We start from the raw sequence: 71,680 nt of genomic DNA, 5'->3' as shown, positions 1-71,680 counted from the left end.
CACTATCACGTCTTGTCTCCATTCACCATCCACTTAGAGAGGTAAGAGTACTTTTGATTGAGAGAGAGATGCATGCAGTAGTGACCCCTTAGCTTGAAGGCACATGATAAAAGAAAAAAAAGCGATAACAATAAACATCTCTTCAGTCTTCACTACCAAGTACATACAGATACAACAGTAATTGCGCACATACATGAATATAAATGGATCAATTTGAAACACGTAGGACCCTGGTACATATCTAAAAGGGTAAAAGGAAAGAGAAAAGTGTTCTAACGTGGATGCTGTGGTCTGCTTGACTCCTGGGTCTTCAGCTAGTCCATAGTTAGATTAGGGATTTCCTTTTCCTATTATTAATTAAATATTCACATAACAACACTGACAGGTTTTTTTTTTTTTTAAATTCCTAAGTTTTAAGAAATTGATTAATTCTATTTTTATTATTTTAATATTGTCTTAAATATTTCTACTATTTTTTATAATTGACTAACTCTACCCTTATCATTAAGTTCCGTTAACATTCCGTCAAAATTTATAAACGTGACCTATAATTTTTTTTAAATCCAATTTTATCCTTACCATCTTCCTCCTTTCAATAGCAGCAAACCGAGCTGGCTCGTTCTTAACAGTGGCGGAGATAACCCCTCCACCTCCAGCTCTTCATTCTCTCTCTCTCTCTCTCTCTCTCTCCTCTTTTTCCCTTCAACTTCATCGTCTTCCCCTCAACTTTAGACAAGATGTTTCGACGGACCCTTATTCTCTCTATCCAAGATGAAGGCGAGCCAACCAGAAACAGCTTTGTCATTTGTCTACCCACCACAAAACTTTGTTGCGGTTTCTTCATCATCGTTGTCATCATCGGAGAAGACGGCAATGTCTGTATAGGTAATAGCGGCGGAAGAGCCGGTAGGGTCCAAGGAAGGGGCGGACAAGAATCGATAACCATCAAGTGTCGTGGAGATCACTCGGTCGTCTATCGGTGGACAGTTGTTAATTTTCCCCAGGTGAAATTCTAGGGCATTCTTTTGTTTTTCCCCTTTCTTCAGTCCTCTACGCGTGTGAAATGGTTCCAACCTCCAAACAGAGCCATCAGTGATGAAAAGTGGAGAGAGAACAAAGGGGAAGAAGGAGAGAGAGAGTGAGCGAGAGAGAAAGAGAAAGGGAGGGGCTCTCTTCTTTGGCCTTGAAATAAGCTCTGAGCGAGTTGAGGAAGAAAGAAGAGGGGAAGAAGATGAAGAGTTGGGCTGAGGAAGAAAGAATCGAGCGTCATCGCTCGTCGACAACATATTGAGATTCTACGATCATCAAATCTTGGAGTAAGAAAGGACGGCATTTTTCTAGCAAAACCATCGAGATTTCCATCCCTTGGTGTAATTTATCCACTTGTAAAGAAGCCCAACAACATTAACATCATATCCTATCTCCCTTCTGACATTTCAGTTAGATCCACCGTAGTAGAATCCCCCCCCCCTAAAAAAACCGGTGACCGATCCCCGATCCTAGGCATCTCCAGCGAGATGCAACACAAGGGATGCATTTCCTTTACCCGCATTCTGATCTGCAAATTCAAATTCAATAATCAAATCTCCAATTAAAATGAAAGAAATTGAAAACTGAAGCAAAGAGTGTTTGTATATTGGACTCATTTTTGTGTAGTAAAAAACGAAGAGCTTTTGGAGACAAAGAGAGCCAGGGAGAGAGAGCTAGCGAAAGAAAAACCTGCGAGAAAGTTCTGAAACCGAGCAGAACCCTAGTGAGATGGGGAGAGAGAAGATGGAGATTTGATGAATTTGAAGAGAAAGATGAAGACCAAATTAGACCTATGCAGCAAATACCAAGCTGAGGAAGATGGAAGAACCGGAGTTTTCAATTTAATTAAGGGCAACGATATTTCAGCCCTTTTGTCAATACTTTAAGACAATATTGAAACAGTAGGAATAACGTTAATCAATTTTTTAAACTTTAAGGATAATTTAAGAAATTTATCCTTTTTATTAATATACGTTTTTTTAACACCCTTTTTATTAATATACTACTTCGACTGTAATCACTTTACTTTGATACACACAAGTTAAAAAGACTAATATAATTTAGGCTTTATTATTGTATGCATGGTTTGCGTTTTTAATATTATTTATATACATTACTAAATTCATTTCAAGAAAAGAAAGCCGGAATCACCACCTTACCTAAGTGATGGAGGAGCTACCCCATTCGTTTCTTCCTGAATTAATTCTTGTCTCTCACCCGGCCGGCTATGACCCATCCATCATCTAACTTTATTCGAAAATTGAAATTAATAACACTAATCCCACGAGAACCACATGTCAGTGCCCACTACAGGCGTTTAAGGGCACTAATCCTTAGAGCATGAAGTTATTCTATCGTCTATGATAATATATTCAAAAAAAAAAAACTCAAGGATTAGAAGAATAAACAAATTAAGTATGTATTTCGTTCAGTAGACGTGTACGAATAAATCGTTTATTTGTATTTTTAAATTTTAAATGTTTATTTATATTTTTTCATTTTAAATGTTTATTGTTTTTGTTGTTTGATTGAGTTTTACTTTAAATATTTTTTTATTTTTTACCTTAAATTAATATCCATTAAAGTGTGTCACATCAGTACTTGGTTTCAAGAAATATTAGGAGATTGGGGGAAATAAGAACTTGATGTTTCTCCAAATGCTTCGTGCACAAAAATCAAAGTATTTCAATTTTCTACTATTTATTTGATAAATGATGAAACCAAACAGTTGTTTCATTTTGCTTCATTTACAACAAACATTAACACCTATGTGACGTTGATGTAACAATATTTTTTCAATAAACATGCACGGAACAAATACAGCCTAATATACAATCAGTTGGTGAACTGTTTATAAAACGGTATCCAATTCGAGGCATTAATGTCTTATGAGGTCACTTTGAGTTTGAATTAGTATTACTTGGGGTCTAGGGATGGCCGGCCCATCAAACTATAAGTGTAAACCTATGGACGATTTGCAAAGTAATCTCTTTCTCTCTCTCATCTATCTCCATTAATAATGGCATTCCCACTACGCTCAATCTCCCTAGTTATAAGACAGTTTTCTATTCCCCATGTCTTTTCAATCTCTAGTAAAATAATTTTAAGTAACAAATCTCATGATTAAAGATTTAAAGGGCAAGAGTTAGTCTCCTAAAGTCAGATATCTCAGATGAGAACGCTCTAATCGATCATCAGTCATGAATGAAAGTGAAAGTGAAAGCGTTGATTAATTTTAATCAGATAATCAACACTTTTTTTTTTCTAAATAAAATGGGTCGGTAGTCTCTTTTCTAGACGGCCTATCCTGTTTCATCCAAGTGGAGTGATGAAGTGATAAATCAATCCAGAGTCCAGAGAGTCCAGACCGTATATCATACGTGGCTACGGGGGGACTCTGTACACTCCGGCCCCTAGTCCGTCCATGACGTCGAAACTGTAGTTATATTTGATCCAAAAGGTTGGTAAACCATGTTTTATTATTGTTTTTTAAGTTATCTCCATTTTCAAGCCGGGGTTATGAAGTCAGGACTCCTGTGACCCAGAACATCATCCTTTTAAACTAATCTCAGAAATGGCCAAAGACAGAGAGAACGAAACTAAGCGATACGGGAGACACATGGAGCCTCCTTTGTGCGGCGGCTGCGGCCCATTAATATCCTAGGCCGACGCGCAATAATGAATTACCACCACACCTCTTTCAGTTTGTCTGGCAAAACCATCCTATAAATATCATTAAAAGATGGGTTTTGTAGTTGCATTGACATTCTACCAAATCAATCATAATGGGTGTGATGCCTATGAATTTGGTATTCTTCTTTACATGAAAAAAACAAAAAGAAAAAGAGAAATTATAATGGATGATGGAATAAAGGGCATGTTTTGGAATTTGGAGGGTGAATGTATGGGCCTGAGTGTTTGGGTGTTGGGTGGGAGGACCCATATCTTTAGTGGGGAGCCGTGGCCTAGTCCCATCATAAAAAGTAGAGAATATCATAATGTTTTGTTGATCAAAAAGTTCCTCCAGCTCCAGGTTTATATTATTAAAGTGTCTATATCTCTATCTAACAAAAACATTACCTTAAACTTAAATTCAGTAGACTACCTCAACTTCTCCCATAAATACACAGCAAAAATGTCTCCCATCTTCATAAATCCCCAAGTTTTGTTCTCTAACACCATCCTTTCATCATCTCCCTGATTTTAGGGCGATTGGAGATTAATGGGTCTTCCCACGACTCCAAGCCCTCCTCATCTCTATCCTCAAGCACTTCAACGAAAACTCTACCAAGCCTTCATATTTTCAGTTCCAATCCTTTTTTCTATAATTCTGTTGCTCTTGTTCTACCTTTTTTACCTCAAGAGAAGGGCTTCCAATCTCTCCCCCTCTCCTCCAACTCTTCCACTGAGATCAGGTCTAGCCACTCCTTATAACCACCTGGTACTCCTCTCTCTTCTCTCTTCTCTCTGTTTGTAGGTTTATCTGTCTCTCTCTCTTTCTCACTTTCTGTCCTCCGATGTGTGTGGGTTATTAGTTGTGATATAACACCCAGTAGAGTGTTGAACTCAATGAATCATCATTTGATGAAACTTCCCATAACTCTGTATAATACCCATCTGATGAAAAATTTTCTCTTCTCATGTTTCAGTCTCCTGCCGTGGCGTTGAAAGAGGAAGCCAAAGACAAGCTTCCCATAATTATATTTGATGAGGATTTAAAATCCCGAGAGTCACAGTAAGTATGATATTCTTGCTTTGCTTCCCTTAAATTAATTTATAGTATATATACCTTCGATATCTGAACTTACTTTATAGACTCTACCTACACCTACTGAATTCTGTCTATTTATTTGCCCTTTTTTCAACACTGCCCCTAGATTCTGACTATAGAACCATGTTTCAATTCTAACATTCAAGAATTCCAGCTTAATGATTGGTTAAGCTAAAAGCTAGCATAATCAGATAAGTTTTGACCATTCTGGTCCGCAGATATTTGTAGCTCTAATTTTTAACTCAATACTGTTTTTAGTCGAAGCAAAAATCAACTAAATATCGATTAGAAAAGAATCAGGGATTTTCCAACTCACTGCAATTTGACCCAAACAACAAGCTTCTTTCTTTAAATAGAAAAAGCATCATTGATATCAAATCAGTAAGATTCAGGGGAGAAGGAGACTAGGATTGGCATTTTCAACTCAAGCTATTCCGATGCTAGCAGAAACAATCGCCCCTACCCAACCCACAAAAACAAAATCTGCAACTACGAACGCACTGATACATGTGGGCCGAATGCCATCAATTATAGAATAAATCAACCGTTGGTTTATAGACTAGACGGTAAGAACTCGATTGGTTATTGTTGCTTTCTGTGACAAATTTTAACGAATATCATATCGCCTTTGCAGATGTTGCGTGTGCCTGGGAGATTTTGAGATTAAGGAACAACTAAAGCAGATTCCTTCTTGCAAGCATGTTTTTCACGTTGATTGTATTGATCACTGGCTCCGGGCAAACGCAACATGTCCACTTTGCCGCTGCTCCATCCTTCTCACCAGAAAATCTATCTCCAACCCTCCTCTTCAGTTCAATTTGCTGCAACAAAATGACGATGCAGTAGTGGTGGCACCCGACCATTACCCACAAATTGTATCTTCGGAAGCAGAATAGGTCGATGTCAACAGGAACCTCACAAATTCTTCTACCGAAGATGGGTGGAGACAAATCCAAGGATTCAGATCTGGTGGGGGGACAGGCTTTACAGAACCCAGTGAAGATAGGCAAGAGTTGTCGGTTTCAAGGGACAACGAAGGAATCAGTTATCATCCACATGGAAACACAGCTACTGTGCACATCCAAATACATCCTTCATGATTCTATCTATCCACATCCAACCCCTATTTGATGAATTGATTTGAAGTTTTTTTTTTTTTTTTTTAAAAAAAAAACATGATACAATATCATTAATTTTCAGCCCCATGTCATTTCCCTTCCAAATTGCACGAGGGTTTTTCTCATACTTAGATGCCTGATCAATGTTTGTACAAAGTTGAGGCAACTTTAATTCTTTCATTTCATACATTAATTATTCCCAAATCTCAAAATTCGAACAGAGAATGGTCTACAATACAGACGGCAATGCTTCATATATATGAAAATAGAAATATTTAGCAGGTGGCCAAGTCTCAAAGGCCAAAGCTAAAACATTATATAGGCTACCAATAAAAGAACCAAAACCAGGAGGATAGAAGTGGTAGTAATCTTAGCAGGCATCTTTCCACCGTCGGTCCTCCAGAAAATGGCCTCATAAATGGGCCAAGAATTCACAACCCCAAACCCAGAAATAAACAACTGCACCAACATTTGTCCGAGCATTCCATCAGAACTGATCAATTTCGCAAACCCCACTACAAATGCTATTAAGTTGAGTATTGCAATGGCCGTGAGTGGCACAAACAGTGGTGATACAACTCCAAACTCAAAGATGCCTTGCTCGTATCTCTTGCTTTGTTCATCGTCAACCACTTTGCTGGTCACATTAAATCCCAAGGAAGAAAAGCCAATCCGTTTGAGAATGTAATCTACGGACCCGAATAGGTAAGACGAGACTCCCCTTATCAACCACATTCTTTGATCGTTCCACCACCTCTGGATTGTGCTTCCTGCTAGGGTGAACTCAATAACATCTTGTCCATAAGCTCCCAGGAAAAGGAACCAGTACAAATAGAACCAAGGGTCCGACATCTGCATGCACCATGACCATGCCATCCATTTTTTTTCAGCTTATTCTCTTCTTATGTAATGCCATAGCATGAGAGGTTGAGAGGGAATACACAAATACGTACCGCTGGGAACATGGAGACCCCATTGATGAGAGCTAGCTGAGGGACGATGGCATAGATGGTGATGGGAATGGACCATATGGGCCAATATGCATAGTGAGCATAGTTAAGGGCCATTAGCAGGCCCATGGATCTAATACCAAAGGCGATTGGGTTGTACCTGGAGAAGCCCACCTCCAGTAGACCAACACACCAACGTCTATTTTGGGTCAGTGCATCAGTAAGGTTGAGTGGCACATCCCCTAAGAACGCAGCCCTATTAGGGTTGCAAAACACTGACTTCCATCCCTCACACTGTAGCCGATATCCTGTGTAGTAGTCCTCAACTAAGGATCCATATCTGAAGCCCATCTGCATCACAGTTTCAGTTTAGGTTAAAAAAATAATGGAAGTAGTATTAGTTACCTTTAAGGATAGCGGCAATTAGTCCTAATCCCATGAGAACACCACAAACCCATCGTTGGATGTGGATGGGTAGAATGTGCTAGATCAAGATTCAAGAGTGCTAAAAATTAGCACCCACAGAAGATTATAATAATAAGCAAATTAGCTATTATTAAAGATTTTCAGGTATCATACCTTTCCCTTCCTACATAAGCAAAACTTATTAAATACCTTGTAGCCCCAGTCCGTGGCATGCTCAAAAGTGCAACTGGCGACATGGTGAGACAATGCCGAAGGCGTTGCAGACATGATGGGTTTGGCTTGTAGTTGTAGGACTCCAGAGGATAAGAATGAGGATGGGCCTCCAAACAGCGATCGTCTCCGGAAAAAACATCCACTGCCAACGTAGTTTGGGCCAGCGGACCCATCTGAACCCATTGGATTTAACTGGAACAAATGCTTCTGTTCATTACCGTAAATGTCGTGCTTGTCAATCCCATGGAAACGCTGAGGAAATTGAATGTAGGCTAATTTCGGGGCAACAACAGGGTCGAAAAGATGGCAGAGAACACGAAGAGGGGTTCTGGGATCGTTGGAGTACATGTCACAATCCAAGGTTAAGACCACTGGTGCATTGCTCATGGTCTCTGATACTCGCAGCTTCATAACACAAATAAAATCAACTAATCCACTGGTGTATCGTATGGCTTGAATTAAGAAAAAGTTCAATAAAGGATGAAAATCAGTGTAGCGTCTGTAAATTGAAGAGAGAGGTTGCTTACTAAGACGTTGAGGGCTCCGGCCTTGAAATGGTGGGGCCAACTACTGCTTTTTTCCCGGGAGACGTACACCAGGTTTGGCATTGCACGGCCAGTAACGTCCTTATCCGTCCTACTATCCAACAAAACCTGCTCTCACAAAACAAAACACAACCAAAATGATTGGAGGTGGTAAGGAGAGTAGCATGGGCCAAATTTTTGTGGGATCAACGGCTCTCACAACCCTTATTATATTTGAAGAAGGCATTTTTGCCCTTGAACTAAAAAGTGGCCAATTTAAGCCCTACGTTTCAAAAAAAAAAAAGTTCAATCGTAAGCAGATAATGATGGGTGTTCTTCATAATCCACTAAATAATGAATAAAATAATAAAAAATACTGATATGGTAATGTTAAATTTAAAAAATTGAAATTTTGCAAGTGGGTCTTATTGAATAAAATAAATATCTATTTAATGTATAATCATAAATGTTGAAAATAATATATAAATAGGTCTCACTTGAAATTTACTCTTTTAAAATAAAAATAATAGGTGAGTTCCACTTGAAATTGTAAGTGGTTCTTCTACTGTTGATGTTGCTTCTTCCCCTACCCGGGATATATCCCGGGCTCTTCATGCTCCAACATCTTGAAGTGCCTCTCCAATGTCCACACTCTTCATAGCTCTTGGACACTGTTATCACTAGGGGTGAGCCATTCGGTTTATTCAGTTAAAAATTAAGGCAAAAAAATCAAAATTTTAAAAACCAAATCAAAAAAAAAAATTAAAACCAAACCAAAACCAAAATTTTTGGTTCGGTTTACGGTTATTTTAGTTAAAACCAAATTTTAATAGTATATACTTTATTATATATATTATAGCATACAATATATACAAAGTATATATTATAAAATCAAATTTTATTATATTACATATTAATATATAAATATATGTTACGTATTAAATATTATTTGTTACATATAATAAATTAATAATAGAAAATTTAGTTAATTCGATTAACCAAATTTCTAAATTTAAAAACTGAAACCAAAAATTAAATCAATCAATCGATTTAACCAAAAACTAAAATCAAAATTTTCAGTTTGATGTTTTGAAATTAATCGAATAATGCTCACCCCTAATTATAACATACAAGGCCATGAACATGATGGCATTCAACAAGTTCACATTCACTGCTTCTCTTTACTGTCTATGGCAAATTAATTACCTCAACATGTTTATCAGCCACTGTGAGATGGAGGATGGTAAATCGTATTGCCATTTTCATCTCTGGAGTAGAAAAATGTTTCATCATCACCCATTAAGCTCAGCAGCAGTTTCGGTGCCTCCGATTGGTCATACTTCACACAGGTGCAGAAATGGCCCCTCCATGATCAATAAGCACTTGAGTTGCTTCGGGTCTCACCCCAACTAGTTCTAAGAGGACCTCCACTCAGCCTTTCATTGCTGCCAGATGGAGAGGGGTATTCCCATCTCGATCGTGAGCAAAGCAGACATGAGCCTGACTGATACCAACTCTTTTAGTGTCAACGTCTCTAAGTAAGGATCGAGAGCAAGCTCAAGGTTGAGGTGGATAGAGAGAGATGATGCACTTACAATTTTAAGTGGCGTTAATTTATTTATTTTTTTAAAAGAAAAAATTTTAAGTGGGACCAGTTTATATATTATTTTCAATATTTATGATTATATATTAAATAGTTTTTATTTTATTCAATAAGATTCACATGCTAATTTTTAGTTTTTTAAGTTTAATAATATTACATCACTATTTTTTATTATTTTATTTATTATTTAATGAATTATAATCATTATCATTAACAGCCTTATCTGCTTATGATTAGATTTTTTGTAAGTCTAAAGTCTAAATTGACCATTTTTTAAAATTCTAGGGTAAAATTGCCTTTTTGGAATATTACAGGGTTGTTTGAAATAATTTGGCCCAATCCACCATCCTTCGATCCTGAGCACGTGCAAATGAAGCCGTCGTCAGAGGTGGGTCCGACCACGACCACGGACTCCATGCTACCACAGGCATTGTTTCATCATGATGATGAACAGGAATACAGGATGGATGGCGTGATTGAAGAGTTCTACACTTACAAACCTCAATTACAGTAGGATGATCTTGACGCGTAAATCCTGGCGTCCATTTGTTAAAGGCTTGGCGGTGATGATCGCTGGAGATGAAGTCATTGACAAATCCACCTCTTCTCTCCATCACGCTTTCTATCTTCTCTTTCATAATTTCATACATCATCTGTCAACCACAAATTAATTATCAGAAACCATGGTTTTTTAAACTGGATCGGATCGGACGGTTGGACTAAAAAAACCGCGAATCAGTCAGGTGATTAGTTCCGTTTTCCCCCAAAACCGGATATTTACAAAAAAATAAACCATTGATTTGGTTAGCAAATCACCGATACAGATGTTCGAATGGTTGGAATGTTGAACCTAAGAACAAGACCCCCGACCGGTTTATTCTCCGGGTGGGTTTTAAAAACCTTGTTAGAAATAATATGATAATTTTGTAGGGATTTGGAGGGCTTGCGAGATGCAAAGCGCTATCATTTCTAAATCCATTATCTTTGAGCCACGTGGTTTTCATGCAAGCATAGCATTTCTAAATCCATTATCTTTGAGCCACGTGGTGTCACATCAGCATTATGTAGGAAAAAACGGTGCTGCAGAAAATAGTCATTTGTTTGGAATCGTTTTTCATAGAAAATGATGCTCCAAGCCATGCCTTGGAAATTGGGAAGGCATGGTTTGGAAAAATATCAAATTTGGCATTTCTTGGAGCTGCATTGCTGCTTACGGGACAATTATGTGACAGTAAATGATGGATAAAAGTACAGAAAACGTTTCCTGAAGCATTGGTATCAAACAGAAAGAATTGTTGCTCCAGGAAACATCCTACCTGACAGCAATAATTCTAAACAAAAAAAACACCATTTTGTGTTTTTTGAAAAAACCATACTCTAAACCGCACATCAGAAGCAGCTACAACTACAGTATTGATACCAAACATATACCTAGTTTATGGGGTTTAAGTTCACCACAAGTTGTGTGTGATTTAACCTAATACATCAATTTAATACCTCGATTTTATTACAGAGAATTAATAGTTATTTAAAAGAATTTTAGAGAGAAAGATGGATTTAATAAAATTAAACGAGATTTGAGGATTTTATAAGACATAATTATGAGTTGAAAGGGGCTTTTTGTGATTTATTATTTTTTTTATAGGCTACCCTATGTTTCCCTTCCTTTCCCTAACTTTTCCTGTGATGAAACCCTCACCTGTCAATCTGTCATCTTTGCTATTTCTGCTAATTAAAAACAAATAAATCAAAGGCAAATGCCCGTGGATAGAAATTTGTGACATGATAAACGACTTTGAGGAGGGAAACAGTATATTTGCTCTTATTTAATATATTTTTAAATAAAATTAATCTATTTTAAAAATTATATTAAAAGAATTATTTCTAGTGATATTAGGAACAAAAACTACCTTTATCAACTATAATCCCAATAAAAAATTAAAGCCCTAATACAATACTGAATATTGCATTCTGTTGTCAAATCATATCTATGCTTTCCATGACACATCTCAACCGTGTATCTCAATAGTAAGTATACATGGTTGGGATGTGCTGTGGGACTTACCTTCATCTTCTCCGTTTGGGCGCAACTGTGAGTCGATCTAAAATACGCATCGGGGCACCTTTCCTCTATTCGAAATTCCTTACAGAAAGGCAACCAGTGTGTAGCAAACTTGGCAGCTTCCATCAAAGAAAAGAGCGTAAGCTGCGAACCCCCGTCATCCGATACGTACACAGACACCTTGTCTGTGGGATAATCGTAGGCCATGACTGATAAAGCAGTGTTAACGACGCTCAACGGAGGTTCCTTGAATGGGTCGGCAGTGCATATAAACACGTCTAACGCCGGGAAGTTCTTCTCATCAACAACCCGACTGAGATTCTCTATGAATACCTTGCGACGGACGGGACGCATCCGGAAGGCCTGTGCGGTTACCCACATAAAAGAGAGAACGGCGTCGGAGAGTAGCAAGAAGAAAGAAACAAGGGAGAAGGAAAAGAAGGTGGTTGCAGAGCCAGAGAGGAGAGAGAGGGTATGGCGATAGAGCAAAGCCGAGATGGCAGTCGCATATACGAGAGCAAAAGCTCGGTTCAGAGACGTGCGACGCAACACCTCAAACGAATGGAGAGGAAGAGCAGGAGGAGGAGGAGAGATAGGGGTAGAACTGTGCACGCAACTTTGGTTTTGGTTTGAGCCTCTCCTCTTCATCTTGGTCTTGGCCTCTTGGGTTTTCGCTGCTGGCACAGGGATGTATTGGATTTGGATGGGTAAATTAATTAATATAGCAATTCGAATGATTTCTTGGGAGGAACAGGAACGCGATGTGCAGACACGATGTGTCATGGGTTGGAGAGTCGAGACAAAAATCTTGTCACCGGCACTGGACAAACCTTTCACGTTAGTGGGTACTTCAGTGTTCTGGACACATGCATGAGGCCCACATCTTATGCACACTAATTGTAAGTTATTGGGTGGATAGGTCCTACTCAGATTCAAACATTATTTATTTATTTATTGCTGCCCCATACCCATGTTACATTTGCATTGACACTGAAACGACGGCGGAGAGTGCCTATCAATCAATGCCTCCAAAGAAAGATAATATTTGGCCTAAAACAAAAAAGAAAAAAACAAATAAAGGTTAAATGGCCCCACATGCCATCGGCCGGATAAGATTTTACCCATACGTTGTTAACAATCTCCACTCTCTAGGTAAGTTATGTTGGCTCTTTTCTATTATCAAGCTTTTAGCTTTTGAGTGACATCATTTAGCTCTCTTCTACTACCTCGTTCCATCCCCTTTGAATACTTAATTAATTTAACCGTTGGAGTTTTCTTTCTGGACATTGTAGTACTGAGATACATCATTCCTTATACATGTTATCACTCGGATAAGGAAATGAAATTAGCTTGTTGTCCTCAGCCCATCCTTCATAATAATAATTGGCATTGTCTGTGGGAACGTTGTTAAAACTTTCTTAAGTGAATACTTAATTCAAAAACTACTAAGCTTCCAACAATGGCTGATAATCAAGATAACACACCAAATGCTCAGAACCCGATCACCATGGACCAATTCAGGATAGTTCTTGGCAGACTTGACAAGGACCACAAGGTAGTCGCCCTGTTGGGAGATAGGGGCATTATAGTGGATGCTCTACCCATGCTCCACTAGTCCAATGCCCCTCGGACCTAAGAATGCCAACCCCTTAGTGTCCAATAGCAACAATTGACATGCCAGCAAGCCGTTGAAGACCTCTTACCTCCCTAGCCGACGAGGTTGTGTTCCAGTTGGGTCCCGCGACAACCATCGGGACCACAGACGTCACTATCGAGTAGGGAGCCCTCAGGACAAAGGCAAGCATTCTGGCCACTACAGTCCTTCTCTAAGGGCAGGAGGCCGATGCCATGCCTCTCCCTCACTTGTGTCAGACCACCACAACCTCCTCAACCATTGTCAGGCTCGAAGGAACCAGGATGTACCAACATCAGAGAACTTTGGGAACCAGTCCGACCCATTCTACATCTGAGAGGATTAGGTCGAGGCCCAGGCTCCCATCGACAGGAGAAATGGTGACTTACAAGCGCAGATAAGAGCCATGAAAGATGAACTTCGACAAGTAAAGGAGGGCTAAGGTGATGCCTCCACCAATCAGTACTCCTCGTGCAACAGAATGGATGCCTTCATTGACTCCATCACCTCAAACCCTCTCCCACCTCACTCGAAAGCTCCCACATTAGAGATGTATGATGGAACCACCGATCCGAACGACCATCTAGAAAGCTTCCGAGCATTCATGCTCCTCTATGAGTAGTCCAATGCCTTGACGTGCCAAGCATTCCAAGCAACATTCAAGGGAGTAGCAACGTTGATGGTTCTCCGGGCTCCCTCCTCGCTTCTCATGGGAATAGTTCACCAATCTTTTCCTCTCCCATTTCGTTAGTAGCTGACAATGCTAGAAGATCGTCGTATCCCTTATGTCCATCCGGTAGAAGCATGGAGAAAGCTTGTAGTCCTTCATCAACCGCTACAAGAAAGAAAAGCATGAGGTCTAAGATCTCAACCACTCGGTATCAATGCACGCCATAATCAGCAGCCTCCATCCTGAACCCCTCAAATGGTCCATCACTAAGACACCGCCCAAAAACAAGGCAGGATTTTTTAAAAAAGCATAGAAGTACATCATCACCGAGGAGGCATCATCCGGCGAGCGCCTCTAGGAGGGTGAGGCTAACCCCAGCCGAGGGGCATCGAAAAAGAAGATGAAGGATAGAGACTATCGCGACCACGACCACTACAACAACAACAAAGATGATGACAAGAAGCCGCTAGCCTCCTTCAACAAGTATATGCCATTCAATTCCACTTGAACGCATATTCTCATGCAAGTAGGGAAGGAAGACTACATGAAGTGGCCAACAAAGATGAAGAGGAACCCCAAGAGGGGTAACCCAAAAAAGTAATGCAAGTATCACAGCGACACCGTCCATGACACCAAGGACTTCTACGACCCCAAAATGAAATCAAGTCCCTTGTTTGTCGTGGCCACTTAAAGGAATACATGGGGGACAATGTTGGAGCTTTGTCCTCACAACAACAACAACAACTGCACAACAACTTGGCCGGAATTATTGACCTCACTATTGAAGGGATAGGATATCCATCACATGGACGCCCAAATCTTGCGGAATGGACTGGGCGAATTTCAAAAGTTTCTTCCATCTTTGCAGGGAATCGAATTCCCTATTTTAGAAAAACATATTTTTCAATGATCAATCTTGAACCATTAATCAAACCAGATCTGAACCAAAAGGAGTGAGAGGGAGGATGTACCTGATATAGAGAAATAGCATCTCCCAATGGAGGTGTTCACGCCCAAGGAAGGATCCAAAATTTGCTCCCACTGAAAATGACGCAGTGTAGGATGGAGCAGAATCAGCAATGTTCTTCCAAAAGAACTTGACCCTTCGCAAGAATGAACAGGATGGCTTGTGAATACAACTTCAATCAATCTTTTCCCCAAAAGATTGGTATCAAGATCAAATCTTGATTACTCTTGTAGAGAGTAGGAGATCGAACTACTGGAGGTGGCGACTGCAGGAAGGAGGCGACAAGAGAGTATTCGCAGGGTGCAAAATTCTCTCTTCTTGTGATTTCAGCTCTGAAGAGAATTGAACATCAATCAATAATAGTTGCCACCCCTTTCTCCTTTCATAATCTTAAAGGGATCAGCTCCTAATCCCATTAAGAGTTTTCGATCCAAATCATATTTGGATCAAAAGTCTCTTTAAGTGATAAGGGAAAACCCTTACTTTTCTGCAGATCAGATCAGCCATCTCCTAATCTAATTAGGAGGCTTCCAGATCTAAATAAGATTTAGATCTTGGACTCTCTAAGTGGATAGGGTCTAGGCCCAATCCTATCAGCTGATCCATCTCAGAATTCGCCCCTTTTAATTGACTGATCAAATCAACCCAGTTCGAAATGGGCTTAAGGCCCATTTAAGGTTATGTACTCACTTAGCCTTCCAAACTGCTGCCCAGTTGGGCTTCCTTGTATGGCGTGGGACCCAAACATTGATCTACACATCAGCCACATGGGTTTAGCCCAGCCTTTGTTACAAGGCCTGGCCGAATACACTGTTATGGACAGTACACCCCCGAAACCCATCTTATGGGCTCTATGGGCCCAACACTTACCCTAAGTTGTCAATGGGCCAAGCCACCTTGTAACACCTAGAAACTGTGGGCAGATGCAAGATTAGCCCATCAGGTATTATCCTTAATGGTCTTACACTTAACCTCTCAGCCCATAATGATCACACACTGCCCAACAAGAGAGGACCTCTCCCTCGGCTGCAAAGAACAGTGTTGCACTCTCTACTTATATGGATCCTGGGAATTAAAACCTTTTATAAATCATTACGAAGCCATAATATATATATTTTTATATCTCATATAAAATATATTTTACAAATCTCAACGATTGAAATCGGTTGTCGGCAGTCTTGGTTTCCATCAGTGAGAGCGCATCCCCAATCATTACCTTTGTCCAACAAAAAGGCTGATCCTGTCACTATGATCACCTACTCAGATGAATTCTCAGACTGTCCCAACAAACCCATGTGTTGACCCCCGCTAAGGATCTCATTGATTGGTATATCAAAGACAGCCCAATCCGACACCTAGTGCAATATCATAATCGAGTCTAGGGGTCGGGTGTAACTTTCCAGTTTTGCCCATCAATCTCCAAGGTCCAAGGCAATACTGGAAATCTGGTCCAGTTCATAGATTCAATTAATCATACACTGTATGTGCCTAGGGTTTCACCCTGGCCGCTGAGACAGGCCACCCCAACCGATTTGGTGGCACCACAGTGTCAGCCTTGTCAAGATAGGTCTCCCCAGACTGACCCATTGGCTGTGAACATTCTAAACTAACACGAGTCTCAGTAAGTGTCCAGTTTAAGGGTATTACACAGAAACATACCAAGGGAACATGAATCAAATATGCGCTTTTATTCATTTACAATAAACTCATAAAGTACATCATCTTAATTGAAGCTAAGGGCATACAAAACTGTCTAACATCGGAGGCATGGCCTCGGGTGGAGCCTCGGCCTCGGCCTAGAAGGCCTACAAGAGGTAACTCAACATCTAGGGGCCAGGTCCCGAGAAGCTAAAGAAAGACGAAGTCATCTCCTTTTTAGACGACGACTTGAAGGGGGTTTCAATGCCCCACGATGACGCATTGGTGGTGTCAATGACCATCGCCAATTTCATGGTGAAGAAGATCTTTGTCGACAATGGATCATCAACCAACATTCTTTTCTATGACACCTTCAAGAAGATGAAGCTAACACCGGATTGGCTGCATTTGGTCGACGTGCCACTCGGCTTCTTCGAAGCAGTCATGAAATTGGAGAGAAAAATCACCCTATCCATCACAGAAGGGACAGAGCTTTGGCAAGTGACCAGGGTGACCAAACTCTTGGTCGTGAAGATCAGTGCCCCCTACAATGCCATCATCAGGAGGCTAACCCTTCATGTACTCAAGGCAGACATCTCCTCCTACCACCTCACAATGAAGTTTCCAACTGAGCATGGCGTTGGAGTCATTCTAGAGAACCAACAAACTGCTAGACAATGCTATGTTACAACACTAAAGGGCAAAAACGAGGAAGCTTTGTCGTTGGAAGGGCTCAATCTCAGGGACGAACCAGTGAGTCGATGCTAGCCAATTGAGGACCTCATCTCGGTTCCCCTAGACGAGGCCGACCCCGAGAAGATGGTGTGTGTCAAGTCCAACATTCCTCTATACACCTTTTCCGAACCGGCTAGTTTGCACCGAAACGAATTGGAGTCTTAGAAACCCGGGTAGATCTTCTAGGTTGGTCATTACCTGGAACTTGTGGGACACCTCCCACTACCCCTGAGCTCTCCTCATCAAGAACAACTTCCTGACGATGATTGTTCAGGATGTAATCATCTTCCAAGAAATGTGCATTTCGACTACAGAACACTTTCTGTTCTCCTGGGTCATAGAATAGGTAATCCACAGAGCCTATGGGGTAGCCTATGAATAGGCAATGGCTGGTCTTGCATTCTAATTTGTCTGCACTCATTCTTTTAACATGTGTCGGACAACCCCAAATCTTCAAGTGTCTCACACTTGGTTTCTTACCGGTCCAAAGCTCATAGGGATCTTTAGAACTGATTTGGTTGGAGCCCAGTGCAGCACGTACATTGCACTCTCTAATGCATAACTCCAAAAGGATGTGGGTAACTCTGAGTGTACGGGAAGTGATCAGACCATATCTAATAAAGTCATATTCCTCCTCTCTAAAACATTGTTTAGTTGTGCTGTAGTAAGAGGAGCTAGCTGTGATATTATCCCATTGACCTTTAAGTAGTCCATGAATTCATCAGAGAGTTACTCGCCACCTCGATCTGATCGAAGGGTCTTAATTTCTCTCTCTAACTGTTTCTCGACCTTTTGTCTGAACTCCTTGAACTTTCAAAGGATTCACACTTGTGTCTCATTTAAGTACACGTAACCATAACGAGAGTAATCATCAGTAAATGTTATAAAGTAAACGTGCCGGTTATGTGTCCTAACACTCATGGGACCACATACATCAATATGTATAAGGTCAAGCGTACCTGTACATCTTTCAGACTTATTGTTAAATGGTCGTTTCGTCATCTTACCCTAAAGGCAAGGTTCATAGGTTGGAAGATCTTCTACAGTTAGAAAATCCAAAGGGCCATCCTTTACAAATCTTGTGATACGGTCTATATTAATATGGCCAAGTCGGTAATGCCATAGGCACGTGGGATTAATTGTATCATGGGTTCTTTTCTTGGGGATGTCACCCGACGTAGTTTCGGTTATGTTAGTTTCCAAAGAAGGATGGAGAACATAGAGACCATTCTCAAGTTCTCCGTATGCGAGAATTTGTTATTTCTTTTAATAGTAATCGTATTACTAAAGAAAACAGAATATCCATCCACACACAGTTTTAGAACAGAAATCAAATTTTGTACATAAAGACAATCTTTTAGTACAATTGTTCCTTCTCTGAAAATTGACTCTACAGTTCCTGTAATCGAAGCTGCAACACTTGCAGAAGTCCCCAAGTAAAGAGTCACTTCTCCGTCACTCAGTCTTCTGCTTATCTTGAACCCCTGTAGTGAGTTACACGCATGAGTCGAAGCCCCAGAGTCAATACACCAGGAAGCAAAAGTTACCAACAAATTGGTTTCTATGACACAGGATTCGAAATTACCTTGTCTCTTGGATTCCAAGTATTGAGGGCAGTTCCTCTTCCAGCGATCGGCCTATCTGCAGAAATGACAAACATCTGATGCTTTGTCCTTTCTCTACTTCTTTCAAACCAAACATAACCTTATGGTAACATCAGCTCGACTTTGAATAATTGATGTAAAACTGACCTATGCATGGAATTATTTTGCATTTAGATATTTAATCCAAACGCGTCATCGGGTCCATTCATGGCCTCTTATCTCTTCCTATACCATATATCTTTCTTATTATAGATTTTTCCTTTTTTTTAAAGCCTCTTGAAAAAATCTATGATGCCGCAAAGTGCCAATTAGCTGATTTTGATGTTTATGATGTCAATTGATTGAGTATAAGTTTTTTCTGTTGTCATGTTTTCAGCCTCATTGGGTCACCCTTTTCTCTTTCTTCAATAATTTGTTTGCTGTTTTTGTCACTTGCTATTACACATCAGAGGCGCCGTTATAACACCGGAGAAAAATGGCAGTGTTTTAAGAGAACAGCAACTCACCATGTGGACTGATTTCTTTTTATTACTTTTGATATGTCATAACATAAAATGGGTGGACATGAAAGAAAAATCACCTTGAGTCCAATTACAGTGGATCTCCAACTTGTATCCAAAGGGGTCCATATGCAGCAATAGACCCATGATACTTTCTTTTCTTTTAATCAGTTACTACGTTTGAAAAATCTATCACATGATATGATAAGGCTATGTGAATTTGATAAGTAACCATCCGGTTTCATTTGATGATGATAAGGATAATGATATTTTGTTTTTGGCTTGATGGGGCAATACATCTGCGGGTAGTCCATCCCCAAATCCATATCCCAAATCTTCTCAATGAATTGTTTCTTTTGATATATCACTATAACTAGCAAGTTGTGCCACCTTGATACCATCGGTTGATTGGTTATAAATTTGTATACTGCAATAGTCAAACCCAACACAGACCATTGACATTGAGGGTGAAGAGTGTTGCCAACGCATCAATACCCTGGCTAATCGGAAAAAATGAGAAGGAAAAAAAAGAAAAAAAGAAAAGAACAGGATTGGCGAGGCCCAGCATGGCAAAAGAATCGCATGATGATGTAAGAAGATGGCGAACTGACAAATTAATGCTCTCTGCTGCAGGTGTGGATATATTTATATAAATTAGGGAAAATTGGAGTGTCAATTTAATATGATAATTTAGAACTGAAACTTTCATTTTACATAATAGAAAAAGACACAAATACCTTTCAATAAATCACTTGGTATAATTACAGTACTATTCTTTTTTCTTTCCCAAATTTACAATTTAATATGGTAATCTATGGCTTTTGGTGTAATTACAATTTCACCACCACTGTGAACTTCGATGCTGACAAAATTGAGTAGAGATCGTCTGTACCCAGGGACAAAAAATTAACATAGTCCAGACCTTAAAGGCAGCTGGACTCCAAAATTTATCAATTTTATTTTAACTACCTTTTTGGGATCCCACTTTCCAACTTTCTTTCTCCATTTTCGTTCTACTTTCTCTACTCTCCCTCACAACGAAAGTTCCACACCCACGTCATCGCACACTGCCATCGCAATCGAGCCACCGTCATTTGTTTGCGGCAACACCCGGAGTCTTTCTCGACCACCGCTCAATCCCCTTGCCGGAGATCATCATAGGAGAGCATTGCCTCTGCGAGCCGCGCTACAGGAGTTCGTCCACTGCAAGCTTTCGGAATCATTCCACCGCTCATCGTCGACGTTCATTTCAGCAGTATTTTGGCTTAAAGTTATTTCTTCCTTTTTCCCTCTAACTTCTTGTCTGGAAAAATCTTGCACTGTAAATTTGTTTTTTTCTTCTAAAATTCCTCATAAATCAAATGATTTATAGACACAAGAATCTTCCATATATGGCGTTTTTTTATAAATGGAAGAAGAAAGTTAAATGACTCTCTCTCTCTATCTGATATATGAGTTGCAAGAACAACGGATCGGTGGACATTGGAGATGATATTCAATGGCTTGCTAATAATACAGAGAACCTTCCCCTAAAACTTGTAATTTGAAGCTGCAAAGGTGTGGTGAGGGTTTGCATTCGATCTTATTATCCCTGCTTCTTTCAAAAAGACTTCATTCAACTATGTCTACCTCAATCCAACTCCCTCTTGGGACTTTTACCCAACAATTGAGATGAACTTTGAGGTCCAATATAATCATACCGATGTTAAGCACATCTACAGAAACCAGAGGGACTATAATAACAAGGTAATTTGTGTATATACATCATTCAATTGCTTTTCTTTACAATACTTGAATCCACGAAAATTTGTTAGTGACATTGTGTATTAATAACCAAAAGGTCAATTCATCAGATATTTTTATCTTTATAGTGCCACTAGGTAATCCAGATATCGTTAAGCCTTAACAGGACAAAACATTGCTAAGGGTTTGCTTTTTTGAATTGGTTACTTATCTAATTAGTCAAAAATTTGTTTCCCTTTCCCATGTTTAATCCGCAAACTGCAATATGCCAACAACAACAAATGTGCATTACCTAGAACTTGTGGGACACCTCCCACTACCCCTGAGCTCTCCTCATCAAGAACAACTTCCTGACGATGATTGTTCAGGATGTAATCATCTTCTAAGAAATGTGCATTTCGACTACAGAACATTTTCTGTTCTCCTGGGTCATAGAATAGGTAATCCACAGAGCCTATGGGGTAGCCTATGAATAGGCAATGGCTGGTCTTGGATTCTAATTTGTCTGCACTCATTCTTTTAACATGTGTCGGACAACCCCAAATCTTCAAGTGTCTCACACTTGGTTTCTTACCGGTCCAAAGCTCATAGGGATCTTTAGAACTGATTTGGTTGGAGCCCAGTGCAGCACGTACATTGCACTCTCTAATGCATAACTCCAAAAGGATGTGGGTAACTCTGAGTGTACGGGAAGTGATCAGACCATATCTAATAAAGTCATGTTCCTCCTCTCTAAAACACTGTTTAGTTGTGCTGTAGTAAGAGGAGCTAGCTGTGATATTATCCCATTGACCTTTAAGTAGTCCATGAATTCATCAGAGAGTTACTCGCCACCTCGATCTGATCGAAGGGTCTTAATTTCTCTCTCTAACTGTTTCTCGACCTTTTGTCTGAACTCCTTGAACTTTCAAAGGATTCACACTTGTGTCTCATTTAAGTACACGTAACCATAACGAGAGTAATCATCAGTAAATGTTATAAAGTAAACGTGCCGGTTATGTGTCCTAACACTCATGGGACCACATACATCAATATGTATAAGGTCAAGCGTACCTGTACATCTTTCAGGCTTATTGTTAAATGGTCGTTTCGTCATCTTACCCTAAAGGCAAGGTTCATAGGTTGGAAGATCTTCTACAGTTAGAAAATCCAAAGGGCCATCCTTTACAAATCTTGTGATACGGTCTATATTAATATGGCCAAGTCGGTAATGCCATAGGCACGTGGGATTAACTGTATCATGGGTTCTTTTCTTGGGGATGTCACCCGACGTAGTTTCGGTTATGTTAGTTTCCAGAGAAGGATGGAGAACATAGAGACCATTCTCAAGTTCTCCGTATGCGAGAATTTGTTATTTCTTTTAATAGTAATCGTATTACTAAAGAAAACAGAATATCCATCCACACACAGTTTTAGAACAGAAATCAAATTTCGTACATAAAGACAATCTTTTAGTACAATTGTTCCTTCTCTGAAAATTGACTCTACAGTTCCTGTAGTCGAAGCTGCAGCACTTGCAGAAGTCCCCAAGTAAAGAGTCACTTCTCCGTCACTCAGTCTTCTGCTTATCTTGAACCCCTGTAGTGAGTTACACGCATGAGTCGAAGCCCCAGAGTCAATACACCAGGAAGCAAAGTTACCAACAAATTGGTTTCTATGACACAGGATTCGAAATTACCTTGTCTCTTGGATTCCAAGTATTGTGGGCAGTTCCTCTTCCAGCGATCGGCCTGTCTACAGAAGTGACAAGCATCTGATGCTTTGTCCTTTCTCTACTTCTTGGACTTTGTAGCTTTCTTCTAAGGCTTTCTCTTTGCCTTCCTCTTCTTCTTGCCCGATTTGCTAGCTTCAACAAGCATGGCGATGGGCTCATCCTTCTTAATCAGTTCCTCGGCCCTCTACAACATATTGCTGAGTTCCCGGGTGCTAACATTTAGCTTGCTCATGTTATAATTCATGATGAACTGATTGAAGGAAGGAGACAAAGAATTTAGGATGGCGTCCACCTTCGTGACTTGGTCAAGCCCAGATCTAAGAGCCTCAAGTTCATTGATATAAGCTATCATCCGAAGACAATAGTCATGAACTTGTTGGTTCTTGGACATCTGTACAGTCATGAACTGCTTCAAGACCTTCTACCGAGTAGAACGATTCTGCTCTTCGTACATCGTCCTCAGACTATCCATGATATCCTTAGACAATTTGATCTGATCGAACTGTCGTTATATCGGATTATCCACGGAGGCAATGGTGTAGCAGCGGGCTAGGGAATTCTTCTCTTCCCATTCCTGGTAGTCCCTCCTATGGGCCTCAAAAGCCCTATCACACGGACGTTCAGGGGCAGGATTCTTAGCTACTTTGTCCAACTTCTCTAAAGTGAGGACCAACATAAGGTTACGGTACTAGTCAGCATAGTTTGGGCCGTTAAGTTTATTTTCATCCAACAGTTTAGCGAATTGTCCGTTTGCCATTTCTGATAGAAAGCAAATATTAGTCCACAACCTAATTTGATTCATGTTATCTACATAGATATGGCTTTAATCTATGTTCCATTTCCATTTATTCATCTCCGAGATTTCCCTCCTATCTCAGTTACGAAGACTGCGAATTATGTCTCTAGAAATGTGAGAAATCACATAGGGTGCATGGAGCTAACTGTTTCAACTGCATAACCCCACCACCTTTCTATGAAGGATAATATCCACTCATTTTATGAGCTTTCCTTTTGGCCTCTGTCAGACAAGGTTCATTGCCATTTTAGGTTAAACATTTCTGTCTAGTGAGAGTTCACCCATCATATTCGTGAATGCCAAGGTACCGTGATAGAGTCTTCCATTTCAGGATAGGCCCCTCCCACATCGGTCTATAACACCCCTATCATCTTATGAAACATTCCAACAGATCCAGCAGCAAATGGATAGCCCAATTATATGGTGTGTTTCCTCATTATTGAATGACCCATCTTCATGCTAATGATGGAAAGCTTTTAAAGAGTTCATCATATGAATCTCCCCATCACATGCACTCATATTTCAGGAGGGAACAAGATATTACGCCCTAGTTTAATTTAGGTCAAACCAAAGTAGCTCCCATTGACTTTCATAAAGCCAGATTTCGATGGGCCCTAAACGGCTAGGGTTACGCACGGTTCCTATTGGGAAGGTGTGGAGCCCACCACAAAGGGAGATCATCCAATGATCTTTAGGGACACCGTGGCAATGATGTGCATTCAGCCATGGTGTACGCAAGAGCCACTATCGTATCTGCATGGGCCAAGTACTTATGGCCCATGAACGTTGCACATCACACATCCATATATCATATGCAAGGATAAAATGGATCCAATCAATTAATATCTGTAAAACCCATTATTAAAGCCCATAATTATCCATAATATTACTGATTAATATTATCTAGGTATATGGGCTGAATAGCAAAGAGCAGTTCGGCCCATATATCTTTTATGTAGTTAATGGGCTAAAGCAATTTTAACACATTAAAAATGGGTTTTACAAGTGTGGGCTGAATTAGATCTTGCAATTAAACATCAACTCTTGGACCTAAGAATGAAAAATTAGAGCCGAGAACAGCCCCCATTGAACCATAGATCTGGTCCAACCAGTTTGGTCCAATCTGGTTCGAATGGGTATAGGGTTTAATTTTAATTCAAGATTTTAATTCAATAATTGATCTGAAATTAAATTGCTGATAAAAGACATTCAAGAATCAGTACAAGGGTTGTTTCTAGATCTACTACCCTGCAAAACAGATGTTAGTTCGCAGATTCAATTTCTCAAACTACAAATCGCAGATGGGTGAACCCCAATCTACGAAAATCCTTCCTTTTACGCAACCAGCTTCGATCTTGATTGAAATGAAATAGAAAAACCCTAATTTTCTATTAATATTACATCAAATCGAATTCCTATACATTCAGTCTAAAAATTAAAAAAATAATAATTATAGACAAGAATGTAAAAGAACTGGAAATCGCAGTTTTCCTGCGCCAATCAAGATATCAATCTCCACCGTATGAACAACCCATAAATCAAGATAAATATAAAGAACAATTCTAAATATATATCAGATTTAAAAATATTTAATTTTATATCAATTTCCCTTAATCTAGGAACCGATTTCCCAGAAAAACATTAATCTGCGCAAATTAAGTAGAATGCCTTTTGCCCATTTGTACAATTCCAGATCTGGCCAATTTCAGTTCAAGATTTGAACCTGGGCTCTGATACCACTGAATGAATGAGAGATCCATCATATGGATGGCCAAACCCTATAGGTAGGTTGGGCGAAATTTCAAAAATTCCTCTCTCTCCCATGTGGGAATCACATTCCCTATTTTAGAAAACTGCATTTTTAATGATCAATCTTGAAGCCTAAACCAAACCAAATCTGAAACCAAAAGGTATGAGAGTGATGTACCTAACATAGAATAGTAGTAACTCCCAATGAAGGTGTTCACGCCCAAGGAGATCACCAAAGACTACTCCCACTGAAGATGACACAACGTAGGGTGGAGCAGAATCAGTAGGCTGGTTCTTCAACAAGAACCTAATCCTTCACAAAGAATCTGATGGAGAGCGAGTGAGCACGACTTCAGATTAGTTTTTCTCCCAAAAACTAATATCAAGAACCTTTCTTGATCGCTCCTACAGGTGGAGATTGAATTGGCAATGGTGGAAATAGCAGGAGAAGGCATGAGCAGAAGATGGCGTCAATCCAACATTGTGTTGTCTTCTCTCTTGTATCAGTAAAACTGACGATGAACTGGGGTTCGCCCTTCTCCTCTATTTATAGCCTTAAAGAGAGATTCTCCTAATCCCATTAGGAGTTTCATAATCCATATCTTGTATTTGGATCTGGACTCTCTTTAAGATATAAGGATATTCCCTTATCTTATCTGTAGATAAAGATCAGCCCTCCTAATCTTATTAGAAGTTTCCTAATCCAAATTTTTATTTGGATCTGGACTCTCTGAGTGGATAGGGATAACTCCTTATCCTATCTGCTAATCTAAATCCCAAAACCGCCCCTCTTTAATTAATCAAATTAAACAAGTTCGAATTGGGCTTTGGGCCCATTAAGTCCATGTGCTCACTTATTCTCCAAATTGCTGCCCAGTTGGGTATCCTTGTATGGCGTGGGACCCAAACATTGATTTACACATCAGCCACATGGGTTCAGCCCAGCCTTTGCTACAAGGCCAGGCCGAATTCATTGTAGGAGACAATAAACCCCTGAGTCCATCACCATAGGCTCTTAATGGGCCCAACATTTACACTAAATGGTCATTGGGTCAAGCCACCTTATAAAAACCCAAGAATTGTGGGCAGATGCAAGATTAGCCCATCAGGTATTACCCTCAATGGTCTTACACTTAACCTCTTAGCCCATAATGATTAAACACTGCCCGACAAGAGATGACATCTCCCTCGACTGCAAGGTACAGTGTTGCATTCTCTACTCACATGGATCCCGGGAATTAAAACCTTTTGCAAACATTTTGAAACTGTATGTTTATCTCTATATAAATATATTTTGCAAAACAAATTTCAATAGTTGAAATCAACTATCGTCAGTTTTGGTTTCCATAAGAGATAGTACATCCTCGATCATTCACTTTTCCGACAAAGGGGCTGAACTTATCACTATGATCACCCACTCAAATGAATTCTCGGACTGTCCTAATATACCCAGGTTTTAACCCCCTCTAAGGATCTCACTGATTGGCATATCAAAGATAGCCCAATCCGATACCTAGTGCAGTATCATAATCAAGTCTACGGATCAGGTGTAACATTCGAGTTTTGCCCATCAATATCCAAGGTCCAGGGCAATACTGGAATTCTGGTCCAGTTCAGGGTTTCAAGAAAACTCACACTGCATGTACCTCAGGTTTCACCCTGGCAACTGAGACAAGCTACCCCAACCAACTTGGTGGCACATCAGTGTCAGCCTTGACAGGATAAATCTCCCCAGATCTATCCAATAGTTGTGAAGATTCTAAACTAACACGAGTCTCATATGTGTCCAATTTAAGGGTATTACACAGAAACACACCATAATAACATGAATCAAATATGTACTTTATTCATTTACATTAAATGTCATAAGGTACATCATTTTGATTGGAGCTAAAGACATACACCGTCTAACACCCCCTATTGCTGCTGCTACTGCTTTGAACCATGAGTCTTTGGCTCACGACATCATCGAGGTATGTGAGAGGCAAGGCGGATGATGGCTCTGGAGAGCCAAGAGAGCATAATGAGTGAAGTTCGGACGAGCTCTGGCATGTTTCTCAAGAAAAAGCAGGCTAGTGGCTCTCTTGTGTTCAAACTGGAATTTTTTTCTTTTTCAATTCTTGTTTTATATTGCTTGATTTTGTAAAATTAATCCTACTCTCTACAAATAAATTGCTTAAACTGATGCCTTATTTGCAATAAGCCTTATGCACTTAAACTTTGTTCACTCGGAGAGAATAACAGTCACATAATATGACAATAATTTACCCATTTCACGATCTGAGTTTGCGAGACCAATTGCTGAGTCATGAGCACCACAACAGGGTACGGTGCGCCCAATACGCCGGAAAAGAGAGTAGCACCCAAAAAGAAGAATTTGGATTTATCTTTGCTTTATTTAACATTAATTTATTGATATGGAGTTTTTTTTTTTTGACATTTTAAAAAGTTATGATAAATTTAAGAGAAATGCTAAAAAATTGTGATGAGTTTTAGATAATTTCTCTTTAGGATATCCTATAAACTCGAGTCCAAATCTCATGCCCACACAAATTCTGTCCACATTTATCGCAGCCACACGTGGAGAACATCTCAACCTCTGCATAGGGATTTGCAATCAGATTCTACTATTCCAATTCCAACTGTTTGGTTGGGTAGAATGGGACTCCCATTCCTGTTCTTGGCAGGATGGTTAAATTACAAAGATCCTATAACTTTCATTCGCAACAAATACCCTCTGAACTTTCACTTTATGACAAATACCCCTTCATTACGATTGTGTCAGTTAACTTCGAAAAAAAAATAAGATTTTCATTAAGCTGTTTAAAGTTTTCTAGCCCCTCAAACTACCTTTGAAGAGTGTTTTGGGTGTTATTCGGTCGTCTTGTTTTCCATCTAAAACAAGTTGCATGATTTTTAGATCAAGCAATAGTTATAAAATCAATGGGTTTTTATGATTCAGTCCACCCACCCAGGACTAAAATTAAATTTTTTTATCATTGTTTTTCAAATTTATGGTTTTTATTAACTTTGAGATTAAAAAATACTTTATTAGTTTTCTATCTAATTACTAGGAAGATTTGGCCTTTTGCTTCTACATGAGTAAAATTCACATGGCCATGACGTCTGTGTTGAGCAATCTAAACATGGTAAAGACGCCCTATAGCTTCACAGCGACAAACCGGCCATCTTGTTTTTATTTTCTCATTGTAATTCAACATCTTAATGGAACTTTTTTCCCTCTCCAACAACGGCATGATTTGGAGTTCTTTGCTGATGAGACAATAAAAGCATTTTCCGGTGAGAAACAAACAGTGGAGATGCAATGATGGAGATGTTTTTGGGTTAGGTAGAATTTAAGAAAAAATGGGTGAGGAAAAAAATAAAGAAAGTTCAAATGGGTATTTGGTAATTTAATGCTTTTGTCATCTAACATGAGTTGGGGGTATATGTCACAATGTTAAAGTTTGTGGGTTCTTTGTTGCAAATAAAAGTTTAGGGGTAATTGTTATTGAGCCCTAAAACAGGGGGTCTTTGTAATTATATTCAGTTTCAGTCCACACCATATTTGTGCATTGCAAGATCGCTCCACACCACAACCCATTATTTCATTCACAGGTTTATCTCATGAAATCATTTACACCACACCATTTTGCTTTTAGAATAATGGTCCCATACATCACATGGATGTTTAACCCTATATAAACCTCTGTTCTTGTTGTTATTGTTACATCATGCCTCTGGGAACTCGCCACTCTATTGTTCTCTACTTGAACCACTTGCCAGTTGCCACTGCTCCTCCGATCACCACTACACTGAACCACCAAAGGTAACTAATATAATATATTGTTATTTAATGATTAACACAATGTTTTAAAAAAGTAAAATTTATTATCAGTACCCTGTACTTTGGTTCAAGTGACAATTTAGTCCCAAACTTTAAAATGTGACTAAACTTCTAATTTACACAATCCAATACTTTGTGTTAACTCATTGTCAGTCAATGCATAAAAAGATATAATGACCATTTCATTTTTCAATGATTAGTTTGAATCATTTTTGAAATGACGAAAATGACCACTATATTGAGGGATTCCTCTTCTAGTGTTCTGCCTCCGCCTTAACCACAAAATCCAGTGAACCTGCCCTCAGATAATAAACAACTTCAAAAGGCATATTTACTCCCGCTAATTCAGTAGCCTCTACTACAGATTCAGCTGGAACCCTGCCCCTACTATTCCTAAAGAACCCCTCTTCCATTTTCACAATGGGAGAAGCCACAGAGCCAACATGATAATTCCACCCAACACAGTCCATACTGCCGCTTGACCTAGCAGTGCGCCTTACCCCAATAGAAAGGCACTCTAGTTTGTCTCTTCATAAAAACCATTGAATCTCCAGGAACAAGCTTCTTATGATTAACGAAGTTACTCCACCCAATCGTCAACAAATGCCAATGTGGCATCCCACGATTTATGTGCCGGAAATCCCACATTACACCATGAACATCTCTCACTGTAATTGTCTGCAATGGCGGCTCCACCTTTTAGTTCAGTGGGGGAAATATTGAATCTTCACAAAACCTGGGAACCAAAAACCCACCTCCATTGTTTGCATTGCTTGGTGTCAAATCTTCAAGAACGACAAAATCTTTTCCTCAGAATCCTCAACTTCACTATCTTGTGACAATCCTGTTGCAACTGGCAGATACGAACCATTCTGGAAAACAATCAATCCAGCAGTTCAAGACGTATTTTTGCAAAACCAACACAATTCTGAAGAGAACCATGTGCTTGACGCAGGCCAGAGAACTAAACTCTGGAGAAGAAGAAGCCTGCTCTGCATGACCTTGCAGGAAGTAGTAAACCATGGAAATTTTTAACTCGTTTTGAAGTTATACTGAAACAAAGACAACCAGTAAACTAAGAATAAAACAAACTATTCCCCTCAACAGATAAGGATTTCAATGGGCTGGTTTTGGATTGGACCCCATCCAGTCCAAAATCAATTTGGACATATTGGACAAACCAACAAGACATATTGGATTGGACCAATTCAGTCCAAAATATTTATTAGATTGGATTGGACCCGGTCCATCCATAATAAATTTATATTGGATTGGGTTGGATTAAGCCAATATCTAGTCCATTGACATAAGATAAGAATATAGGTGTCAATTGACCAGGTTTGGGTTGAAACCAATCTAAATCAAAACAAATTTGAACAGATTGAATGGTCCAAACATTGAATTGGATTGGTCCAGAATGGTTCAAAATATTCATTGGATTGGATTGGACCTGGTCCATTATAATGGACTCACTTTGGACTGGATCGGATTGGACCAATTCTAGTCCAACTGACACCCCTATCAACAAATAGGTTGTGCCTCTTCTGGCAATTTGTTCCTCTCAAGAAAAAAAAAAAAGATATCAGGTAATAAACTTTTCACTTCTGCAACCTCTTCTTCTTCTTCTTCTTCTTCTTCTATCTCATCGTTGTTGTTGTAGATGAATCGAGTGTGCTTCCCTATAAACCCCGGCATTTACTTCTGGTTCCCGTTCATCTTTCTCAACAATGACCTAAGTGACCCCAGAGTCTTTCAAGATTTAGCAACCTCTTTGTTCTTTCCATTCATCCCCATGACGGACTGAACACAAAGTAGATTAAATTTTAGAATTCAATTGGATATGAGGGAAAAAGAACGCTCGGTTAGTGAATGCCACTTCTCCTTTTCCCTTCCTTCAACCCAAATTGAAGAGAAAGGGTAATAGTGTAAAAAGAAATGAAAAGGGTAAAATCTGAATATTATCATAAAAGGTTAGTTTTAAAACAATATGTTTGTTATTTGCTTTTTGAAATAACAAACAAAAATCACGTTCTCATGTTCTTAATTAGTCCCAACACAACCCCCCCCCCCCCAAAAAAAAAAAAAAAACTAAAACATTATATAGGCTACCAATAAAAGAACCAAAACCAGGAGGATAGAAGTGATAGTAATCTTAGCAGGCATCTCTCCACCGTCGGTCCTCCAGAAAATGGCCTCATAAATGGGCCAAGAATTGACTACCCCAAACCCAGAAATAAACAACTGCACCAACATTTGTCCGAGCATTCCATCAGAACTGATCAATTTCGCAAAACCCACTACAAATGCAATTAAGTTGAGTATTGCAATGACCGTGAGTGGCACAAACAGTGGTGATACAACTCCAAACTCAAAGATGCCGTTTTCGTATCTCTTTCTTCGTTCATCGTCAACGACTTTGCTGGTCACATTAAATCCCAAGGAAGAAAAGCCAATCCGTTTGAGAATGTAATCTATGGACCCGAATAGGTAAGATGAAACTCCCCTTATCAACCACATTCTTTGATCGTTCCACCACCTCTGGATTGTGCTTCCTGCTAGGGTGAACTCAATAGCATCTTGTCCATAAGCTCCCAGGAAAAGGAACCAGTACAAATAGAACCAAGGGTCCGACATCTGCATGCACCATGACCATGCCATCCATTTTTTTTCAGCTTATTCTCTTCTTATGTAATGCCATAGCATGAGAGGTTGAGAGGGAATACACAAATACGTACCGCTGGGAACATGGAGACCCCATTGATGAGAGCTAGCTGGGGGACGATGGCATAGATGATGATGGGAATGGACCATGTGGCCCAATATGCATTGTAAGCATAGTTAAGGGCCACGAGCAGGCCCATGGATCTAATACCGAAGGTAATTGGGTTGTACCTGGAGAAGGCCACCTGCAGTAGACCAACACACCAACGTCTGTTTTGGCTGAGTGCATCATTGAGGCTGAGTGGCGTGTCCCCCAAGAATGCAGCCCTGTCAGGATTGCAAAATACTGACTTCCACCCCTCGTTGTGTAGCCAATATCCCGTGTGGTAGTCTTCAGATAAGGATCCATATCTAAAGCCTATCTGCATCAATGGTAGTTAATTCACCATAACTTTTCCGGCACCATAGAAATGTTGCATACAAAAGTTAAAACACTTTACTATTTACCTTATAACCCCAATCGGTTCCATGCTCAAATGTGCAACTGGCTACATGATGAGAGAGAGACAATGTAGAAACCGTTGCAGATGTTATGGGCTTGTCTTTTAGGATTCTAGAGGATAACAATGAGGATGGTCCTCCGAACAGCGCTCGTCGGCGGAAGAAACATCCACTGCCGACGTAATTTGGGCCTGCAAAAGCATCTGACCCGGCGGGATATAACTGATACAAAATCTTATGTTCATTACCATAAATATCGTGCTTGTCAAGCCCATGGAATCGCTGAGGAAATTGTACGTAGGCTAATTTGGAGGCAACAGCAGGGTCGAATAGATAGCAGAGAACACGAAGAGGAGTTCTGGGATCGTTGGAGTACATGTCACAGTCCAAGTTTAATACGACTGGTGCATTGCTCATGGTCTCTGATACTCGCAGCTTCAACGCACAAACAAAATTAACTAATCCTTTCGTATGGTTTGAAATTTTGAATTAAGAAAAAAGTTCGATAAAGGGTGAAAATAAGGTTATGTTCGGTTGCAGTGTAAATTTATTTGCATTTGTGAGTGCAAATGAAAAGGAAAATGTAAAAGACCGTTTGGTTCACAGATAGAATTGGAATCGGAATCGAAATTTAAATCTTTTGAAATTGGAATAAGCATTGGAATGGTCTATACCATAGTCTGTTTGGTTTGGACAGGAATGGAAATGGGAATTGCAATAAGAAGGAATGGGATTTCGTTGCCAAGAGAGGGATAGAGAACGGCCATTAATTCTTTTATATGGGGATAAGCCATTCCAACAGAAATGGGAATAGGATTCTGATTCCGCTCAATCAAACAGTTGGAATTAGAATAGTTCATTCCTATTCCAATTCCAGACCCCTATTCTTACGAATCAAACGGAGTCTAAATTCTTATTTAATTTTGTTTTGGGTTTTACTTTATGGTATCTTAATTTAGCTCATTTGTAATAGTTTTGCAGCATTGTAAATTTATTTGTATTGCAACCAAACACAGACTAAGAATCAATGTAGTAGTGAGCAGTGAATAGTGTAAGGCTGTATTAAATTATTGATTAAGCATGTGAGAATTAAAAAGAGGAAGGTTGCTTACTAAGACATTAAGGGCTCCGGCCTTGAAATGGTGGGGCCAACTACTGCTTTTTTCGCGGGAGACGTACACCAGATTTGGCATTGCACTGCCTGTAACATCCTTATCCTTCCCACTATCCAACAAAACCTGCTCTCACAAAGGTTCAAAACAAAACAGAAAAAAAAAAATAGAGAAGAAAAGAAATTACTACCACTCTATTTCCATTATTCTATAACGAAACCTACCGGCACACGTGCAAGTGAATGAGGAGTCACGTGATTGAGGTTTAAAAGGAAAAAAATTTGTAGACCTCAATTATCGTAGGATGATCTCGACGTGTAAATCCGGGCGACCATTTATTAAAAGCTTGACGTTCCTGGTCGCTGATGATCAAGTCATCCAGAAATCCACCTCCCCTCTCCATCACACTCTCTATCTTCTCTTTCATGCTTTCATACATTATCTGCAGAGACGACAAATTAATTATTAGAAAAAAAAATGAGGTATAAAGTATATACCTGAGAATTTTGTTTTGGAGTTTGCGAGTTGCGACCAAATGACCAATGGAGTGGCGATCTCGTGGTCATAGTCTTGAATTTCAAGAGAATCAGCGAATTGATTGCGACAGAGTCACAGACAGAACAAGGAATGAAATGGAAGCCATCGCTATTCTCTCAGGGCTTTTTCAAGGAGAGAGCGCTAGCGCTATTGTAGCTGACTCAGGAAAATCCACCGTGTATCGAAATATTTCCCGTGAATGATAATTTATAAATAAGTCTAAAGTATCGATATGTTCGATCTATATCAGTACTTTTTTTTTATTTTTTTTATTTTTTTTCAAAACCGGTTTAAGGGGGCTGATTTAATTTATAATATTTTAAAATATTATAATATATAAAAGACGGATATTTTATCAAAAAAAGGAAAGGAGATAATTTTGATTGGCTTCTCATCATATTTATCATATCTAAATCCATATAAAGATGGATTCAGAAGCTTGACAATATAAATTACCATATCAATGGTAGGGAAAAAATTGTTAAATCTTTTTTCTGTGACATAATATGATAAAGATGACAGAGGATGATATAACACTTAATCATGGATAAAGCATAGGTTGCTTGTAGCTGTAAAAACGTATCTATTTGCTGAAATTCAAATTCAGACCCAATCCTAATTAAGCTCAACTCGTTGATATGGATTCACTCAATCCAACAAATGAAATTGGCCAGGTTGAATGTTTTAGGTTCACAAAAGAATGAGAGGTTCAAGTGTCATACAAGTTATAATTGTTGTAAGCCATTTTATTAATGCTACATGAAATTAGCATTATTTATAATTTATTTTTTTAATAATATATAAAAATTATGGGTTTTTTTTGTCTTATTTATTAATAAGACACAATGTCAAAATTTCAAACAAATAACAACACATTTGAATTGGAATATTTAACGAACCAAATATAGATGATGACAGCTAGCGCCTAGCGTTTCTTTTTTTTTTTTTTTTTTCTTTATAAAGTTGCACATATTGCTCTAAAATTAATACCACCCCAAGATCCAACTTGTTCCATTCCAAGGACAATAATGATACGACATGCAAATTATTGAATGTTGGTAGCTAAAAACAAACAGAACAGCTGGTGGATAAAAAGGGCCCGGGGAAAACGAAAGCACAAAAGAAAACAAAAATGAAAAAGAAAAAGGATGAAGCTTACTTTACTCTTCTCTGGTGTGTGTGTGTACTAGTACTGGAAAATGAAAACTGAAAACAAGGTTGTGTACCGTTTTTAATGGCTGAATGGGATCCATGTTATATGTGAGTGTGATTACAGTTCACATGCATTGTGTGCCAGCTGTGATACCCCTGAACTGATTTTTTCATGAACTTCAGATGTTATCAAAACGGACGGGTCCTCCTACTTCTACCACCAGAACCAGAAGTATTTTTGGATCCGCTACAAATAAGGCGTGCATAAATATCAAAGGGCTAACAAATTAACCCAATAATTAAGAAAGGAGTCAAGGACGCTTGCTTGTTTCCTCCTTCAATGGGGCTGTCATGTGCTTAGAACTCAGGATTCAAGGGCTTTTCGTCTTTTAGTTTACTCAACTAGACAAAAAATTTTGCCTTCTTTATAGCAGATCTGGACCAGATTTTTTTTATACATATATATACATACATCAGTCTTACCTTCATCTTCTCCGTTTGGGCGCAATTGCAAGTCAGAGTAGATCCAAAATACACATCGGGGCACCTTTCCTCTATTTCATTCTTCCTGCAGAAAGGCAGCCAGTGTCTAGCAAACTTGGCAGCTTCCATGAATGCAAACAGCGTAAGCTGCGAACCCCCGTCATCCGATACGTACACAGACACCTTCTCTGTCGGATAATCGTAGGCCATCACTGATAAGGCAGTGTTTACCACACTCAACGGTGGCTCCTTCAATGGATCGGCGGTGCATATAAACACGTCCAACGCCGGAAAGCACTTCTCCTCAACTACCCGGCTGAGATTCTCTATGAACACACTGCGACGGACCGGACATATCCGGAATGACTGTATGGTTACCCACATAAACGCGAGAACGGCGTCGGAGAGTAGCAAGGAGAAAGAAAGGGAAAAAGAAAAGAAGGTGGTTGCAGAGGCAGAGAGGAGAGTGCACGCATGGCGATACAGTAGAGCCGAGATGGCACAGGCATAAACCAGCGCGAAGGCACGGTTTAGAGGCGTACGGCGCAACACCTCAAGAGAATGGAGAGGAAGAGGAGTAGGGGTTTGGGTTTCCGTTCCCATACTGCCTTGCAACCGCAGCAGATGAGAGATCAGAGATGGATGGGTTTAATTTCCCAATAATTTTGGCTCAAGGGAAGAAATGGGTCTTCTCCTTTTCGGTTATTTATAGGCATTCGATTGATATCCCAGGATTAACACAACGGCTGGGGATGAAGATTGGATCCACCAGTCTGATTAGATACGAATAGAATGCTTATATTACACTCAATTTTTTGTATTTATCTATCTATTCATATATATTTTTTTACCAAAAAATTTAAAAAAAAAATACTCAAGAGATTCAAGCCTTGTATATATATGGAAGCTATTCTTAAGTCATTTTATTCATAATATTACATTTTTTTCACGCCCATAATATTACATTTTCTGTACTTTTGATCATAAAATCAAATTAAATTTTAATTTTTAAACATATAAGCTTGGGGTGAGTAATAAAAACTGAATTGAACCAAAACCGATCAAAATTGAACCAAAAATTCAGTTAACCGAATTGGTCAGTCCGGTTTTTGTTCATCATTTTTTAAAAAACCAAAGGTATCGGTTCAGTTTTGTTTAACCAATATAGAAAATCAACGGTTAACCAAACCGATTGGTATACATATACTTCTATATATATTAGATATATCTTTTATATTTCCTATATATTATAAATTAATAAATATGCATTATATATACAAATGTATATAATATATTATTTATTATTTAAAATGTAATATTTTATATATATTTGTAGGATTTTATTATATGTATATATATTATAAATTAAAAAAAAAAGTCAAAAAAATAATGAATCCAATCGGCGGTTAACCAATCCACTTCGACTCAGTTTCAGTTACTGGTTTTTCAAAAACCTATCATACCAATTCAGTTTCACAATTAGCCGAACAACCGGTCCCACGATCATCCCTATCCATTACTTCTGAATTGAGAAGTAATTGGAATTGATGAAAGATTTTAGGATCTAGCCCATTAATAACATGAGAGTCATGGACAAGTTGATTTGATATTAAAGCCCTAATTGCTTTTTGGTAAGTTACTTACCCCGATAAATGTAATTATTTGGGCATGTTTTTCCTTGGAAACACTTAATCGGGTAAGTACATTTCCCTATGTTCTTTTATTTCCTAGGTAAATAATGTAATGACCATTTTAGCCATAAAAATCTATTATTAAAAGGGGTATTTTTGTCCTATTCAAATGTCAGAAACTTTCCCCTTAAGTGAGAAAGTTATTTACACACTTAGGAGATATTTAATTAGAAAAATAAACTTTCCTTAATCTCCATATAAATTCAAAAAAAAAAAAAAACGTAAAATTCTTGGTTAATACGAACCAAAATATTATTGACCAACTTTATCCTCTCAAAATTTAAAAAAAAAAAACAAAAAAAACCCCTCAAAGGAAAAGAAAAATGATGGATAAACAAACCAAAACAAATCAGTGAACAGCTTGGACCTTCATTGTTCCATTAAAACCAGCTTCCAGCCTTCCCGTTCCCGTGGTATCCACATTATTACAATAGAAAGCACAAAGAGTAGTCGTTGATGTGATTCCCTCACCTCTTATCTTTTCCCTTTAAACAAAAGCAAATAGGCTTTAAACAAATATTCAGCTTCAGCCACCAATTACAATGTTTTCTTTCCCTTGGCAGAGATAAGAGATGGATCTTTGTTTGTAGTTCTGCATATTGTCAGTACTCAGTGATGTACAGGAACTCATGAATCTGTAACTACGTCTTAAATGCATAAAGGACAAGGGAAGAGATAGAAAATAAAATAATTAATTTACCAGTTCAAGTGGATAACAGCAAAACCATCATAGTACAGTACATGCATCCTCGGAGAATCTTTTCATCTCTCTCGATCAGAATTAGTAACCAATCGGCTGTATTCATGTTCAAAATTCACGGAGGGGGATTGCGTCGTATCTTTCCACCATTGTACATATGTTCAGCTATCATTAGCGGTGATCATGGCCGGAAAGCTCAAGCCTGAGTTGGATTTACGGGTTTTTCGGGCTTAATGAGTAATGAGTTTAGCCTTATGGCATCTAATATTTAAATTTTTATTTTAAATTAAACAAAATAGAATACATGCAATATATATATATATAAATACAAGCTAAAGAAAAATTGAGCTTGGCTAACTTTTTACCTTATGCACAAAAAAAAAAGCTTGAGCCTGGTCCGTTTGATTCGTAGTGGGAATTGGAATCGGAATTGGAATTGAAATCATTGGGAATTAGAATCAGAATGATTTATTCCTATACTCTGTTTGTTTCAGACAGGAATGAGAATGGGAATTAAAATCAACAGGAATACGATTTCATTCCCAAGGGAAAGGGAATGGTCATTCCCTAAAGTGGGGAAATTCCATTCCAGCAATAATGGGAATGAGATTCTCATTCCACCCAACCAAACAATTGGAATCAGAATACTCATTCCGATTCCAATTCCAGACCCCTATTCCTGCAAACCAAACAGACCCTAAATAGTAAATAATATGAAGGCAAGGCATTTACCTATATAAGGCTTTGTATAAGAGGACAATTTACATACTTGAGTTGGCTCAAGTGTTCACACATGTATTAACATGTGCCAACTAATTAATATTTATTTATATGTTAAAATTTAAAATTTTTATATCCTATAAAATAATAAACATTTAATCTAAAATAAAATAAACTTATATATATATATATATATAATATAATGTTATATTGTATATTTAAAAATATATATTATATTATGAATTGGGTCGGGCTTGATGCGGAGCTGGGTTGGGCTTGCACACAAAAACCTGTGCCCAGGCTCGGAAATTTGCAAGTTGGGTGGGGCCAAGAATGATCAGCCCTAACTATTCTCATGTATAGAAGAAGTAGAAGATAAAATGGCATACTTGTTAAATGTTGATTGCTTGGAGGGAGCTCTTTCCACAAGCAATGGTGTATCACTTACCGGCGGCCATACAATCAGACCATTACCCGTTATTACTAGATTCTAATAGAGATACTCAACCTCGGCCGGGTATTTTCAAATTTGAGGCGATGTGGTTAGGAGATGAAGGATGTAAGGCAGCTATGGAGGTGGCTAGGTTGGTGCTCATAATGGTATTGGTTGTTGCACTCAAAATGTCCATCGAGCTTTGAGTTAGTGGAACCGATATCATTTTGGCAATATTTTCCAACAGATGACTAATATTCGCAGTGAGATCAATATTTTGCAACCACAAGTTTTGAGGCAAGTGTTGTGGTGCACTCTGAATTACATTGAAATACGTCAGACTTTCCCCTGGTATCTCACGCCATATGTGCGAGTTATTTAACGGGACCGTTTGCATTTTTTTAATATCTCAATTTTTTCAAACTAAAAATTTAAAAGAAAAAATAAAAATAGATACTTTGACCGCCCAGCTCGACAGACGGTAAAAAGTATAGAGAAAACTGTTCAGACCTAGCCCTTCCATGGAACAGATGCCATTAACGAACGACTGCAGGGGGAAAAATTCTGGTGTTGAATTGTTTATACTGAAAGTGCTAGCATAGCTCCTCCATGGTAAACTTGCTTTCTCTAAGTCAATGTTCAGTGTTCCTTATTCTGCAAATGAGAACTGAAGCAACAAACCGGCAAACCTTGTTGTTTTGATGACTTTATAGTGTATACTCTATCCAATTGATTGAGGTAAAGATTCAAAAATCTTCAAGTTGAGATAAGTTCAAAAGCAAAATTAGTAGACGTTATTTGGTCTGCAATCGTTTATTAATGCATCGGCACCAGGTTAGAGCTGGTTTGGTTTGCAACAGTTTTCTTTGTTTTCGTTTTTCAATACGCATCAGTCAAGATTTCATATGCTTCACTAATCCCCTGATAGTTTCTATAGCAATGTCTTCATCTGTGAGATCAGCACTCTTGGAGTGATAGATTTGTGCCCATTGACAATAAACTTTTTTCTTTTCTTCATCCCATGTTTCATGAGATATATAGAGTAGAGTGTATATCTCTCTATTTGGAGTTCTGATTTTCCTTCATTCTCTGCTAAACGAAGAAAAAGGGATTAGGGTTTTACAGACAATATTAAAGTTTGTCATGGAATAGTCTTGCGGTTGCGGAAAGTTTTCACCCTTTCTTTTATTTCCTAAGTACTATTAAAAAAACTAATAGAGGCAAACTGGCCGTTTAAATGGCTCGCATATTTGAGTTGGAGTACTATCCAAATTCTAACGTGTCCCAATTTGATTGGGAGTGCACCCTTGCACACACAAAACCAGGTGCAGGAAATCCGAACTCTCTGCTATACACCATCGCCGACGCATCAGCATTGATGCGCTTTAGTGTCCATATGGTAGTTGGAGTTATGATAGAGCAGCAGAGGTCAAGACAATGTTTTTGAAGCATTTCCAGAACCAATTCAAATCATCCCATCCAAATACATCTACTGATTTGCTAAGCCTCACAGAGCCCGTTATCTCTACAAGGGATAATGAAGACCTTTGTTATCTACCTACCAGGCAGTTTAGACCGGGCAGTCTTAATGACCGCTGCTGTAATGATATCTAAAGACATTGGATTCGGGAACCAAAACGGCGGTTTTAAAATTAAACCAGTCGAATACAATCACGCGGCCGCGGGGAGTCAATTTTTTTTTTCGCACGAATACAAAAGTTCTTGATCCTAGGTTTTAAACCAAAGAGCGCAACGGAGAGTTTCAAGCAGAGAGAGAGAGAGAATGCGACGGAGATGGAGGGTTTTTCTCCGGCTGCTTTCATTCTAGTGAAACCCCAGTTCGAGTCGTGTTCGAGTGTTTCCAATCAGAGAAAGAGGGTTTTTTCACCAAACAATTTCTCATTTGCTCGAGAGATGAGAGTTTCAAGTAGAGAGAGAGAGAGAGAGAGAGAGAGAGAGCGACGAAGATGGAGGGTTTTTTCTCGGAATCGGTCACTCAAGTTCTTGCCCACTTACGTGGTTTTTTTTCAATCTGTGATAAACCTCAGAGGAGATGGGTACAGAGCATAACCAATTGGTTCTTGCCCCGGCAACCACTGCTGTCGCCGACGGTCAACCACTGTAGAAGGGGCTATGCCCCGCCATCATCTTCCTCTAACACCCCAATTCGAGTCATGTTCGAGTGTTTTCAATCAACTCACCCCAGTTCGAGTCATCTTCCTCCGCTGCCTTAGAGAACTTTGAACCGCGTTAGACCAAGAGGAAAAGGCGGCGGTTTTTCCTACCAAATCCAGCGGTCCTTATCTAAGGCGGCACCCACCTACGTGGCAGACGAATGACCGCCGGCTTAGGTCTCAGCTAGCGGTTTTTCTTGTAGTGGGGAAGAGATTGTCATGCAAATGAGCCCAATTCAAATCACTTGGGCTCTCTTTTTTCAGAAGTTTTGGTCTCTTATTTCTAATGATGTTGTTGGGTGGATACATAGTTTGTATAATGATGATGCTTTGGACCCACTATTATGTAAAACCAACATTGTTCTAATTCCCAAAGTCAATCATGTTGAATTGGTTTGTGATTTTTGGCCCATTAGTCTTTGTAATGTAATTTATAAAATATTTTTTAAATTGCTCATAAACCGATTATGGCCCCATCTTTATAAAGTGATTTCACACCAGGAAAGCAAATTGTTGATAATGTTATGGTGGCACATGAACTTCTACATTATCTTAAGCATAAGAAAAGGGCAAATCTGGGATTTTTTCTCTAAAAGTTGATAAGGCATATGATAAGGTAGAATGGAGATTCTTGTATGATGTTCTGTGTGCTCTTGGATTTCAAGATATTTGGATTCAAATGGTTCAAATGTGTGTATCTTTCACTACTTTCTCAGTTCTTGTCAACGGTGAAGCATCATCAGAGTTTGTGCCAGAGCGGGGTCTTCATCAAGTACTTTGTCATCAGCTGGTAGGCTGATGGAACGGGATCTGCTCCTCACACATGAGTGCCTCACAGGCACATCTACTGTGTATTAGGAACATCTCCCGTGAATAATAAATTATAAATACGGGAGATGTTCCTAATACATGGTAAGGTGTGAATGTAAGGTCCATGTGAGATGCCCTTTGTGAGGAGAAGATCCGGTCCCTAGCTAACCTTAGTGAAACATGTGGCAAGTTCTGTTCCCACCTATATTATGTCAGTCTTATCACTTCCTACTAGTATATGCTTGGAATTGGAGAGAGTAGTACGAAGTTTTCTTTGGGGCTCCAACTCTAGCTCTCAAAGGACACATTTGAATTGGGTGGCATGAGGATAAGGTGTGTCTTCCAAAAATTGCTGGTGGCCTTGGTTTTCGGAGGATGAAATAGTATATCAATGAAATGATGCATTAGTTGCTAAAGTCGGTTGGCGTACGTAAATGTCAAGCAATCAGATTGTTGGGTATGGAAGGGGATGCCTCATGCCTTAAGAAGATTGGCTCGACGCGCATTTGGGGAGACCCTTGGGTACCCACAATATCTACCTACAGCTACTGTTTGCCATGGCCTATATATGGTTCATGTACCTGACACAATTAATTGGTCGTGGTAGATGCTCAGCACTACTGGAATGAGGGGCTTCTTAATGAATATTTTCATTCGGATGTAGTACAATAGTAATTACCAGTGCCAAGGAGGGGGAGATGTCCTTGATGGGTGGTTGTGGAATTTTGAACGGAGCAGTAAATTAATTTATAGTGAAATCAGCATATATTTAATTAAGCTTATTTCTACTCTTGGGTTTCAGATGAGTGACTGCTTTCTGGAACAAATTTTGGAGATTACGGGTTTACCCAAGGCTTCATCTATTCCTGTCGAAAATATTACGTACATAATGGGTTGCTCTGACTCTGAGATTGAAAAATGCAGAACATCTATTTTGGAGTTGCAACCTTGCAAGAGTTGCTTGGTTCGGGTCACCACTAAATATGACATTCATACCAGTACTGGACCCACTCAAGACACTCTGGACACTCGAGATCTGACCCAACAACGTCCTGTTTTGTTTGGTGTTTTTTGGGTGGGGATCGTAGATTTGTTGAGGCTGGTGTTTGACCAACTACATTTACAGAAGAGAAGATTAATGTTTTTGGTGATAACTTGGTGGTGATGAGCAATCTGAGTTATCGAAGAATGGAGTGTTCTTGGAGGTCAGAACAAATAATTGCTAACGTTATTTCGCTATCTTCACAATTTCGTGCTGTTTCATTCCGTCACATCCGACGTCATGAAAATCATATAGCTCATACTTTGGTTACTGCCTTTAGACATTGTAATTGTGCTCAAATTTGGGACCACTCCAGATCCCCTCCTGATGCTATTTGCAATCTAATCAATGCATAATTTTATTTTACAGCAAGAAAAAAAAAAGAGTGGAGAGGTAGTTAGCAAGAGACTCAAAAGTGTTTTTTAGTTTAGAAGAGAAGGTTTAAAATCATTCGTAATTTAAGGGTTCATTTAGTCTACAGTTAGAATTGGAATTGGAATCCATCGAAATCTCAACCAAAGTGGTCTATTTTCATAACCTGTTTAGTTCAGACATGAATCGAAATGAGAATTGGAATCAAATGGAATGAGAGGGGAGGGGGAGGGAATGACTATTCCCTCAAATGGGGGAATATCATTCCATCGGAATGGGAATGGGATTCTGATTCTGCCCAATCAAATAGTTGAAAAATCATTTTAATTCTGATTCCAAACCCCTATTTCCACGAATTAGATGGGCCGTAAATTTTGAGGAATGGTTAAGGGTACAACTTGGGTTGTCTTGGGTTGGGAATTTGTTGAAATTTGAATGTGCCCAATGTAGTGGAAATTCTTCAAATCCCATTTGAGACTTGGAGCCCATTTCTCCTACAAGCAAAAACCATGAGAATACTTGAGAGCAAAGAATCCAACCACACATTGAAACATCTCATCTATATGTACGTTAAATTCAAAGGGAGATGCTCTCAATCTACGGCCGGATGTTGTGCTCTCGAAGTGTACATACACTATGATCTAGGAAATATTAGAATATTCTCTCTTTTTTTCTTCTTTTTGCTCCATTAATTGGGCTACATAACGAGGGTAGCCCATCCCCCCAACCCATGACACCCCAAGCCTGATCCTAAGGCCCCATTTGCTTTTTGAGAAGTTATTTAGCCAGGTAAATGTTTATTGGGAAATGCATACACAAGTAAATGCATCTACCCATGTTCTTTTATTTCACAGGTAAATAAGACAATGACCGTTTTAGTCATAAAAATCCATTATTAAAAAGGATAATTTTGCCCCATCCAAGTATTGGCAAGTTTCCCTTTAGGTGGGAAAGTTACTTATCCACCTGAGAAATGGACCCCGCATAAATATGAAAAAAGAACATGGGCATTTTGGTCAATGAAAACCAAAATCGCATTAACCAACTTTCCCCCTTTCAAAATACGAAAAAAAAAATGCCCTAAGGCCATGTTTGATACACAGCTCTGGGTCTAATTCTTTTAATTCTTGCTCATTCTAGGCAAGAATGGGCAATAATGAATAACATTAGTGTTTAGTTACAAAATTCTTGCCATGAATCATATTCTTTTTAGAATGAAAAATCAGCCCTATAACACAAAAATTGAGTAGCCTGTAGCATGAAAAATAATCATTCCCCATCTTGCTCATTTTCATTCTTTGAGGAAACTCTGCCTACAAGATTGCTACCATAGATGTTTATTTTTGCGAAAACACTTTTATAAAATTGTTGTTACATGAAAGCACTTTGTAAAAGCACTTTACTAAAGCACTTTGCCTACAAAACTGTTGCCATAGATGTTTACTTTTATAAAAGTATTTTTATAAAAGTACTTTCATAAAAGTGATTTATACAAATACTTTTATAAAAGCACTTTTATAAAATTACGTTTATAAAAACACATTTATGAAAGTATTTGTATAAATCACTTTTATAAAAAATACTTTTACAAAAACATCTATGCCAATTAGCAAGCATTGACTGTTGGGGACCTAGGCTGGCGATTTATGAATATCAGCACCTTTTTTTTTTTAAATGAAAATGAGTAACATAGGACATTTGTCAATCTAAAAAGAATTCATTTTTAGGAAAAAAGTGTTTGGTTCATAACAATATTTTCTCATTCTACCTATTTTTACTCATTCTTATCCATTTTAGAATTTCATCTTGGATAAGAATGAAAATGAATGAAAATTAAACCAAACATGGCCTAAATCTCCACTACAAGCAAGAGACCATGTCAACCACCCATTGGCACCTTATTCCTAGTCCCCATTTCTATTCCTTAGCTTTTAAGTATTAACCTGATGGATGTTAGGTCTGAATAATGTATTGGTTCGAGGGAAAATTTTGCAGGACGTTTATGAGTTGGTCAATGATAGTTCACCAAATCTGAAACATGGATGAATTAGATGTATAAAGCGTGACATAATCAATGGCCACCTATAGGTATGGGAATCCCATTGGGTCATGGATAGAGATTTGTTTGGGGACGGGGATGGGAGTTAATAGGGTCCCCGATCGGGATAGGAACGAGGATGCTGGGGTTAATACAGATTAAATATTTTTGCATTAAATATATTTCATTATTTTATATTATATTATATATTAAACCGCCCAAGTATACCTTGAGCCTACAAATTCTAACACTGGGGTGATCATTCTCCCTATATTAAAATATATATAATTTTCTTTTATGTTAAGTATATTTTTTTCTAAAAATACTTTTAATTAAAATATTTTAGGGATTTGAGTCCCTACAGGAAATCCATCTTCATCGAGGATCAAGGATGGAAGATAACTCTTCCTCCCAATAGAAATCGAGGTTGAGGATGAGGACTTGTTTCAAATTGGGTAAAGGATGAATAATATGAACTCTGTCCCCACCCATTGTCATTCACAACCACTTATAGTTTTTTTTTTTTTAAGGCAAAGGCAAGTATATTTCATTCGATGCATAAACTTGAATACAAAGAATTTGTAACAGATATACATGAATAGTGGATAAAGGAGAAGAAATGAACTACAAAAGACAAGTGACCGAAGAAACAGCAATCTGGTAGAGCTCCATCCACCCAAAGTGAGAGAAAGAGACGGAAGGGACGCTCAAGAAAATGCGAGGAGGCAGTAATAGTGCGACCAAGAAAGACGCAAAAGGCGGCAGAGTCCCAAAAACTGAAACCGTTTCCAACAATGCAACTGCCACCAAAATAGCCCCCAAGAAACTGCAACTGCAACCGGCACCAAAAAACTGCAACTGGCGGCGAAAACGACCTTCGTACCAAAGCAACAAAGGATTTGGGCTTCAAGAAACAGCCAAGGACGGAACCAAAGTAGCAATTGTGGCCAGCGCCCAACAAGAAAAGGCTGAATAGTGCATCCCCTATACCAAGTTCCTTGCACAACAACAGCAAAGAAAAACATGTAAAGGGAAAAATAACAGAGGATGGAAGAAGGAAGGAAAAACGACAGATGATGAAAGGAGGAAGACGATTTGAAGCAAAGGATGGAAAAAGAACGACAGAGGAGTGAGAAAAAGAAGGAAAACTAAAAAGACTAGAGAAAGGGGAGAAGAGAAATAAGAGGACTAGAAACGAAAAGGGAGATGGGGCGCTCCCCAAGTGGATCGAAGGCGGAAGAGGAGACGAAGCAAGGCTGAGAAAGTAAAACTTCGAGGAAGTCTCGAGAGAAACGAAGCCTCTGGAAAACCAGAGAAACCACTCGTAGTTTGAAACCCGAAAGATCAGGTTTTGTGTATTCCTCCCCAATTTGGCAATTTCTCTAATATCGTTCCAATTTATGCGGATACTTTAGTCCCCCAGTTTTCATGTGATCCATGTTCCACCCATATTGTTAGCATATCTCAAATTAGGTCCACATTTGACAATGGGCTTCAATAAAAATGGATTCGGCCACATCACATCAGATCCAGATGGATTACTGGTGCCCCATCAACCATTCCATAGAGTGTTCTAGATTTACATTAGAAGTAGAAACTAGGATTTCTAGATTTACACCGGAAGAAGAGTAGCAACTAGGAATGTGAGTGAATTTGGTTAAGTGGCAAAGCTATCACATCGACCCTTTGGGTTAGGGTCAAATCAGCTTTAATTGGTTTTCATGCCACATTTTTGTTGACTGTTCACACCAAAGTTGATTTGTTGACATGCAGCATTTAAACATTTATAAAATTTGCCCTTGTTACAGGTGGTTGTTTTTTTCGTAGGTTGGATTTGGGTTGATACTAATCCTGATTCATTGACATCAGCAACCGGCAAAAGTTTTTAACAACCTTTATCAATCTTTAGCATCATGATGTTTGCCTCTCAATGAGCTTGGTAATCCCTAATTAAGATGCACGTAATACCCACTTTGGCCAATTTATCTCTTTTTTTTTTTTCCTTTTCCTTTCTTTTTAATTCTTAGGTTTAAATATTTAATGGTTATGTTTACACCCACTTGTTTCTTGTTTTTCGCTTTTTGGTTGGACTGGCTGGAATGATGGCTTATGATGGTTTTTGTGACTTCCGGCTTTAGGGATATGACCGAATCGGTCAAGTGCCCAAGTCAAGTTCAATCTGTTAAATCAGCTAATTTAGTCCAATTTTTTAAATGATTAGTAAATATGCATGTGGTAATTTCAGATAACATTTATAATTTTAATATTCTTATTAGAATCATTTAAAAATGTTAAATAATAAAAGCATGATGTGATAGTGTATTAGATTTTTATTTCATTTTTCTTGTTAATAAAAATATATTTTTATCCTTATTTTTGTTTAATAAGATAAATATTTGATATTAGAGATGTGCACAAATTTTATAGACACACTTTTGTGTTTTCTATATTTTATTTCTATCTATTTTTAAGTTTTTATTATATAATTATGAAACCAGGTGTTGACCTATCTGACTTGGAAAAAAAGTAATATCATTTTTCAAAAACTTTTAAAAATTTTTTATTCTATTTACATAATTAATTATAAAAATAATTATTGTTTATCACACTTATTTTTGTTTTATATGATAAGTAGGGATGTAAATGGATCAGATCGGATTTGTATCAGGGTAGATTCAAATTTGATTCGATAGAAAAATCATATGATTCAAATTTGAATTCGATTCGATTGAAAAATCATATGATTCGAATCCGAATTCCATCGGATTTTATCTTCACTCGTTTGAATTCGACTCTGATCATTTCATCGAATATCCGATACAGATTCGATTCGATTGAGTATCTTCGAATCAAATGTCCAATTTGATCCAGTTTGATCTGATGCAAATATCGATTTAACTTGTAATATGTGCATTATCAGCAATTTAACACACTTATAGCATAAATTTAACCTGTAAACTTTCAACAATTTAACATACACTTAGCACAAATTTAACATGTAAAATTTCAGCAATTTAACCTGTAAATTTTTAGAAATTTAACGCAAACTTCTAGCACAAATTTAACCTGTAAACTTTCAGTAAATTAACCTGTGAATTATCAACAGTTTAACATTTAATTCTAGCACAAATCAAACAAAAACTATAAAGTTCATCAAGTGTTTAAGTTCAACCACATACATCATCATCTAATATCTAAAGTCTGAAACTAAGTAAAAATTATTAGAAACCATAAAACCAACATAACATTATCAAGTTCAAAGTCAAATTTTCAAAAGTTCCAAATGATCAATACCGAACTTCAAGATTTCAAGTCCTTAAGGACTATTCCAAGAAATTGTTGCATCCACCAAGTTAAATTTACAATCAACAATGAGGCAATCGTCATCCTTCTCAAGTTCCCAACCAACTCCTACAACCAAAAAAAAAAAAAAGGAAACTATAAACCCAACAAAATTAAAGACCAAAATATTCAAGTTTATATTAACAAGAAAAAAATAACATAATCTGACATTCAGTTTAGCATTAAAAGATCAAACAAACATCAAATTAAAGTAGAATATTAACAAAAGTACTAAACAAATTAGTCATTAATCATCTAACATATTCAGTTTACTAAGAAAAAAAATCATACAAAAATCATATTAAAGTAGAATATAAATGTAAAGTATAACAAAAAAAGAAAAGTCAGATTGGGCATTCCATATTCAAATAAAAAACCAAAACATGTATAAGTGTATAACAAAATAAAAATCATACAAAAATCAGATTGAGTATTCCATATTCAAATCAAGTCAAAACATGTAAAACAAAATAAAAATATAAAATGATAAGTGATAATAGCTAACGAAAGAGAGTGAGATCTGAAATCTCAGATCTCAGACTCACGTCTATGTCTGCATATTCAATTCAATATTCTGACAAAAAATACCAAACATAATAATCATAAAACATGTTCAATTTAATAAGAAAAAATACCAAACATAATATTCAGTTTAATATTTAGACAAACCTATTCTGATATTCAGTTTAACATTAAAAAAATATCATACAAAGATCAAATTAAACATGTATAACAAAAATGAAATATTAGATTGGGCATTCCATATTCAAATTGGTTCTATATAAGAAAATCATACAAAAATCAGTCTCACACAAATTGATAGAGGGAGATTTGGCCTGACCCCTTGGCCGCGCGATACGTGTAAGCAACCGAGAGTGATCTAGCAGGAGCGCCAGTTCAGCACAGCAACGTGCCCACGACCCGAGCTCTCCCAAAAAGAAACCCATGACCCGAGCTCCCCAAGGAGGAGCTCGAGCTCTCCCTTAGAGGCCCTGAGCCTTACAAGGAGCGCAAAGGGCAAAACCTAAGCTGACCCACCTTGGGGCAGTTCGGGCCACACTTCTATCCGAACTCAAAACTTCACCTCGCACACCACTCCGGCACTTCGGCTCCAGGTCGCATGGTTGAACAACTGTACCTGACACCAAAGAAGTCTGTATTTTCAGGCGGCGCGCCTGACTGATTAAGGGTTTGACACATGACAGTCGCACTCCAAAGGCCACCTGCTACCGCCATCTCAAGTCGTTGTAGAGACGGCCTTGGCAGGGAAGGCAGTGGCGGCTATGACACCCATTCTGGCATCTAGTAGAGGTGATGACACCCGATCTGGCAGAGGTGATGATACCCGATCTAGCAGAGGTATGGGAGTGAGTGTACTAGGGTGATTATAAAAGGCCCCCTTCCCCCAAAGAAGGAGGTATGTGATTTTTGTGCCTTCTGGTCTTCAAGTCCCTTATTTCCCCTTGCCTTCTCAAAAGCACTAAGTTGAGCTTCAGAGTGTTCTTACCGGGTTCCTCCCCGAAAATCTCCAGTTTTTTCCTTGTTTCAAGCATCTTCAGTTCCATCAGAGGCAAGGTTACCGGCAGCTAGGACTGACCGGATCACACATCATCATTTGGCGTTGTCTATGGGAAGACTTCAAAAGGCCTCCCCTAACCTTTAACTCTCTCTCAAAGAAACCTTTAGTATCCATGGCTTCCTCCAGCAGTAACAGGCATAACGCCAACTTGAATGTTGTAGGGGAACACCCTTAGCCCGCCACTATATGCATCAAATAGTTCATCGTCCCCCTCTCGGCGGACGGAATCCCTAACCTCAATGCACCAAGCACGGTAGCACCTGTGAGTGTTCCCCTTCCCCTCCCTATTGAAACAACCTTCGCCAAACCGATCGTTGTCCCTTTGGCGACCAGCCAAAATCAGCTTGATGACTTGATGCAATGCATGTAGGCCATGCAAGCGCAAATGCAATAGTTCCAGCAACATCAACTCCATCAGCAGCAAGTACTACACCACATCTCTCAGTATCACTACAAACAGCAGTTCCTCCAACTGCATCTAAACCAACCGCAGCTCCCACCTCGGCACCCTGCTATCGAGCCAATCAAGCCCTCTCCTCAGGGTGGGCGCCTTCTCCAAGGGGAAGCTTCCCAGCCGCATAACCCATCCAGAAACCAGGCCTCATCCCCGAGAAGGAGGGAAAGACTAACTACCCCCGCCTTGCAGCTCGCCAGCAGATCAGGAACCTCCCAGCCAATCAACTTGGCACCTCGACACTCTAAGTTCGAGCTCCCGCTCGTGGAAAACCGATTCGGCGTCTTGGCCGCGGACTACGACCAGCAGTCCAAGCCCATTGAGCTCGGCAACACCGAGGCCAGGAGTGCCAATATGGGGCCTTCCAAGCAGCAGTGGAGGCCCCGACGAAGTCACCGAACTACAACCCGCATCCGCCCGAGCTCCGAGGTAAAGAAGAAGCAAGCTCGGATGAGGTAAAGGTTACTCCTATTCTTTTAGTCCCTTCCCCCCTGTCATCAGAATCCTCGTCGTTCCCATGTCCAAGGACTTCAAACTCCCCCCACTAGACAAATATGATGGGTCCTTTGACCCCGGTGATCATGTTGATGCTTTCCAGTCCTAGATGCACCTAGCGAGGGCCAGCGAGTCCTGCATGTGTGTGGCCTTCACCACCACCTTCAGGGGAATTGCCCGCACCTGGTATAGGAACCTGGCTCCCGGGTCAATAAGGAGCTGGACCTAGTTTGTGCAAATCTTCACCGCGCACTTTGTTACTAGCAAGCGGTGTCCCCGAACCGAGGAGAGCCTCCTCGAGATAGTCCAAATGGAAGGAGAATCCATCCGAAGCTATATCAAACGGTTCAACGATGCGTGCTTGCAGATACCGCGCCTAAACCCCGCAGTACAGCTCGCGGCAGCCAAGAGGGGGGTGACGCACAAGGAATTCAAATGGCACATGGTGGTAAGCTAGCCCGCGACCATAGCTGAATTCCTCAAGCTTGTAGACAGATTCATAAGGACAGAGGAGGAGATCAACTAGAGGACTGAGGGCGGGTTTGAAAAATGGAAGAGAGAAACTGAACCCCCCAACCAGGATGACAGGAGGAAGAAAGACCCCATTGGGTCGCAAATACAAGTCAGTCGTTCCGAGCTTCCATGGCGGATCGAGTGGACTACACGCCCTTGAATGCGAAGCGGGTTGAGATACTGATGACGATCAAGGATGCCCCGTACATGAAGTGACCCCCTCATCTGAAAGGGAACCCGAATGAGAGGAACAAAAATTTGTATTGCAGCTTTCATAGAGACCATGGTCATAGCACCGAGCATTGTAATAATCTCCACGACGAGATAGAGGAACTTATCTGTCGCGGGCACCTAAGAAATTTTGTACAGCATAATAATAATAATAACAATAATAAGATAGGTCAATAGGGGGAGCACAGCAGAGATGCCCCCAAGTCCAGCAGCCGGCCAGCAGAACAGTCACAGAAATAGACCCCAAAGGAAAGGCCAGTTCGGGGAATGATCCATGTGATCATTGGAGGATTGATTGTAGTAGGATGCACCTCTGCAGCAGTTCGGGCATCAACCTGTGAGGCCTCCAAAGAAGAACAAAATCCCCCAAAGTGGCCAAGGATGGAAGACCCCATATTCTTCACCGAGGATGATGCACACAGGGTTCACTACCCCCACGACGACGCCCTTGTCATAAAGGTAAAGATCAATGACTTCGAGGTCAAGCGCGTACTGGTTGACTCGGGTAGCTCGGTAGATATTCTCTTCAAAGCCGCGTTCGACCAACTTCAATTGCAGGGGAGTGACTATAAACCCGCAAACACTCCTTGGGTGGGCTTCAGTGGAGAAGAAGTCAGACCCCTCAGGAAAGTGACAGTACCTGGGGAAGTCGGCACATGGCCCTGCGTAGTCAGACTCAACCACGACTTCCTGGTGGTCGCAGCCCCCTCCCCATCCAATGCCCTAATAGGTCGGCCGATCACCCATATCCTACGAGCAGTGGTCTCCACTTATCATTTGGCAATGAAGTTCCCTACAGACTTCAGTGTGGGGGTAGCGCAGGGCAACCAACTCGAGTCCCGCAAGTGCTATGTTGCCGCTCTAAAGGGAAAGACCAAGGTGGTCGGCGACCTCAAACTGGAGTGGCCTACAGAGCAAGGCAAAGAACGAGCTGCACCCACGAAAGAAACAGTCGTTGTTCTGATCTTAGCCGCAGACCCAGCTCGAACGCTTCAGATCAGTGCTTCCGTCCAGGAACCCCTACGAACCAAACTGGTAAGTTTCTTACTCCAAAATTTAGACGTTTTTGCATGGTTCGCGGTAGAGATGCCCGGTATAAACCTCGACCTTATAACTCACAAGCTGAACCTTGACCTTGTAGTTAGGCCCATTAGATAGAAGAAATGCAACCTAGCCCCAGAGCGTTGAAGGGCGGTCGATGAGGAGGTCGAGAAGCTCCTCGCAGTAGGCTTCATAAGGGAAGTTCATTACCCGAGCTAGGTGGCCAACCTAGTTTTGGTAAAAAAGGCAAACGGCAAGTGGCGCATGTGCGTCGACTACACTGACCTAAACTGAGCTTGCCCAAAAGATTGCTTCCCCCTCCCCAAGATTGACCGCCTAGTGGATGCGACCTTGGGACACGAGTTGCTAAGCTTTCTGGATGCCTACTCGAGCTACAACCAAATCAGGATGGACCTGTCCGACAAGGAAAATACCGCATTCATAACCGAGTTCGGCCTGTACTGCTACAAGGTTATGCCCTTCGGACTGAAAAATGCTGGGGCAACCTTTCAGAGGCTTGTGAATAAGTTGTTTCAACCCTTAATTGGCACAAAGATAGAATGTTATGTAGATGACATGGTCGTCAAGACACAATTTTCGTATGAATTAATACAAGACTTGCATTTTGTCTTTCATATTCTACGTCAATTTAGCATGAAACTAAACCCAAACAAGTGTGTCTTCGGTGTCACCTCGGGTAAGTTCCTAGGGTACATCGTCAACCGGCGATATTGAGGCCAACCCAGACAAAATAAAGGCCGTCCTAGATATGAGACCACCCCGAAAAGTAAAAGAGATTCAGAGATTAAACGGCAGAATAGCCGCTCTAAGTTGTTTTATGTCTAAATCAGCAGACCGTTGCCTGCCCTTCTTCAAAGCAATGAAAAGCAAAGGGTTCGAGTGGAACCCGGAATGCCAACTCGCATTTGACGAGCTCAAAAGATACCTCGCCAGTATCCCAGTTTTGACCCGACTCCAAGAGGGTGATGCTTTAGAACTGTACCTCTCGGCAAGCAACGAAGTGGTCAGTTCGGTACTGGTAAAGGAAGCAGATCGGGTCAAATGAGCCATCTACTATGTTAGTAAAGTATTGCAGGGAGCAGAAATGAGATATCCAAAGATAGAAAAGCTAGCCTCTGCCCTGGTCATTGCGATCCGCAAACTCAGTCCATATTTCCAAGTCCATACCATCATCATCCTCACTGACAAACCCTTGAGGCAAGTCTTGCTTAAGCCCGAGGTCTCTGGTCGATTGACGAAGTGGGCCATCGAACTCAATGAATACGACCTCTAGTACAAGCCACGAACCACTATCAAAGCCCAAGCCTTGGCGGATTTTGTTGTAGAATGTACGTTCAACTTCGAGGTCCTTAGCCCGGTTGAGCATGAGGAGCCCAGTTTGGGTGAGCTCGGTGCTCCCAGGCCGGTTGAGTCCGAGCCCCGTGAGGTCACACCCAGTTCAGTATCTCTCTTGGTCAGGCCAAACGCGAACTGGGATGAGCCCTGGATCCTTCACGTTGATGGCTCCTCGAATCAGAAGGGCAGCGGAGCCGGTGTAGTTCTCCACGGTCCGAGTGACACGAAACTGGAGTACGCACTACGCTTCGAGTTTGCAGCATCCAACAATGAGGCGGAATATGAGGCATTGATAGCCGGGCTAGCCCTGGCACGAGATGTAAAAGCAAAACACATAGTTATCTACAGCAATTCCCAGCGTGTGGTCAACCAAGTTACACGCGAATACGAAGCCCGCGAGACAACTATGATCGCCTACTTGGCAAAGGTAAAAGAAGCTCTACTTAGCTTCTAGTCACACTTCATCAAGTAAATCCCGAGGTCAGAGAATGTTGAGGCCGACGCCCTGTCCCGGTTAGCCAACACCAGTGACAACACCATGAGAACTGTGTACATTGAGGACCTACCTCGACCTAGCATTCTCCGGGGGGTAGAGGAGGTCGCTCCTGTCGCCCAAGCAGAGCCAAGCTGGATTGATCCACTCGCAAGCTTCCTGCTACACAAAACACTCCCCGTAGACTGCAATGCCGCCAGGAGGGTAGAGCGCTAGACAACCAAGTATGTCATAATAGACGGATGGCTGTACCGGAAATCCTACACGCTCCCCTGCCTACGCTGCTTGCGGCTTCCTGAAGCCAAGCTCGTACTCCATGACATTCACGATGGCCTGTGTGGCGGACACCTGGGGGGCAGGACCCTCGCTCAGAAAGCACTACGATAGGGGTACTATTGGCCAACAATGAAAGTAGACGCCGTTGAGCTAGTCAGGAAGTGCGATAAGTGCCAAAGGCACGCCAATATTCACCACCAGCCCGCCACCGACTTCAAGTATCTCACTAGCCCATGGCCCTTCGCACAATGGGGTATCGACCTACTCGGACCATTCCTGCCAACAATGGGATGATGGAAGTTCCTAGTAGTGGCAGTAGATTACTTCACCAAGTGGGTTGAAGCTAAAACTCTCGTAACCATCATAGCTTGAAACATCTAGAACTTCTTCTAGAAGAACATAATGTGCCGCTTCGGGCTACCTCGGGTACTGATCTCCGACAATGGCAAGCAGTTCGAGGACATCCAATTCCAAGAGTGGTGCCAAGACATGGGGATCCGACAAAACTTCAAGTTGGTTGCGCACCCACAAGCAAACGGTCAGGCAGAAGTCACGAACAAAGCTATCCTTCGTGGACTAAAGGCCAGGCTAGACCGAGCTAAAGTGTTATGGGCAAATGAGCTGCCTAGCGTCCTATGGTCATACCGAACTATAGAGAAAACCGCCACTGGAGAAACCCCCTTCAACCTCACCTATGGCACGGAGGCAGTCATCATAGCCGAAATCGAAATCCCCTCACTTCAGATGGAAGCATACAACAACAATACTAATAACGATGAGCTACGTACCAACCTCGACCTGCTTGATGGGGTGAGGGACCTCGTATACATCAGCATTGTAGCATACCAACAAAGGGTAGCTCGGTACTACAACGCTAGAGTCAAGAGGTGAAACTTCCGTGTTGGCGACCTGGTTCTCCGCAAGGTCTTGGTACTTGAGCCCGGCGTTGGCAAACTCCGGCCGAACTAGGAAGGACCTTATCGAGTAAAGAGAGTAGTCGGGGGAGCGTACGAGCTTGAGACCCTGGAGGGTAAACAAATACCCAGGGCATGGAACATTTTCAACTTAAGACGATATTACCTATAAATTATCAAACTAAGTGGGTTGTGAGCCACTACCAGAGCCTAAAGGCCAAAATGCCGAGCTAACAAGGACCTTGTCACCGTAAGACCCAATCGCCCCTTCGGCATGGGCAAGCGAAGGCCAAGTACTAGCACCGAGCTGACGATGACCTCGTCACCTCATCAACGAATTCTAGCCTATGTTAACCAACCCAAGCAGAGAACAGATCGGGCGTATAGCCTTACTATGTTAACTCGCCTCGGGGCCCAATCATAGTAGTTCGATAAAAGAGAAAAGTGATAGTGCCCGTTACTTAACCAAAAAAGGGACATTTCATTGCAAAATACTTTGTTTACATTTCGTTCCAAAAGAAAAAAAAAACAACAACAACGACGAGCTCATAGGCCCGGAGGTACATCTTCCTCGCCTTCGAAAGGGACTTCGACAATACTCGAAGGTCCCGCTTCGTCTTCGGAATCCACATCATCATCAGCTGCGGCAGTCATTTCCGAAGTGATGCGCGAAGTGGTTATGGCACTAATGTCGAGCTCGGGGTACGTATTCCTTATCATCCATCGACTCGACTTGAAACCCCTTCTGTACGAGCCCACCATCATGTCGTCAAAGCGCAGCGAAGCGATGTAATCGTCGACGGCCTTCACATTCGCCTCCTCAATGGCATGAGAGAAGATATCAGTCTTCTCCCTGATATCATCCTGAAGGTACCTGACCTGATGCTCTAGGTCCAGCTTCAGGTTCGCCATGTGTTTCACCACCAATCTTAAGGCCTTGTTGTCCCTCCGAGACTTCGTTAGCTCGACTTGCGCAGCTTGGGAAGCCTCTTTGGCAGCTTGCGCTCGCTTCAAGCCCCTCTCCGCCTGGAGTGTTAGAGCGTGGATAGAGGAGTTCACCTGCCAAAATGAGAACAAATCAGCCCGGCGAGAGGAGAGTAGCAAGAAAAAAAAAAACTACTTCGACTTACCACCATGGCGTGAGAAGTAGCATGTGTGCCTATGTGATTTGGAGGAAGATCGGCCCACGTCATGACTTCCTCAGGGCAAACAGCCTTCTTACTTTTTCAAAGAGCGTAGCTCGGCGTCAGCACACTCCCTAACCCATCCTGACTTCCCGAGCCTGAAGGCACAGCCCGGGCATAAGCAGTATTGGCATAAGGGACCCCTACTGCTTCCTGAACTGGAGGGGCCACCTCGGGCTCCCCAGGAGGCTCCATTCTCGGAGGGCTCGGTACCTCGGGCTCCGTAACCTGGGAAGGATCGACACGGACCCGCTTAGTAGCTCGCTTCCTCCTCATACCATCAAACAAGCTCGCACCTTGAATCTTCTCTGCCTCCATTACACCTGCAAAAAGGAGCTCGACATCAAAAGACGATAATAAAAACAAAGCAAAAGCAAGCCTCTAAGCAAGAAACCTACCCGAACTCAGACCAACCTGAATAAGCTTGGCCTCTATCAGGTAGTCTTGGCATTTGAGCCCAAGCCGGGCCTAGTCCTAGAGGCCCTTCACTGTGTCTTTATCTAACGTGGCACTGGGATCAGGAACAACCAACCCCCACTTGGTAGGAAACGACCACCCCTTAGCACTTCGAACCACGAAGTAGTCTTGCTTCCATGCTGGGACCTTATTCGGAAAATTGTGCAAAAGCTTGAACCTCAGACCAGGAGACAAGTAGTAGGCCCGCCTACACCCGGGCAGGAGACCTACTTGCTTCTTGAGCATAAGAATGGCGGAAAAGATTTCCAGGTCCAATGAAAGGCAGTGTTCACAACAAAGGGAGATGGTCCCAACAAGGTTACAAATGGAGTTTGGGTGGAGCTGACCGATAGTAACGCCGAAGTGATTCATGACCTCGACGATAAGGGGATGGAAAGGAAGGCGCAGCCCAGCAACAAGCTACTCCCGGAATATCACGATCTCGTCCGGACCGTGCTCCCAAGGGAAGTCGCTTGAGGATAAAACGTAAGTATACTCCTCGGGCAGGTTATACTAAGCAATAAGGGACCAAAGTCTCTCGAGCGTCATGACGAAAAGCCCAAACTTATCTAGCATCCGACCTCAACGGGAGGTGGATACCAAGCTACTCGAGGTGAATCGGCCTACGGGCTCGAACTCTTCCTCGAGCTCTTCTTTGAGCTCTACCTCGGGCCCCGCCTCAGACTCACTAAGGCTGTCAAGGGCAGCAGCTCGGTTCGTGGACCTAGCATTTGACCCCCTAGAAGACTATCTAAGCTACCCGAGCTGGACATTGAAAGGAAAAGAATCGAAAAGAAGGTTGAGGACTCACCGAGGAAAAGCTACTAGACTATGAAGAATGACGCGAGATGACAACCTTGGACGCGAGCTCAAGGAACAAATGCTGAAGAATGGCGAAGGAAAATGACCAGGGCCCCCCCACTATTTATAGCCACTGTACTCGCGCATCAACGGCCAAGATCAAAACCATCCAACGACTCCCAGCAAAACCGGCTACGTACGCCCTGAGGTGAAATTAGTTTAGCGCTAATTTTTTACGTCTGAAAATTTATGATTGTTTGACGTCCGCGCGTGAGCTGCACGCAATCCGGGATTGACCCCTGGTCAAACCAAGTCGACCCTGATCGGGCCGAAAGCATAGACAGGTCAGACCGGAGAAGCTCCAAACCAAGGCCAAAGCATCACGAGGAAAATCCACCCATCATCCCGTGAACTCCCCACACCGGGTCAAGACCCCGGGCACGGGGAGTGGGGGCAATTGATGGAGGGAGATTTGGCTCGACCCCTTGGCTGGGCGACATGTGGAAGCAACTGAGAGTGACCTGGCAGGAGCGCCAGCTTGGCACAACAACGTGCCCATGACCCGAGCTCCCCAAGGAGGAGCTCGAGCTCTCCCTTAGAGGACCTGAGCCTTACAAGGAGCGCAAAGGGCAAAAACCCGAGTTGACCCACCTCGGGGCAGTTTGGGCCACACTTCTATCCGAACTCAAGACTTCACCTTGCACACCACTTTGACACTTCGGCTCCAGGTCGCATGGCTGAACAACCGTACCTGACACCAAAGAAGTCCGTATTCTGAGGCGGCTCGCCTGACTGATTAGGGGTCTGACACATGACCACCGCACTCCAATGGCCACTTGCTACCGCCATCTCAAGTCGTTGTAGAGATGGCCTTGACAGGGAAGGCAGTGGCGACTATGACACCCGATCTGGCATTTGGCAGAGGTGATGACACCCAATCTTACAGAGGTGATGATACCCGATCTAGCAGAGGTATGGGAGTGAGTGTACCATGGTGATTATAAAAGGCCCCCTTCCCCCAAAGAAGGAGGTATGTGATTTTTGTGCCTTCTGGTCTTCAAGTCCCTTGTTTCCCCTTACCTTCTCAAAAGCACTAACTTGAGCTTCGGAGTGTTCTTACCGGGTTTCTCCCTGGAAATCTCCAGTTTCTTCCTTGTTTCAGACATCTTCAGTTCCGTCAGAGGCAAGGTTATCGACAGCTAGGACCGACCGGATCACGCATCATCACAAACCTACACCTATTCCATATAATAAAAATCATACAAAAATCAGTCTCAAACAAGCCTAAACCTATTTTGTATAACGAAATAAAAATCTCAGACTCACTTCTATGTTTTCGAAAAAAAATGAAGAACCAAAAATAACTTAGGTGTAACCTTGTGAGGTTATCTCGATGGATTTAAAAATGAAAAGGGAAAATGGAAAAAAAACAAATAGAAGAGGAGGGACGAATGATTACCGAAGGCGTTGAAATGGTTGACTGATTGAGATGTGAATGCGAGGCAACCGGTGACCGACCATGGTGAAGATTGAACGGCAACCAACAACTAGCGATGGTGGCAAGAAGCAACATAGCAACACAATGTCTAGGGTTCTTCTCAGGTTTAGAACAAAATAGATCGAAGAGAATTGCCAAATGGGTAACGTTTGTTTTCCCGCTTCACTTTTGTTCAGTGATATTTGGGTTCAGTTTAAATCAATTTTAGATTTCTGTAATCAATAAAATTACATTATGTTACTTTTAAAACAAAATATTAAAATGGGGTACAAGTGTCATTTTACAAAATAATTATACAATATATATATCGGATTGGATCGGGGGTGATTCGAATTCGATCCAAATTCCTAATGGATCCAATTTTGTGATTCGTTCCAATTCGAAAGTCCAAAGGGAGTATCCAAATCTGTAATTTTTGGATCATATTCGAATTCGAATAAGATCAAAAGCCAATTTGTTTGCACCCCTAATGATAAGTTTATAATATCTTAGATATTCTATACGTTTTATGTATTTTTTATTTTATGTGTTTCTACCTATTTTTTAAATTTTCATTACTTAATTATGATATCATCGGTTAACTCACTTGCCTAAACAATTGGACCATTATAGTGAAAATTAAGTAGGTGGGGCTAAATTTAAGCTTAAATCAGGCCCAAGTGCACAACCTTACGCATTGGACCTAAGGCTTCAAACCAACCTACATTTAAATTTGATGAATTTGGGTTAGTCTTTCTAGAATTTTCATTGGATGTTTTCTATCTCCCTTGTCTAAATATACAATGGGCATAAAAGGGGCATATATGTCATTTACTCTTATTTTAGAAATTGCTTACTTATTACTGTCTAGAAACTACCCACTTATAACTGTTCAAAAACTGTCCGTGAATTATAAATAGTTTTGTCTTAGAGAAATTGCCACGTGCAAATGTACATACATATTTACTAGTATATATAGCAATACAGTCCATGTCACCATGCCTCTCCTTGTTCCAAACCCCCTTCCTAATTTCCTATTTTTTTTAATTCCACATAATTACCCATTAGACCAATAAGGAAATCACATAGGCTTATTGGAGATTAAACAACTATTATTTAACTTTTAAAATTTAATTTATCATATTTATTGCATTTTTTATAAATGTATTTTTAGTAATTATATATTTTTATAGTTTATATATTAATATTTATTAGAGATTAAACTATTATTTGATATTACACTATTTACTGAATAATTTAATATATTTTTAGTATTTATTTTACTTTTCTAATTGTTGTATTTTTTATTAGACATCTATTATATTTTTATTATAAATTTATTTTCAATGATTGTGTATTGTTGCTATAAATTTTCAATAATTATTGGAGATTAAACTATTTTTATTTATTAGAGATTAGACTATTAATTTAGTTGAAATTAGGAGTATTCAAGGATTGGTTCAATTCAGTTGTAGGTTGTTTCACCAACCAAATTGACCTGGCCAAGTCGGAAGTTTGTCACCCAATTCTAGTTGACCATTAGTGAAAACCCACCAACTTGGGCTGTATTGGTTTGTATCTATTTTTGGTTTGATTTGTTTATTCAAAATGTTTAAACTTAAAAATTAAATTTTAAATTTAATAAATTCCAGCGATATTATTAAAAAATAAAATTTATAATATAATATTTTAGACTAAGAAATATGGGATTTTTCCACTTTTTTATTTTAAAAAAATTAAATTTAAAATAAAAAATATTAATATATATTTATGATCGGATCAATTCAGTTTTGGTCAGTTTACAAATGGCAAAATCGAAACAAACCTAATTTGGTCGAGTTGAAAAAATTGCTAAACCAAAAATTGATCGAAAATTCTAGAAAATCAACCAACTTAAATTTCATCTCGATCTTGAATTACAACTATTCTTGGGCAGAACTAAGAACTAATGATGATGTGATCTAACAAAGAAAGTTGTGATCAATTGATTGGGGTGTGGTGTCTGATTAAGAACTTGAATCGGGGGGTTGTTTTTGGAATTTGATTGTTAAAGAGAGAGAGACAAGATGTTTTTGATTGTGCATGGCAATTGATTCTTTGCAATTGCCGATAAATTCTACGTTCACGAACGCCGGTTTATAGTGAGGTCTCTGATGGAATGCTCAGTGGAGAAGAAAAGAAAATGAGAGGGACTTTGAAAATCTCAAATGATCAAGGAAATGGAATTTTTTTTTTTGTGTCCGGTTAAACCGGAGATTTCTATTTTTCTAAGTTACAGTATTCATTTCTGATTGGTGGATTCACAGAATGTGAATTCGCAAATGTGAATTCAAAAAATTCAAACCGGATGGTGTGGCAGCGGCATTGGTCAACACGCTTTCAGCGCATTCGGATTTGGGACTCATTTGCCAGTTTGGAGTAGATAGGCACAACGTTGTAAGCAATAAATGAGCATTTATAAATTTTTTTTACACCTGCCCCTTATAATACCCTAAGCTTATCCTTAAAAAGAATTAATAAACATTTTGACAGTTGTCAAAATATTTATCAAATGATTATTTAATATACTTACTTTATCGTGCTGGTGCGTACAATTTACATATCTCCTTCGAAATCGGATCTGCTCCTCACACGTAGCGCCTTACAGTCGCTTCACACGCACATCCTACCGTGCATTGGTAGCATCTCCCGTGAATAAAGCAGATTCCGTCTCATTTCCTTTAGCCTTTGTACACATCCTTAGGGTGACGTATATACTTTCGAGTTTCGACATTCTTCTTCCATATTCGGTCCTTCAGTCCATCGATCAAATCTTAGGGTTTTGATCACCCAAAAAAAAAACCTAGGGTTTTGAATTTAAGCCAATTTTCGAACTCTCGGATTTGTTTTCGAATTTACCAGATACACTTCCGTTGTTTTGTTATGTTTCTCCTCGTCTCCTCTTCTGCGTGTACTTTTTTGAGATTTTAAGCGCTTCGTCAATGGGGGAGTTGAGGATGGAAGAGATGCCTCTCCCCGCCTTGTTCGAACAGGCACGTAAAATACATTCTATGGCTTCTGAATCAGGTGTTGATCAGGTAACTTGTTCACAGACACCATTTTCTCATGTTCTCAGTTTGTCCCCAAATTTTGTCATTTTCTTTTTTCTTTCCCTCTTCTTTGAGAAAATTTCTCTCAATACCATTTTGAGGATTTTCAGGAGATGTTGAGGAAAGGGTGCAACGCTTTGCGGAAATGCGAGGAGATGACAAGCAAGTTGGGTTTGTTCTCTATCAACGAGACCAAAGACGAAATCAGCACCGCAAATCTCAAATATTTATTGGTACTTCTTCTTTTCAACGTGCCGTTTTCAGACATGAAATTTTTAAATATTTCATCGAATTTCTGATTACTAAAGCGGTTTCTTCTAACTATTTCTCCCGTATTTCTTCCAATTATAATATTATAAGCTGAAATGATTAAAATTCTGAAATAATCGTGGCTTACTGAATTGCTTCAAAGTGAGAAGAAATAAAGAAAATTGCAAATCTCGGGGTTTTATGTAGTTGGCGTATTGGTTACCCATTCTTAGTTTTTGGTCCTCTTGCTTTATTGAAAATACATCAAATATTGGTTCTTCTCCGATAGTGCATGTCTAGATGAATTAGTTCAGAACGATCTGTCTAACCAAGAATTATTCTAATAATGAGTTCTAAGTTCTAACTTCCGTTGGCAAAACGTGATAATACAAGAAAAATGAAAAGGAGGTGCGGGAATAACCAAGGCAACTCCGGAGAAGTATTAGATTAAGGGGTGGAGTTTGGGTTCTTCTCATTTTTAATTTGGGGGGGGGGGGGGCGCACTGAGACACTTCTTATTACTCAACAGCTACATGCCTTAAGATACAAAAGTACCTATATATATCGACTTTATCCTTATAATAAGGAATATATTTTGTCTTTTTACCCGGATGTGCCCACTCAGTCAGTCATTGATCAATAATGGGGAAATGGTATAAGACGACAGACAAGATGGGCATCAGGAGCCCAAAGATATCGTGAATCTATTCCCCAAGCTGCAGAAACAATACAGCTACATATATGTGTCCATGCTTGCACACACAGACAGAGAGATTAAGGATAACCTACAATGCACCAATACTTAAAACCTTGAACTTGTACAACTCATCTGGTGACCTCCATCTTGGACATACGATCGTAAATAACCCAAGGCCCTGGAGAAGTTCTTTTTTGGTTGTTACCAATGGTCTCAACTTGTGGCAAGTCACCATCATACCAATCCTATGCAAGTGGTGCTTGTGAAAAATATGACTTCTTTATGGGTTCGTTCTATCATGGAAAGTTGGACAAAAAATTTTGTATCTTTAATGTTGGAAAATTGTAAATGATATACCTCACTCAAGAGAATAGCCCAAGCACCTTAAAAAGAAAAGAACAAAAGAAACAGAAGACTTGAACTAAACCTAGCAGTGGGTCACTAATATGCTGTATGCATGAACCTGCCCAACTGATATATTTTATTCTTTCTTGTTTAAGATGGATCCATCTTAGTGGTGCATGGAGCTGTTAACTTTTTCTTACCAGTATTTTTGTGTTTCTCTTGGTGGATTTTTGAAGCATGAACAGAACAAGGTAGGAGATTTAGGAACAAAATGAGTTAGGGCTTAGGGTTCAGATGAAGAGTAAGGGGTAAAGATAATGGGTTATGGACCTATGGCTCTTTTTGTAGTGATAGATTATATCTATATTTTTAGGTTGGTTTATTTATTTCTAATTCATTTAACAATGGAGTGAGCAAATTGGGTTGGTCAGATTAGGTTACAGCTAGAGCTTCTTCTGGTTGGTTAGTGCTGTGTTTTTTTCTGATCAGATTGTGTTATGTATGGTTAGGGTTGTGCTTGATGCCTTGGTCAGTACCTTTGCCTACAGCTTACTTTGACCAAACCCCAAATTGCACCCCTAGCTCTACTTGCTTATATGAGGTCCACTATTACACATTCTTCTCTTGAATCATTGACTCCACAATTCGTTTTACCAATTTAAACCAGATTATCAGAATAATCTGCTTTTATTCCTGTCCTCAACCAGGTAGCATCCACTACTTTCCCAACACATTACCATCTTACATACTCTACCAATTTAAGAGAATTTCTGTCATCAGGCTGAGTATATATGTATGTATGTATGTATGTATGTATTTATCTTCCATGTCATATTTGTTTGGACCAGCTATAGGCTATTTATTGTTCCCTTGATTCGTCCTTGGAGGAAGGGCTTTCAACTAACTATTAATAAAGCATTTTTTTTGTCATTGTTGCTGATTAAAATATAATCTAAGAGAACTTTCAGAGGTGATGCATCTTGATTCAATGGAAGAATCCATAAGCATCTTCCAGCAACCTGAATCTGTAGGAACAATGGAGAAACTAATTCAACAGTTTTCTTTCAGTACTAAAATTCCTTTGTGTGCTTGTGGAGGTGTATGTGTATGGAGTTTTTGGGTAGATTAGTTATGATATTGGGATGGCACTTATTTGGGTTATGTGGATAGATTATTTTTTGTATGCCAATGTTATATTAACTCAAAATTACACTTATTTGGGTTATGTGGACAGATTAATTTTCATATACCAATATTATATTAACTCAAATTTATGAATATAATAATATATCCTTGACCTCAATTGGTACTGTAAGATAAACATTAGCGTGACTCACTGTACGTCTTTACTAGACTAACTTACACATTTCATATGAGATCAGGCTCAGGTTGCTCAACTTTTTCAACCCTAACCTTTAACCCATCGTAAAACCTCTCTCTCTCTCTCTTTTAATTTTATTTTTAACAGCTGGGTTCAGGTTGGCCTTGCTTAAGTTAGTGTAGCCTTGAACCTGAAAAGGTATTGATATTGATATAGTGTACAGCCAGGTTGGTCCACCTTGAATTTGCATGATTGTTCATGTATGTTCCTGTCTTTCTGTTCCTTCTAGTGCTTATTTTAAATGTTGTTGGACTCAGCTATATCTCAGTGCTTGATTTTGATTTTTCTCTATAGGTGCCTTTCTATCTTGCAGAATTAATTGAAAAAGTTACACACGATGACAGAATTCAAGTGCTAAAAGCTTCCCAGGGAAAAATGAAGGTGAATGTTCCAGTTTTCATTACTCATAGTAAGAGCTCTGTAATCATAGGTTTAGAGAAAGTGAAAAAAGGCTATTTACCTTTATAACCTGAATAAATCCCCTATTTCTTATTTTTGAGTTTAGGGTTTTGTTTCAGTTGGTCATGATGAATGTGGTTGTACATTTTAGGAATTCATTTCCTTTTGTGAGGCAATGGACCTTGTACCTGAAGAGGAGTTAGAAGTTTCTGGTCAAGAAGGGTCAAAGTCTCTTGCAGATCGGAGGGCTAAAAAGGTAATTTTGAGTTCTTTAATTAAGTAGATAGGCAAGATGTAACATAACCAAATTCTTTTTTGAGCTTAAGAGTTTGCTTCTTGTTGGTGCACCAAAAGCAAATCCTGATGTGAATAACTATCTGGTTGTATGAAAATCAAGAAGAATAAGAAAAGGGAGGGCTACTTATCAAAAAAAAAAAGAAAAAAGAAAAGGGAAGGCTGAACTATGTTAGCAGTAACAATCTCAGCCATCACAACGATCTAATTTTAGCTACATGCTAGAGTTATGTAAATCCATGATAAAAAAAGGGCAGCCCAGTGCACGAGGCTCCCGCCAATGTGGGGTCTGGGGAGGGACAGATGTATGCAGCCTTACCCCTGCACATACAGAGAGGCTATTTCTATGATTTGAACCCTGGTCACCCAGGTCACAATGGAGCAGCCTAATCGTTATGCCAAGGCCCACCCTCTATCTAAATCTATGATAAAGAGACAGAAGATTATAACTGTAAGAGCTAAATCCAGCATCTAAATGGTTCCCCTTTTGAGAAATTACTATAGTGTGCCGTGGTGTAGCATTGTACACCATATTACATTTCCCTGACTGTCAAATGGATGCTCCTATTCAAATTGGATTTAGATTTATGAAGTGGAACATGGGAGTCACCATATTTCATTGATTTGTAGCCATGAGTTTTTCATTCTGATTTTTGCAAATTTAGATTGCTAGATTTAAACAACAGAGGGCTGCAGAATCAAAGCTGCAAGAAATTAAAGAAAGGAAAGAGCGTCGTGGCCGGTCTTCTAAAGCTGCAGCTTTATCTACACCAGTTGAGGCTGGGGAAGAAGATGTGTTGGATGATGATGGAGAAGAGGAACGCGAGGTTAGATATTTATTTTCTTGTTAAGTTTGAATATAATCATGCTAATCTTTATAATCAACAGTGTTGTTTTGTTTGTCATTCTACTGTTTTTTATCAATTACTTCAAAATTTTATTAATAAGAGCAAATATTAGTAAGTACAACTGATAAAAATACAGTTTAAAATCCATGAGAGGTAAAACCTCTTATCTCTCCCCCAGAATGCCCCAACTCCCTTACAATTGTGCCCAAAACAGTACAGTACTGTTTGTCATTCTATTGTTCATTAACTTGTTAGTTTGAATTTGTATTTTTGTCAAAAGAAAAACTATGCAAGCAGTATACAAGATTTGTGGCCCAAGCACTCAATAGAATATGCCAGACTGACTAATAATATAAAATAAGGCACTAAACAGACCCCAATCACAATTGTGCCCAAAACAGTACAGTACTGTTTGTCATTCTACTGTTTGTTAACTTGTTAGTTTGAATTTGTATTTTTGTCAAAAGAAAAAATTATGCAAGCAGTATACAATATTTGTGGCCCAAGATAGAATATGCCAGACTGACTAATAATATAAAATAAGGCACTAAACAGACCCCAATCACCCATAAACATATCTCTGCCTCCCACCCAACTTCTTGCACTCCTAGCAAACATTCTAAGAAGAATTTATGGCACTATTTTCTAAACTTAAGGAAACAAATAAGCGAAAACAACCTTTGCAGATGCTTGGATTTTACTGCAAAACAATAAAAAACCCACAAATTGTTAAGACCACTGGAGCGGAACAACAGAAAGTAGTTAGTCAGTTTTACAAGAGAAGGCCACGTCAGCACAACTAATCGTCCACTTGCAACATCTCTCTCTCTCTCTCTCTCTCTCTCTCCTCTCTCTCTCTCTCTCTCCCTCTTCCCCACCAACGAATTCAGGAGGTTGGCTCCCTCGAAGAGCCCTGAGTTAGGCAGGTTCCTAACACAAACACCTCATTAAATGTCTCATCAAATCCAAACAGTCCAACATTCAACCATCTTAACCTGTCATTTCATCCATGGCATCCAAGGGATCATGTTCAAACATTAACCCGGCTTCCTAATTTACATTTTCATAATTGTCAACTCGTTCCCAAACTTCTATTTCCAAGTTTTCTAGCAAATTCTTGTTCTCCCAGAAGGAACAAACCCAAACTTAGCTAACTGGACTTCCTTATCAACCACCCCATTTAGATCTATTTTCTTCTCTTCCTGATGAATCTCTTGTACCTGAAACATGGATACAGTTTCGTTATTGTTTGGGACTTTATCCGATTCATGCACAGTCAAGCTCCTGGAATCTTCTGAATACTTGTATGTTTTTTTGGAAGAGTTTTATGCCCTTGTTGAAATGCAGACTCAAATAAGCAAATAAGAGATGTCATATGATTTTCTGTAACTGTGTACATCAGGAAGCCAAAATGTTCACCATTTGAACAGAGGGAGCTTTGCTAAGTGGCAGGTCTTTTATGAATCTGGAAATTCTGCTGTAGTAATGTATTTTGCACATGCCGTCTGTCAAATAATATATTCATCATGTGATATGTTGTAACAAAACAAAGAGACATACAAATGGAGTTAGTACAAGCTAGTCTATCAAGAGAGATGCTTGGCACAACTCTTTCAAATTTCTGCACAATCACTTTTTAACTAATCAATAGAAGTATTTCAAGTTACCATTGACAAAACTTGAGTTCTTATTTGACATAAGTTCCTTCCCACTCTAAATTTACATGTATATTTTCTGCAGGCATGGATTACTACAATCTCATTGGCCATCTGTAAGGTTGGTTTTGCTTTATTTTGTGAATTTGGTGGATCTGTAAACATTCACGGTTTTCCTTCTAAAGACCTCAGGGACTTGGTATTTTCTTGCATTGCAATGATATTATAGGCTTTTGATCTACTGGAAATGTTAAAGAAAGAGGAAGAATTGCTATCAGCTGTAAAGGAAAAACAGTTACAGGTACTTTATGCTCTGTAATGTTGGTGACAATATTTTATGTCCGTGTATATCTTTATGTTCTAAGCTGTAAAGGAAAAACATTTTTAGTATTATCTATAGAAACCAAATAGAGTTTCAGATTAGTGTTACAAAGATGGTGCTTGTACCCGATTATACGAAGCATGAATTCAGAAAAACCACTATGAGCTGTCTGCAGCCGGAGAGAGGCCTTCTGCAGATGAGTGAGCATAAGAAAAGAGAGTTCCATGCAGAGGGTCGCAGAAGAAAAAAACTCTCAACTTTTGTCTGTTGCATATTATTTTTCTTCCCACTTTCTCTTTTCTAATATTTGTGAATCTTTTCAGGAAGGAGTGACAGACTTTTCTCAAGCAATTCTTGATGAGCGTGCTAAGAAAGCAGAAGCTTGGCACCGTAATGCTGCAAGTCAAGCACAATTTACGAAACCAGCACAACCCATCACATGTGCTACTTTTGCTCAAGATGTACTTGAAGGGAGAGCAAAGGTTTCACAAGCACATGAACACAAACACCAACCATTGATATTTGGACCTGCTAGTCTTGTGGGCGGAAGATTAGCAAGTGAGAGGGAAAGGATGGCTGCACAGGTTTTCCAACCTGGTTATAGGTATAATTGCTATGCATCTTGTTAATTAGATGATTGGTTCAACAAGCAAAACATCTTTGTTATAGAAGCCATCGGTTAAATGTTGTTTACCGTTGGGATAAATTTGATATTCTGTGTTTGCACATAGCGATTCCCAAAAATATGACCCAACTGGAATCCTATGTTACCAAATTTTAGATGGGAAGGCATAACTCTCAGTGGTTATCATTGTCTTTTGGGTTGATAGGTTGCCAACAATGAGCATAGAAGAAGCTGGACTACGAGAGATGGAAATGATGAAGAAATGGCAAGAGAGGAATGCTAAGCTCTTTGAAGAAGCCAATTCATCATGGCACAAGGATGTTCAAAGGTCTGGGCCCAGTAATGAGGATGATGACGATGAAGCAGCTCAAGAGAAGGCAAGGGCATCAGACGATTGGAAGGATGACCATCCGCGTGGTGCAGGGAATAAGAAGCTCACTCCTTGTGGGTAATTTAAGGTTTGATGAACCTAATTAAAGGTCCCTTGTAGTTTCAGAGTGCTACTTGATCGATCTATAGTATTTTTGGTGTTCCTTGATTCTAATAAGAGCACTTTTCTATGTATAATAAATAATAATACTTTCAGGAAAAAAAAAAGTGTTGCCGTGTTGAGATATAGAACAGTCGATGTAAAATCTGAGCAAAGACCATTTCGAGCCTATGATAGCGTTAAGACTTAAAGAGTAGGTTTTGATGTAGAATTCTTTTCTCCCCTAGCTTTGGAAGGCTTTTCTGCCCTACTGTACATATCTCTATTCTATGCACGACAAACTTTGTTCAAGTCATCACCTTTGGCCGGAAAATGAAAATTTGTAGGAAACTTCCCAAAGATTTGTGCGACTCTGGGCCTACCGTTGCTTTTACAAGAAACATAAAATGTCAAGTCAGTTTTGAACCAAGAGCTGAAATTTGAAATAAGATGAGGGATAAGGGGAACAGAAATAAAAATGAAAAAACATCTGGTCATCGTTGTTGCTAATTGCTATGTTTTCCATACAATGTCGCAGAATATGTGAATTCAGCACATAGCCACATAACGCCAGAGTATGTTGTTGCTTTCTTTCATAAAATATTACTTGTTTAAAACATCACTTGTGGGGCACCCAAGGATGAAAATGAGTTTTCTTTTTTGGTATTCAAAACATGAGTATTGGGCATCGTGGCGGTACCTGGTATGTGGCTATGTGCTTGTTCAACTGTTCAAGTAGTGATAGGATAAAAACGAGGATTTGATTATGATACTAGAATAAATTGTAACTAATCAATAGGTATCAAAAATGAAACTGGAAAAAAAAGTAGTAACGAATCAGGTGCTGGGTAATTGGTTAGGTGGTCTCAGGTTGGTTCTGGTCGGAGTAAAATTTGGGATGAATCCTGCAAGCACCAGCACCAGAGTTGGGGGTTGTTTATGGGGGGTTTAGGGTAAGGCCTAACCCCTGGCATTC

At 39.8% G+C, this 71,680-nt stretch overlaps 4 protein-coding genes and 2 long non-coding RNA genes across 7 annotated transcripts; 2 read left to right on the top strand and 4 right to left on the bottom strand.

Annotated features, from left to right (window-relative positions):
- Nucleotides 1-349: 349 nt before the first annotated feature.
- On the bottom strand, nt 350-1,886 carry LOC148881000 (uncharacterized). The gene is made up of 2 exons (XR_016105547.1): nt 1,720-1,886; nt 350-1,558 (listed from the first exon to the last, which is right to left on the bottom strand). It is a non-coding gene; the product is annotated as an uncharacterized LOC148881000 (long non-coding RNA).
- A 2,244-nt stretch (nt 1,887-4,130) lies between these two features.
- On the top strand, nt 4,131-6,123 carry LOC148880999 (putative E3 ubiquitin-protein ligase RHA4A). Its single transcript, XM_088963180.1, has 3 exons — nt 4,131-4,471; nt 4,680-4,765; nt 5,436-6,123. The coding sequence occupies exons 1-3, from the start codon at nt 4,253-4,255 to the stop codon at nt 5,695-5,697; spliced, it is 567 nt and encodes a 188-aa protein (XP_088819306.1). The 5' UTR covers nt 4,131-4,252; the 3' UTR covers nt 5,698-6,123.
- On the bottom strand, nt 6,077-12,538 carry LOC148880998 (cellulose synthase-like protein G3). Its single transcript, XM_088963179.1, has 6 exons — nt 11,701-12,538; nt 10,136-10,288; nt 8,036-8,161; nt 7,485-7,913; nt 6,873-7,220; nt 6,077-6,771 (listed from the first exon to the last, which is right to left on the bottom strand). Exons 1-6 carry the CDS (start codon nt 12,478-12,480, stop codon nt 6,226-6,228), a joined length of 2,382 nt encoding a protein of 793 aa, XP_088819305.1. The 5' UTR covers nt 12,481-12,538; the 3' UTR covers nt 6,077-6,225.
- Nucleotides 12,539-29,317: 16,779 nt separating this feature from the next.
- Nucleotides 29,318-31,093, bottom strand: LOC148880997 (uncharacterized). Its single transcript, XR_016104704.1, has 3 exons — nt 30,905-31,093; nt 30,049-30,294; nt 29,318-29,971 (listed from the first exon to the last, which is right to left on the bottom strand). It is a non-coding gene; the product is annotated as an uncharacterized LOC148880997 (long non-coding RNA).
- Nucleotides 31,094-31,229: 136 nt separating this feature from the next.
- LOC148880996 (cellulose synthase-like protein G3) lies at nt 31,230-36,696 on the bottom strand. The gene is made up of 6 exons (XM_088963178.1): nt 35,740-36,696; nt 33,857-34,009; nt 33,568-33,693; nt 32,462-32,890; nt 32,029-32,376; nt 31,230-31,927 (listed from the first exon to the last, which is right to left on the bottom strand). Exons 1-6 carry the CDS (start codon nt 36,340-36,342, stop codon nt 31,382-31,384), a joined length of 2,205 nt encoding a protein of 734 aa, XP_088819304.1. The 5' UTR covers nt 36,343-36,696; the 3' UTR covers nt 31,230-31,381.
- A 26,214-nt stretch (nt 36,697-62,910) lies between these two features.
- On the top strand, nt 62,911-70,936 carry TAP46 (2A phosphatase associated protein of 46 kD). Of its 2 annotated transcripts, XM_088963176.1 has the most exons (9): nt 62,911-63,408; nt 63,531-63,653; nt 66,387-66,473; nt 66,643-66,747; nt 67,451-67,612; nt 69,374-69,409; nt 69,518-69,589; nt 69,934-70,214; nt 70,441-70,936. In XM_088963176.1, the coding sequence occupies exons 1-9, from the start codon at nt 63,313-63,315 to the stop codon at nt 70,685-70,687; spliced, it is 1,209 nt and encodes a 402-aa protein (XP_088819302.1). In that variant the 5' UTR covers nt 62,911-63,312; the 3' UTR covers nt 70,688-70,936. The 2 variants fall into 2 exon arrangements, with proteins under 2 accessions (XP_088819302.1, XP_088819303.1); XM_088963177.1 differs by lacking the exon at nt 69,518-69,589.
- Nucleotides 70,937-71,680: the final 744 nt, after the last annotated feature.

This window comes from Nelumbo lutea, chromosome 1, assembly GCF_056320005.1.
Source record: "Nelumbo lutea isolate HS-2025 chromosome 1, American lotus-T2T, whole genome shotgun sequence".
NCBI lineage: Eukaryota > Viridiplantae > Streptophyta > Magnoliopsida > Proteales > Nelumbonaceae > Nelumbo > Nelumbo lutea.
The sequence above is the reverse complement of the archived record's forward strand: the minus strand, read 5'-3'. Positions and strand labels throughout refer to the sequence as shown.

Excerpts from the sequence above, each read along its gene's own strand:
- LOC148880999 (XM_088963180.1), top strand. The coding sequence starts at position 4,253 with ATGGGTCTTCCCACGACTCCAAGCCCTCCTCATCTCTATCCTCAAGCA. Across the intron at positions 4,472-4,679 it reads CCACTCCTTATAACCACCTG|TCTCCTGCCGTGGCGTTGAA; the intron begins GTACTCCTCTCT and ends CTCATGTTTCAG. Across the intron at positions 4,766-5,435 it reads TTAAAATCCCGAGAGTCACA|ATGTTGCGTGTGCCTGGGAG; the intron begins GTAAGTATGATA and ends TCGCCTTTGCAG.
- LOC148880998 (XM_088963179.1), bottom strand. The coding sequence starts at position 12,480 with ATGACACATCGTGTCTGCACATCGCGTTCCTGTTCCTCCCAAGAAATC. Across the intron at positions 7,914-8,035 it reads CCGGAGCCCTCAACGTCTTA|CTGCGAGTATCAGAGACCAT; the intron begins GTAAGCAACCTC and ends TGTGTTATGAAG. Across the intron at positions 6,772-6,872 it reads GGGTCTCCATGTTCCCAGCG|ATGTCGGACCCTTGGTTCTA; the intron begins GTACGTATTTGT and ends TGGTGCATGCAG.
- LOC148880996 (XM_088963178.1), bottom strand. The coding sequence starts at position 36,342 with ATGGGAACGGAAACCCAAACCCCTACTCCTCTTCCTCTCCATTCTCTT. Across the intron at positions 34,010-35,739 it reads CCCAAACGGAGAAGATGAAG|ATAATGTATGAAAGCATGAA; the intron begins GTAAGACTGATG and ends TCGTCTCTGCAG. Across the intron at positions 32,891-33,567 it reads CCGGAGCCCTTAATGTCTTA|CTGCGAGTATCAGAGACCAT; the intron begins GTAAGCAACCTT and ends TGTGCGTTGAAG.
- TAP46 (XM_088963176.1), top strand. The coding sequence starts at position 63,313 with ATGGGGGAGTTGAGGATGGAAGAGATGCCTCTCCCCGCCTTGTTCGAA. Across the intron at positions 63,654-66,386 it reads CAAATCTCAAATATTTATTG|GTGCCTTTCTATCTTGCAGA; the intron begins GTACTTCTTCTT and ends TTTTCTCTATAG. Across the intron at positions 69,410-69,517 it reads TCTCATTGGCCATCTGTAAG|GCTTTTGATCTACTGGAAAT; the intron begins GTTGGTTTTGCT and ends ATGATATTATAG.